The sequence below is a fragment of the Mustela erminea genome, chromosome 2 (genome assembly GCF_009829155.1).
Source record: "Mustela erminea isolate mMusErm1 chromosome 2, mMusErm1.Pri, whole genome shotgun sequence".
NCBI lineage: Eukaryota > Metazoa > Chordata > Mammalia > Carnivora > Mustelidae > Mustela > Mustela erminea.
In genome coordinates, this window is record NC_045615.1 from 109,506,372 (window position 1) to 109,578,460 (window position 72,089).

At 39.4% G+C, this 72,089-nt stretch overlaps 1 long non-coding RNA gene across 1 annotated transcript; it reads left to right on the forward strand.

Moving 5' to 3' along the window:
• The first annotated feature begins 24,651 nt into the window (after positions 1-24,651).
• LOC116584910 lies at positions 24,652-50,641 on the forward strand. The gene is made up of 2 exons (XR_004283375.1): positions 24,652-24,899; positions 50,434-50,641. It is a non-coding gene; the product is annotated as an uncharacterized LOC116584910 (long non-coding RNA).
• Positions 50,642-72,089: the final 21,448 nt, after the last annotated feature.

A 72,089-nucleotide genomic window follows, 5' to 3' on the forward strand; every position in this document is an offset into this window, starting at 1 on the left:
AATGACTTTTAAATTCTTCCTGAAGTCATCTTCTCTACCCCCATGCCCAACTTGGGTCATCCTGCTACATTTCTGCTTTCCTTATCATGACATTTATCCCCCTCTCCTCCCATCACATTACCTACCTATCCAGTCTCAGGAAAGGGAACAACCATTCATTCTCTTAGTTACCTGTGCTAAAAACTTAATACTTATTCTTATTTGTTTTCTTTCCAAAGTTCCCTACTTTGATGCCATCAGCACGTTTTGTCAACTCTCCCTCCAAGTTATAGCCTCCTTACCTCTTTTTATATCAATTACGGTAATGCTAGTCCAAGCCAGTGGGGTTCTCACTAGCACTTCTACCCTCACCTTCCAACTGACATCTCTGCTGACACTCTCCCTCCTTCCCCCTCTCTTAGTCCATTCAGGCTGCATGACAACAATACCATAGACTGAGCGGTTTATATTTTCATAGTTCTGGAGGCTGGAAAGTCTCTGATCAAGGTGCTAGCAGATTAGGTGTCTGGTGAGATCTCACTTCCTGGTTTTAGATGACCCTCTGCTCCCTGTGTTCTCATAGGGTAGAGGCAGCAGGAAGCTCTCCGAGGTCTCTTGTAAGAGTGCTAACCCCATTCACGAGGCTCCATCCTCATGACCTAATCATCTCCCAAGGGCCCCACTTCCTAATATACCACATTGGGGGTCAGGGTATTGAGATATGTATTTTGAGGAGACACAAACATTCAGTCCATAGCACTCCCCATTCCAGTCTTCATTCAGCTGCCAAAGTCATACTTTAAAAACCTCAAACAGATCACCCCCTTCCTTTATTTAACATTTCCCATTACATTTAGAACAAAACCTTCATCTGGTTTTCGAAGCCCTATGTATTCTAGCCTCTGCTCACCTCTTTGGTCTTTCTCCTGTCCCTTCCTTCCTTGCTTGCAATTTTCTAGGCCTCTTTTCCTTCTTGCTGTTCCCTCTGCCTGAAAAGCTCTTCCTATAGTGTCTCACAAGACAGGGTCCTTCTCAAAATTCACATCTTTTCCCATTCAGATAGTGTCATGGAGAGTGAATTGGTAAACAATGAGGTACTCACAGTGAGACTTCCTGGTTAAAATTCATCACTGATTAGCAGAGGCATATTTGGAAGTTACTGAAAGGGTTTCCCTGCCAGTTTATTTACGAAAGGATGTGATAACAAACACAGTCTATCTTAACGACTTTAAGATGTGTTAAGTACTTAGTAGAGACTTACATATTTAAACAATATGCAAATGTTAGTTGTTACTATTGTTTTAGCTGAAACATCACTGTTTCAGAGAAACTTCTCTTGACTACTCAGTCAAAAATGTAGCCCCAAGTCACTGTCTATCATATTCATGTCTTGATTCTGTGTAAGACCCATAGTATCATCTTGTATATTTCTGCATTGCTTCTCTCTGAGATCATGAGCATCAAGGGAACAGAGGCCATGTTCCTGCTCTGTGTGCAGCATTTAGAACAGACTCCAGCATGTGGGAACTTTCAATAAATAAATGCCGAATTGTAATCTCAGACACACACACACACACACACACACACACACACACACTAGCAGGCACTCTAATGCCCTTAGAATAAGATCCAGACTCCCTGCTTCATCCTACAAGGTGGATGTGACCCCCATTCCTGCCCCTCTGACCCCAATGCTATCCACCCTCATTTCCCTCATGGGGCTCCTTCCTGTAATATTGTGATCTATAACTATAACAACTATAACTATAACTAACTATAACAACTATATATATAGCCTTTGTCCCAATTTCTGTCCTGCGGCTCCTAAAACCCTTGGTGATGAAAGCTACAAAGACATCTTTTGTTAAGTTAACAGAGTGACTTTTGAAAAGCACCTAACGATTTGGGACTGGTTATTAGTGGAACCAACCTTATTGATTGGATAGCTGAAACTTTCAGCCCTCCTGCCCCTGACTTCCAGGAAGGGTAGAGGAGCTGGTGAGTTCAATCACTAATGGCATGATTTAATCAAACATGCCTGTGTAATGAAGCCTCTGTAAAAAATCCAAAAGTATGGAGTTAGGAGAGCTTCTGGGCTAGGGAACCAGAATACTTCCCTGAGCCCAAACTCCAAGAGGATGGAAGCTCCTTTGTATGGGATTTTGCCCTGTGTTTTTCTTTATCTGCCTATTGATTTGTATCCTTTAGCATCCTTTCAATAAAATGCTAATCTGGTCAATAAATGGGTTTCCTAAGCTCTGTAAGCTGCTCTAGCAGATTAATCAAACCCAAGGATGGGTCATGGGAACCTCAGATTTATAGCTGATCAGTCAGAAGCATGGGTGACAACCTGGACTTGTGACTGGAATCTGAAGTGGGCACAGTCTTGTGGGACTGAGCCCTTACCCTGTGGAATCTGATGCTACCTCTTGGTGGGTTAGGTCAGAAATGAGTTAGATGGTAGGACATCAGCTGCAGTCTGAGAGTTGGTGGTCTGGGGGAAATACCAGCTACACATTGTGATTGGTGTCAGAGTTACTTGCCTAGCTTGAGTTTTTCCTACATGACTCCTTGGATCACCCTGCAAACAAACGGCCTGGATTTTCCTACCCACGCTAATACCTCTCAGTTTGCAGCCAGCACATGGCTTGGGTCTATCTATAGGGACTCTGCTCCACTGTGTCACAACTTCGGCCTAGGTCCATTCCTGTACGTTTTTTTTTTTTTAAAGATTTTATTTATTTATCAGAGAGAGAGGGGGAGAAAGCGAGCACAGGCAGACAGAATGGCAGGCAGAGGCAGAGGGAGAAGCAGACTCCCTGCTGAGCAAGGAGCCCGATGTGGGACTCGATCCCAGGACGCTGGGATCATGACCTGAGCCTAAGGCAGCTGCTTAACCAACTGAGCCACCCAGGCATCCCCATTTCTGTACTTTTAATCAGCTCGTGTGTCACAGAGTTCCTGTCTCCTACCCATCCCTCCCTTCCAGAATCTTCAAAAGAGTTTAGTGCTATGCTGTTGGGTTATAAATTGAATTTCAGGGACACTGTAAATAATGTTAACATACCTCCTGGCATTCTTTTTTTTTTTTTTTTAAAGATTTATTTGACAGAGATCACAAGTAGGGAGAGAGGCAGGCAGAGAGAGAGGAGGAAGCAGGCTCCCCGCTGAGCAGAGAGCCCGATGCGGGGCTCGATCCCAGGACCCTGAGATCATGACCCGAGCCGAAGGCAGCGGCTTAACCCACTGAGCCACCCAGGCGCCCCTCCTCCTGGCATTCTTGTCTTTATCTTTTATACACTGATTACAGCCAACAACTCACCATGGGCAGGGTGCATGATTCCAGTTCTTTAAAATTATAATTATTATTCTATTCCTGGGTGAGACCCCCAATCTGGGAGGTAAACAACTAAATCATTGTGATTTTACATACTTACAGAGAGATAAAATGATAAAACATGATAATAACTAGAAAGCTATTATGTTGGTTAATTACAATTATAAAATGATTTATTGTTTGAGGGAAATAATTAATAAATAGGTAGGAATGTAGGGAAATTATGGCAACTTACATAAATATATCTCTGAAGACACTCGTGTTTAAATACAGTCTTCTGACTTTGAACTCCTCTTTCGAATATGCTTGGAATTCCATGCCTGGTCCCAGATTAATAATGACGCAGGAAAATTCCTTCATATTTAACATATCATTGTGACACAGAGCTTTCTTATAAGTTGGGAAAGTGTAGGACCAAACTAGAATAGTGAAAGCATTAACATAGTTCTTCAAGAAGAAAAAGAAAAAAAAACTGGAATAAAATAATTAAGTACCCTTTGCCTTCTAATGAACTGCATGCAACTGTATCCAATTTCCCCTCTGCTTTCCCTTTGATCTCTTTAAGCTTTCCCTTGGTCAAACCTCTTCTGTGTGAATTGCACTAATTTGTAACTCCCCGTCTTCCATCTGGGGATGCAGATTTGTGCAGGCCCTGTTCCACACTGGGCTAAATTTGCCCAGCACCTGGCTGAACATATTGGTTTCGGCATATTTACCCAAATTGTTAGTAAAACATCAGAAACAGTCGGCTCCTGTGAATCAAATCGCGAGCAGAGTCCCTGTCACTTACACTAATACAATTTAGACTAGAAATTCACAAACAGAGGCACTGCATTCCATTCACATGATCTTCAACCCCTGGAACCCTGGATTTAGCTCTTAGAGCATCCACACAGAGGTAGGGAAATTAGGGAGGCGGTTCAGCTAGTTCCAGCCTCGTGTTTTATGCATATGCTGCAGATAATTTTTCGACTCTTCCTTTTCATCTTGTTTTAACTTCCCCAAACCGTGTGACTAGTGCTGTGTGGGGAGCTATTGCCAATCTCATTTCCTGTGGCCTTTTCAAATCCAATCTTTTTAGCTCCCTCTGTTTGGTTGAGGGATTAGAGCTTCTTAGCCTTAAAGCCAGTTTTGGAATGCAGGTTGAGGGTCAATGGTGAAGAAACCGGTTCTCCCTCCCATTTCTGTATTGAAGTATCCTTTTTGATTTACATGTCTGGAAATTGACAAAAGCCTTCTCCTTGTTGTAGCAGGAAAATGGCCCAGTTTCAGCCCAGTCTTTTTCAGCCCAGTCCTTTGCAGGAAAGATTCCTTCCTCTGTTCCTGCCTTTTGCTGTAGAATTCATTATTGTAATGCCTTATACACTTATATTTCTATCTGGTGATAATGGGCTTTTCAGCATTTATATTTTAAGGTCACTGGCCATAGAATGAAGCCCCACCCTCCCACCCCCCACACAAAGCAAGAAGATAGAAGAAGAGAGGGGAAGCATCTTGCCCTGGGACTAGCTTCTTTGTTCTGATTCTGAACACTAATTAACCCTTTAGGTCCTCCCCATCTCTCTTAAAGAAACCTGGATCTGGGAATGAACCAGATTGTTCTAGCTCAGTGTCTGGGTAGTGTGTCCAAACTAAGGGTCAGGTTAGTCACTTTCTGGCCCTTTTGAGATGGTGAGAGTCACGGGATGGAAAGAAGTTACTCAGTGCTCCTGTAAGAGGAAGGAGCAGTACCTGCTATAGCAGAGAGACCTTTGCTTTTCCCTCCCCCACACAGCCAGAAAAAAGGATCACCCTCCCACTCTCTGTGGACCCATCAGCCTTAGGAAATCAAATCTCACATTTGAATACAATTTTCCAAGGAATGGACTGAAACTGCCTCTATGTTGTGGTTTCAAGTCAGACTCTGTGTATTCTATATGTCATTGCTAGCTGGAGAGGTAATTTTTCATGGTACCCATCAGGATATTCCTCCACTTGTTCTTTACTCATTTTTAATGCATTCATTTACCGATCCTTATTCCCAAGTACCTACTGTCTTCCAGGTCTTGGGCTAGGTCTGATGATAGACCTTCACAAAGTAGTGATTGGAAAGATCAATATGAAAGCTGAAAAGAGGTTGGAGACTGTCTATTGGAATTCATAACCAGGAGACATTAGTCACCACCCTGATTGTGGTGGTCAAAGGTGCAGGGTGTGTGAAGAGTCACAGAATTCCATAAAGTAATTAGGCAACAAAATATTAAGTTGAAAGAAGTAGGGATGAGGTAGGCAGACTTCTATCTACTCAAATCAGTGATGAGTTGAAAGAGTTGTTATCTTCAGAAAGTAGGTTGCAAAGTTAGATCCCAGCCAGAAGAGTTGGTCTTGGAAACCCTTTGATATAGCAGGCAGAATCTAAAAGGGTTGCACTGTGTGCCATGGACCAAGGTACTTTTCTTCTTTTCTCCCCATCATAAGAAGCTGCTTCCTCTAGTGGAAGAAGCCCATCATTAGGACCCTTGATGACAGCAGTCACAGCCCAGCTGTTGTTGTAAGAGTTGGAGGTCAGATTGTGACTTCTCTTAGATTCCCCTGCAGCTAGTATATTGGCTTGTGTCTTAGACTTAGCTAATCAGATACAAGTGTTTTAAGTTTTGAATGACGAGTGATTGATATAAAGAACAGAGACAGTGGATAATCCATTCTGGTGGTCAGTGTTGGAGCTATGACAGGAGCATTCTGCCAGTGACATTGTAAGGGTCCAGTGCCTGCAGCATTGTGGAACAATGTAGGCAATGTTGTCATCCTTGAAAGGAAATATAATTTTAGGGATTCTTCTGGAAGCACAACTTCAGAAACTAGTTTTATAACCTTCCTTCAGCTCTGAAGACAAGTATCCTTTCAGTAGATCAGTTTTTTTGTTTGTTTGTTTAAATATCCCAATGGTTTTCTGTTGTATTGATAATCTATTGCTAAAGTTTTATTTTTCTCAAAGATATATACAAGCTCATGTGAACTCATTGCAAATCTTATTTTTAATCTTTTTATTTAATTTTTAAAATTACATTTTTTGTTTTGTAAAACAACTAGAAAAAGTTGCAATACTGCACTCAACCTACTCTTGACCTCAAGTTCACTCATGGTTTACATATTTTGCTTCATTTTTGTTTTCTTTCTCTCTACACAAACATGCACATGTTCTTCTTTCCATTATTCTCACTATTATTATTATTAATTTGCTGAACGAGTTATAGAGATTTGACACTTTACTCCCAAATAGTTCAAAATGATTCTTCTAAAAATAGTGTCATTCTATAATATAATCACAGTGTGGTTATCAAACTCAGTAAAATTTTTAAAAAAACTTTATTTGCTTATTTTAGGGAGAAAGAAATAGAGTGTGGAGGCAAGGGACAGAGGGAGAGGGGGAGGGACAAGCAGATTCCCCACAAAGCATGGAGCCAGACTGGGGCTTGATCCTAGGACTCTGAGATCATGACCTGAGCTGAAATCAAGAGTTGGATGCTTAGCCAACTGAGCCACCCAGGCATTCCTCAAACTCAAGAACTTTAAATTTAATACAAACTACTATCCTATATATAGGATAATTGATAATTGATAATTATCTCTATGATACTATTTTCCTCCCTAATCCAGGATCATGCCTTATATCTTGTTGTCATGTCTATTCGATCTTCTTTCTTGTCTTTCTCTGTCTCTCTATTTTTTGAAATAACATTGACATTTTTGAAGAGCACAGTCTGTTGTTTTGTAGAATGTCTCTTAATTTGGGTTTGTCCCATTGTTTTCTCATGATGTGATTCAGGTTATGCAGCCACAACTCTTAGCAGTTCCTTGACTTTGCAACTGGGGTCTCCAATTTCTGACGACCTTGGCTCTGTCATTATGGTAGCTGTAGTAGACCTAAGGTAGTATTTCTATTATGTTTGGTTGGATAAGTGACTTTGTAACTCTGGGAATGTATAAAATGTTAAGTATATGAATGATGGAGAAATAAACTTGGTATTTAGACCTTTGTGTAAATTGTGATTATACCAGTGTGATAGAAAGTTTTGTACTCATTGTGTCATTTGGATACACTTTGTAGGATATTTGAAATATTTAAGAGAATCTGAACATTCTGGAGAATTTAGACTTGAGGTTCTAATTTAAAATGTCAAGAGTTTGTATCTAATTACATTGTTTAAAAGCTTAGGAGAATCTAAGTTACTGAATTTATTTATACATTGCTTTCAGATATACCAAAAGGTTTAGCTATCTGATCTACTCATTTTATAAGTTCTTATTTACTAAAGTTAAGAGATTTTTGGAATATTTAGAATGATTTAGGGTCACACATCTGTCTTATAGGCTGTTTGAAGTACTTAAGAAAATAAAATATTTTTGATATATGATCATAGTTTGACATGCTTAAGGGAAATTAATTAATGATGTTTTAGATAATATGGGAGATTTAAATTTGTTAACTTATAACTTCTTGTGACTTTTATTTCATATGTTTGAGAAAATCTGATAAACTTAAAAACTAATATTCACATGCTTTGGGAAAATTAATCTGTAAAATTTATCAGATAAATTAGTAGAAATAAAAAATAGGACAAAAAAGGGTTTTAAATTTTCACACCCAATTACTAAGTTTATAAGCAAATATACTGGACTTAAAAAGTGAATTTAAAGGTTAAAGGAAAGATAGATTTTAAATTTAAAAAAATTGAAGAAAATGACTATTAGTGAAAACACAAGTCATGGTAAGTATTTCTTTTTCACACGTGGACATTAAAAAAATTAACATGGGACTTTAAAAGAACAAACAAATAAGAACAAAAAAGGTAAATTGATTAAAAAACTATCAGTTGATAGGTTTTAGACACATAGTCCCTGACCTGATTATTAAATCATAGGAGAGATAGACATATAATTAGAAAACCAGGGCATAGAACGCTAAGTGCAGTGGAAGAGGCTGGCAGAGTAGTTAGAAGAGGTACCTAATCTGGTCTCAGGGAGGAGCAGGGTCAGGGAATGGTCCAGGGGAGGTGATGTCAAAGCTGAATCTGCTATGGTGAGCGAGTGTTAGCCAACAGAAGAATGGGATGACTTTTCCAACATGAGCAGCAATGTGGAGGGCTGAACATTCCGAGTTGCTGGGTTGTTGAGATGCAACAGAGGCTGTGCCTAATAAAATGTAACAGCAGCTCACATTTCAGAAGGCTCTGAGGAATTACTTCAAATTATTCATTTATTTGTTGATGGCTATTGTGGGCTAGTGTCTGTGTTTCTCCTTGAGGGTTAAAAAAAAAAAGGAAAGAAAAGGAAGATCCAGAACCCTCTCTGTATCATGATGTTTATCACATTGTACTCAAATGAGCTGGTTTATTGACAGGTCCACCTGACAAGACTGAGAACATCTTCAGGGCAGGGTTACTGACTTACATTTTTCTGTATCTCCAATACGTGGCACAGAGCCTAGAACATAGGCAGTACTGGATAAAGTCTTGTTAGATAAATAAAATAAATCACTAAATAAATAAATAATAGCAAGTGAACCAAGCATGTTAATTCAGTGTGTTAAAGATTAATTTTTTTAAAAGATTTTATTCATTCATTTGAGAGAGAGAGAGAGACAGAGACAGAGAAAGCACAAGCAGAGGGAGGGGCAGAGGGAGAGAGAGAAGCAGACTCCCCAGCGAGCTGGGAGCCAGACATGGGACTCAATCCCAAGACCTAGAGATCATGACCTGAGCCAAAGGCAGATGCCCAACCATCTGAGACACCCAGGTGCCCCAAGGACTAATTTTTGTTCCACATATATATAGGCAAATATAGTACCTGTTTTATGCGATGCGTTTTGTTTTGTTTTGTTTTGTTTTTTTCCTAGAAACTTTGCCACATCAATGAACAAAAATGTCAATAGTCCCTGGATTTTGGCAAGATTCCCTGGAGGCAGAGCCTGAAATGGGCGTTCTTGTTCTTTGTGATTTACCTAGGAAGAGCTCAGAGGATAAGAGTAGTGAAGGAAGCATGCTAGGGAGGGGAAAAATGAGAAGCGAGGATGCGCTCTTAATTGGAAACGAGCCTTAGTTTGATTGTTTGGGGAAACTCTGAAGTACGAATAATGTAAGAGGGTTAATTCCATCTTGAGAAAAAGGAGTCTAGGCTTTTGAACCTACGTATCAATCAGTCATTTAACTGAATTGTCTCCAAGAAGGATATAGGATAAAATCTCATAAGACTGAAATTATTGTGCTTACCCGTTTATAAGACATGGGACTACCAAGAGACACTCTGGAGAATCACCTCCATGACTAACTTACTTTTTCCTAGTCCCATTATATAGCAGAAGGTTTATAACCTCATGAGAATTAGGGTCTATTGCCCCTGCTGGTATAGAAACTGCTTCCTGTGACTGCTGGCTTATTTTCACAAAAATCTCCAAAATGACCAGGTAGCACTCTTCTGGGTCCCTCGGTGGAAACACATCCCTCTCTCTGGAGACCAGAGCTTTTAAACCTGCAGAGTCTGAAATTACAGAGGAAGGAAACCCAAATATCCTAAGTATATCACCCTGCTTCCATCCCTAGTTCTTGCAACCTTGTGTTCTCTCTACTGGACACACTTCACTATGTAATGACCATTGGTTTAAACCATGTACCACATCTTAAAGAATATCAACCCATCTCAAAGGGTGTTATCTTCAGTCTGGTCCCTCAGCTGTACCCTGAAAAGATTGTTCCATCACTTTATCAGGTCAACAGTGTCCAAATGGTTTGGTATATATTAGTACTAATGGATTCCACAGTCACATACCCACTACCAACTTTCAGATGTCCAGATGGTCAAGATCCTTATGGACTATGTAATGACAGGAAATGGGAACATTAATGTAGCCCTGCAGAACACTGTGAATATGTACCATTTTATGTCCCATGAGAAGATGAAGTGCTTCTGACCTTCCTTTTGTATAGGTTTGGAAAAGGAAGCATTTTCAGATCAATAGCCATATACTTCTATGTATCTCAGACCATGTCAATCTCCTCTAGTAAAGATACCATGTCTGGCACAACAGCTACAAATAAAACTATATCTGGTTAAATTTTTGATAATCCACGAGCATCTATTATGATCCACCCAGTTTTTGCGCTGATAAAGTTAATGGGATATGACAGTCTTCTAAAGATTTAAAGGTGACACAAATATCTGCCATATACTCTGGGATGAGATAAAATTTTTTTAAAGATTTTATTTATTTATTTGACAGACAGAGATCACAAGTAGGCAGAGAGGCAGGCAGAGAGAGAGAGGAAAGCAGACTCCCTGCTGAGCAGAGAGCCTGATGCGGGGCTCGATCCCAGGACCCTGAGATCACGACCTGAGCTGAAGGCAGAGGCTTTAACCCACTGAGCCACCCAGGCGCCCTGAGATACAATTTTTGATTTACTATCTTGGAAGGAGGAGCAATTTCAAAATATTCCGCTTAACCTTTCTCACCAGCATATCTCTTACTCTACAGGCCATTGTGAGAGTTTTGCCAAACTGAGGAGTATGACAATTTTGTATTTATCTTCAGAAATCAGGAAAATAGTGATTTGTGAGTCTGTGAACCCAAAGGATCTTGGACCAGGACTTCATTTATTTTTCGGCTGCTCTAGTCCCTACTCTAACAGGGCAACAATGGCACTTTGGATTCTTGAGTATTAGTGATCATTCATGCTCTAGATCCTACAACCCTTGAAAAATTTGGTTACTCTCCTTTCCCCAGGCTATAGCTGTGTATTTTTTCCTACTTTTACTGTTGCTGTTATCTGCTTATTTGGGGCAAAGGACTGGGAGACCACTACTACGTACATTTCTTATGCTATTGCAGGTCTTCTTTCCCCCCATGATCTGGTCTTTCCTTCAGTCACTGGACTCTGGACCTGAGAATGCCTCTGGTCTGTAAACTGGGCAATCGTGACTTACCACTGGAACCATTTTCAGAAGTCTCTGGTTTTGTCTTTTAATCAGTAGATTTGCTGGTTGTCCATCTGCACTGTACTGTATCTAAGAATGCCATGTTTTATGAGGTATTTCCAAGATCCCTAGAGATCATGTGCCCCTGGCCACCATTTCAATTTTGGTGTCCATCATGGTAAATAGATTAACTTTATTTCTAAAGATTATTTATTTATTTATTTATTTGTCAGAGAGAGCGAGAGAGCACGAACACAGGCAGACAGAATGCCAGGCAGAGCCAGAGGGAGAAGCAGACTTCCTGCCGAGCAAGGAGCCCGATGTGGGACTCGATCCCAGGACGCTGGGATCATGACCTGAGCCGAAGGCAGCTGCTTAACCAACTGAGCCACCCAGGTGTCCCAGATTAACTTTATTTCTAATTGCTACTTCTGATTTCTGCCGGGCTGCCACCTGGCCTCTTCCATTCCAGGACCTTATCATTCTCATTTTTATTAGGGAGACCGCTTATAGCAGCATCTGCTATCATTAGTTCTGACCTTCGGAAGAAAACTACTTCTCAGTTTTTCACTTCATGTGACTTTCTCACTTCATCTTGATAAACAGAGTGTCCTTTGAACCATTCCAAGGAACATGTCTAGTTGGTACATTTTCTGGTCTCAAAGAGTAGATAGATATATTTTAGCATCCCCACTTCTCTGAGGCTCATTATTCCTTCCTCCATGGTTTTCTGGTACCTTTCCTTCATATAAGATGAGTGCCCAGCAATGTGTTACAACCATCACTTGGAGCCTCTGTCAAGATAGTAAATGATGTGTTACAGAGGAACATCCCATATGGAGGTTTCCATTAGCCAGGTTTGTATTCCTCCACCTTGGCCCCGCATACTTCAGGATTCACTCCCAGTCATATTCTCTGACCCTTACAGTATATGCTGCCTTGGTCCTATGGCTCCTTTACATAATCTCTTACTTTGCCTAGCAGAATTGTCATTTCTTCAGTCACATCTGGCTGGGAATTAGCTTTAATTACGGATCGGTGGTCAGCAGGAAAGGTGGAAAGAAATTCTGATGAGGGAAAGTACTATATTGTAAAGCACCTGCTTCATTTAAAAACTATTTTTATTATTTTTAAAACTATTTTTAAAACTATTTTTATTATTTTTTGTTTTAAAACTATTGCATAGTTTTCAAGCAAGGGAGATATCTATCTTTCAAAAAGGAGTAGTGGACCACTTCTGCAGGCCCAGAAAGTTCAAGAGGATTTGGGAATCAGTGTTCTTACATACACCTGTCCAGATACTTCCATCCCAAGTCTCAGAGTGCTACTGTTTTTGTATCCAATGACTTTCTTATTGGATATTTGCCTAGGCTGATGATTCAGAATTATCTCATTTTTAAAATTTAGTCTTGTGCCTGACCTTAAGCAATGACTGCCTTGTAGCTATCGGAGATAAAGGTCTTTAAATATTGTCAGGAATGCCCTGTGGCTTTCCCACTTTGATGTAGATCTTTGATCAATAGATCCAACCCTGTCATTTTCTCTTTGTAGTAAATCAGTGTTGCTTAGGAACAGCTACCTGATTCCACAGTTTATAATGATATTTCTTTTACATCTCTCAAGTGCCAAAGACATGTACAAGCTGGTGTATCTCTTTCCAACTCTTTAAGGTAAGAGTCTCAGCCATTGCGATACTTGAATGTACTGGGAACGGTCTATATTACACCTAATAGAGTAATGGGGTCCTCATGGCCATTCATCCTGAGAGTAATCCAGTTTGAGAATCCCATCCTTAGAGTTTCTAAGGAGGACCCCTACCTGGGTTCCAACAGCTCTGGTACCAATTATCTTAGGCTGGGTTCCCTAGAAGCAGATGATTTATTAGGGAAATGCTTTTCAGGTGAAGTAAGGAAATCAAGATAGGGCAGAAAAAATGCTACACAGGCCTATATCTCAACTGACAACTAGCTTCAGTTCCATCTTATAGGGAAGTTTTGGAAAAAAATTTGTACCCCTAAGTTAGCTCTACCTCAAGGCAGTAGAACAGCTTTTTGGTACCTCATGCCAGTCAGTCATTGGCTGTGATCTGTTTCTGAGAGGAAGGACTGGCTTTGTTGGCTGAGGAAAATTATATGAAAAATGCAGCACAGACATGACAGGTAAATGTGGAGTAGATGGAGGGGAGGTGCAGTTAACAAGGGTGTTTTGTTGTTTGTTGTTTTGTTAAGGTAAATTAAATAATAGCATGTTTGCTGTTGGGACTGGCCATGTAAAAAGTGAAAATGTGAGGATGAACGAGAGAGGAGAATTGCTGTAGCTGAGTGCATAAGTGGAAATAGGATCCAGTTTAAAAGTGAATGGGTTTATCTAACCCAGAGTATGGCATTTCATCCACAGTAACAATAGACAGAGAAGGAGTGTTTGTGAGTTCTGTAGTCTGGTGTGTTCGGCTCTCCAGGAATGTGTCCCATGAAATTCCCAAGCAATGCATTAATCCTGAGTGGTGCTTGTCAGAATGGGAAGAAGTCTTCCTGACAGAAGCCATGTTTGGTCTGTATTCAGAGAGGAGTAAGAAACATTGTTTAGATGAAGAAGAGTTAACAGAAGAGTATATATTTTATGGTTCTTTCATCTGAGGAATTTTTATTATTTTTCAAATTAAAGCTGCTCCTCTGGAATATGTCCCTCAAATATCCTCCTGAATCAAGGGAAACAAAAGAAATCAACATTTAGCTCTACCAGCATAGCAAGGCAAACACATACAATTGGGTGCAGAATGCTTAATTTCCTACTGGAACTTCTTACCAGAAATCACAACATTAAAAATACATAGCCCCTTTTTATGAACTGAAAAGCTTTCATCAAGCCACCTACTAAGGAACAAGAATTCTTTACAATTCTATTAATTCAAAGATTATATTTTCTTCCCCATACACTCCCTCAAACTTTATTGATTCCTGTGTACATCATGTATTCATTGTGCATTTTAAAAATTTTATTGCACTGATTGTGTCTCTGATATAGTACCTTCCAATGTCTGCCTTGTTGAGTGTGTGCCATGTACACCATTAGCATCATGTTCTATAGTCTTGGACTCTTTGACATTTCACCTAGTCTCATATAACATGCACATACCCAAAATAATTGGGATGAAAATGTTGTTGACAATGGTGATGGTGAGGCTGAAGATTGCCATGTGTTTTCTCAGTGCCTATACTGTAGTCAGCACAAGGTAGACCTTTAATTTGTTGATTCGATGGATGGATGGAGATAGAATGCATAAATCAATGGGTCTCATGAAACTAGAGTCCTCAGATATGTTACCCATCATGTGGATATGCTCTTATAAATGGAAAAGAACTCAAAATCTGTTACATAGCTATTAGCAAAGTGGCCTTGTCTTTCTTTAGAGGGAATTATGCTGCCAAGGCCTGAGTTCACTGTTTCCTGTCAGGAGATGGACATGATGGCATGGAGAGAACATGGACTTAGAATTTGAAGACTGGGGTTAAAGGAAAAATTGGTTTCCTCCTTGCAGTGTTATCCTGGAAGAGTCACTTGCCTCTCTCAGTCTTTCTCCACATCTACAAAAGAAGAACAATAGCATACTCTATTGTACAGGATTTTGGTAGGATTACATGAAACAGTGTGTTAGAAGGTGGTTCGTGTGCCAAAAACAACAAAGAAATTTGAGCTGCTAGTATTCTCTTTGATGTGGGCAATACCGGTTGTCCTCCTTTTATGAGTTCTTAGGAGCTAAGCTTTTCAGATTTGTTATATCTTCTTTTCTGCTGAGAACATATAAGGATAATGTGAATGCTGCTAATGCACAGGAAAATAAGCAAATAATGACAGCATTTCACCTCTCTAAAACTGAATAGCTTACAAAGTGTGTTCCCACACACTGTCTCATTCAGTCCTCACAACAGGCCCAGGCAGTGTATGTTCAAGTGCCCCAGTCACTATAGTGAGCTGTGCCCCTGAGCATTACCCTCTGGAGGGAAGGGCTCCATGGGAGCAGAGTAGACCCTATAGCTGAATTTTCTGTTCAGAAAGTGGAACAGAGGGACAGTTGCCAGGGCTTGGAATTCTGCTGTCTTGCTCATTGATGACACCAACTGGGATAGTTAATTTGATGTGTCAAGTTGACCATGCCACTGGGTGGCCAGACATTTGGTCAAACATTATTCTATATGTGTCTGTGTAGGTGTTTCTGGATGAAATCACATTTGAATTACTAGCCTGAGTAAAGTAGATCGTCCTCCCCAATCTGGGTGGGTGTCAGCCAATCAACTGAAGACATGAATAAAACAAAAAGTCAGAGTAAGAGTGAACTCCATTCCCCTGACTGCTTTGAGTTAGGACATTGGCTCTTCTTGAGCCTGGTGACTTTTGGACTGGAATTTACACCATTGGCTCTCCTGGTTCTCAGGCTTCCAGATTTTATGGCAATATGGAAGATTAGATGTTAAGTAAAACTCCCGTCATGGTAGCACATATAAAAATGCTGGATAAAATACTTTATTTTATTAATAAATGTTGAATTTTAGAATAATTTTTCACATCTATAAAAAATATTGCAGATAGTACAGAAATTTCCCATATACTGCATACCCAGTTTCTCCTGTTATTTAACATCTTACATTGGTATATAATATTTGCTACAACTAACTAATCAAATACTATTACATTATTACTAATTGAAATTCATCCTTAATTTTTTACCTAATATCTTTTTCTCTGTTCTAGGATTCCATTTAATATACTGTATCACATTATTTATGTTTTCTGAGGGCTATAATTGTTTCTCAGAGTTTCTTTGTTTTTGATTACTTTGATGCTTTTGAGGATTATCTGTCAGATATTTTGTAAGATTCCCCCTCAATTATAGTTGTCTGCTGTTTTTCTTGTATTTAGATTGAGGCAGTAATTTCAGAAGAAAGTTCATAAAGGTAAACGCCATTTTCATTAAATCATATCAAGAGTACATAATAACAAATGACTTTATCACAAAAACATGACTTTTTATTTGAAGTTGACCTTGATTACTTAGAAAAGGCAGTGTTTCTAGGTTTCTCCACTTCAAAGTTATTCCTTTCATCTCCTCTTTCCATACTCTACCATTTGGAAGGAAGTCACTATGCCCAGTTCACATCCTCCAAGGAGTTCTAATTCCTTTTCTTGCAGAGTGGTATTAGAAATCAAGATCTGGGTGTTAAGTGTGTTCATTGGAATTGTAGTGTTGTTACTTTTAGGTCTTCTCAGCTGACCAAACAGGGAAATGTATGAATGTATATTAATTAATGTATGCACAGGTATCTATAAATATTCCTCTATGTGACATCTCTATAGCTATTAGGCCAAGTATGAGTTCATACTGATGTGCCCAACACTAATCTACTTATCATAGGAATCATTCTAACACTTCCCTTGGTGTGTCTGTAACCTTCCACTCCAACAGTAAGAAACTATCATTTGCCACCATTTACTTAATTTTTCAACTTATAAACAATTTTGTTGTGCTTATGTATAATTTATATTGCTTTAGTTTTATAGGTTCTACTCATTTCCACATTTCCTTATGTGTACCTTTCCTTTCATCCTTTAAGGGAGATTGTTTGTACATCTATAATACAGGTAGATTGTTTTGTCACCTTCTGCATTCCATCCTGGGATTCCTCTGAGCACTTAAGGAGTTTTTATTTGCACACATTAAGATCAACTCTTGCACAGCAAAGTTCAATAGATGTCTAGTGTAATATATTCAAAGTATCATGCTGTATTCTACCTAATAATTTTACCTCCTTAGAAAATATCTGCTTTCCCTGCTCAACTCCCTTTCATTTCCTCTGATCTTTTACTGTATCTATAATTTTGTTTTTTCTAGAGTGTCATATAAGGGGAATCATACAATATTTAGCTGTTTACATTAATTTCTTTCACTTAGTAATCTCCACTTAATATTAGCCAATGTAGTTTTGACATTATCACTTTTTTTTATTGCTAAATAGTATCTTACTGTGCTAATGTACCAAAGTTTTCTTAACCATTTATCTATTGAAAGGTATCTCAATTGTTTTCAGTTTGTGGCAATAATGAAAAAGTTGCCATATATATTCCTATACATGTTTTGTGTGGACATAACATTTCAAATATGTTGGGTAAATACCTAGAAGTGCAACTTTCAGATTATATTTAGCTTTGGAAGAAACTGCCAAACTATCTTCCAAGTGGCAGTATAGTTTTGCATTTTCATGAACAATGGAAGAGTTTCTACTGATGTGAATACTCACCAAAAATTGGCATTGTCAGTTTAAACATTTTATTTTAGCTATTCTAATAGGTTTGTGGTGGTATCTCATTGTTGTCTCACTTTGTAATTTCCTTCGAACAAATTGTCTTAGTCCATTTGGGCTGATAAAATAAAAATACCATAGACTGGGGGCTGATTTACTTCTCACAGTTCTAAAGGCTCGGAAGTCCAAGATCAAGATGCTGGCAGATTCAGTGTCTGGTGAAAGCCCACTTCCTGGTTCATAGATGGCCATCTTCTCTCTGTCTTCACAAGGCAGAGGGGACGAGGGAGCTCTCTGAGTCCTCTTTTATAAGGGTCCTAATTCCATTCATGAGGGCTCTACGAATGACCTAATCACCTTCCAAACCGTCCACCTCTTAATACTGTCACATTGGAGACTAGGTTTCAACATACAGATTTGGGGGGAACACAAATATTCATTTTATAGCAATGATTTGAGCAACTTTTCATGTGCTCATTTGTCTTCTATGTATCTTCTTTGATGATCTGTCTGTTCAGATTTTTTTGTCCATTTTTATTTAGGCTTTTAGTTTTCTTATTTTTGAGTCTTAAAATAACTTTAAATGCATGATTAACTTGCAGGAAGGAAGAAAGGAAATTTTGAAAACTCTGAAATGTCAAGAAAATATAATTCCATGGATAAGGAAACTCTGAAAGCAGTGTTTTCTTTGAAACTTTCTGTCAATACCTGTTAGTTTGGAATTTGGTATTAATGTGTCATGCAGTGGGAAATGGAAGAGAAAGGCTAGAGGTTAATAAGGGGAGTTCATAAGGAAGATAAATCCTGAGCCCAGCCCCCATCAGACAGACTCTGCAGCAAATTTAAAAAAAAAAAAATCTATTCAGTCAAATCAAGAAGTAAAACAAAGCAAAGAAAAAAAAAAAACTTGCCTTGCTGAGAAAGTAGCAAAAATATTTTTTTTCTAAGCCTCCGAATGGAAGTTTGAGGTTGGGGAGGGGAAAGAATGAGCAGGGATAGAACAAAGTCTATGCTAAGAATCCTAATGGTAACTCAAATTCTTGTGCATATGGACAAGAATTCACACCCTCTGAGTAGCTGCACTCACAAATCTCCCGCTGAAAAGTCATTTGATTCTTAGTCATATTTTCTATCTTTTAAAAAATATCCCTGACTGTATATTAACTGTAACTTCTTCATATTTACCTTCTAGTTCACACATCTTCACTCTGGATTGGTTGGGTCTCCATTAACCTGGTAGAGGCAAATTCCAATTGTTTTTGGATGAAAAGACTTTAAACTCAGATATCAAACAATAATCAAAAGTAAAATACCATGGAACACACACACACACACACACAAAATATACACACACATCACCAGAAGCACAAGCAAAAGAAGCTATCATAAACAAGTCAGCAGATAGAAAAAAATGTGGAGTCAGATCCTCAAACTTGAATTTTCAGATATAAAATATAAAATAAACATATTTAAATGCTAAAATATGAGTATTAAAAATATATGAAAGTATCATTTAATTCTTTTATACATATTGAAACATACAAACATAGTTGACTCATCATAATTGGAAGGAAACATATGCAATATCTAGAATACAAAAAGTAAAAGTTAATATTAAAACCCAAGGAAAGATTAATGTATATTACATATGAAAAAACAGAGAATGAGTAAGCTGAAAGATAGATATGGGGAAATTACATAGGAGACAAGAATGGAAAATATGAATGAAAATAATAGAATACAAAGGATTAGAAAGTTGAACACAAGTCTACTGGGAGTTTCAGAAAGTTTCAGAAAGAGATGATCAAGAAAAGAAGGAGAATTTACATTTAAAAAATAATGTTTAAGGGGCGCCTGGGTGGCTCAGTGGGTTAAGGCCTCTGCCTTCAGCTCAGGTCATGATCCCAGGGTCCTGGGATTGAGCCCCACATCGGGCTCTCTGCTCGGCGGGGAGCCTGCTTCCTCCTCTCTCTGCCTGCCTCTCTGCCTACTTGTGATCTCTGTCTGTTAAATGGGTGAAATCTTAAAAAAAAAAAAAATAATAATGTTTAGGAATTTGTAGTACTAATAATATGTGCCATTTCTTATATCATGAGACCCCAAAACCCCAACCAAGATGCATAAAATGTAAGCTATACTTAGGTACATAATGAATTGAAACTTACTAAAGACAAAGAGATCCGAAAATCAGTAAGAGATAAAAGTTAGAAATGTGTGAAGAAACTAAAATTAGGCTGAAATTTGTTTTCTCAATAAGTACAAAGGAAGTTGGAAGACTGGTAAAAATTTCTTCAAAATGCCAAGAAAAAAATAACTTCCAAATTATGATTTAATGCAAGCTTAATTATCTTTCTCAAAAATAAGTTTGGAATGAAAACATTTTTTTTTTTATTAATGGATTGAAAACATTTCAAACAAAATCTGAATGACTTAATTTCCATCAGCCTCCACTAAAGAAATTTCTAAAGCAATGCACTTCAGACAGATGAAAAATAATCCTAAAATATCTGAAATGCAAGGCAAAAAAGTGAATAAAGATGAAGGTAAATCTGTGGACAAATCTAAACATAAACTGACTAAAAAAAGGCAATATCAATAGTGTCTAATAGGGTGCCTGGGTGGCTCTGTTGGTTAAGCAACTGCCTTTGGCTCTGGTCATGAGCTCAGTGTTCTGGGATCAAGTCTCACATCGGGCTTCTTGCTCAGCAGGGAGTCTGCTTCTCCCTCTGACCATCCCCTCTCATGCTCTCTCTTTCTCTCTCTCTCTCAGATAAATAAATAAAATCTTGAAAAAAGTAGTGTCTAATATATGGCAGTAGAAAACCTAAAGTAGAAAGAAAATTCTGAATATTTATATGTATAAATGAGAGGGGTATTTGAGTTAAAAGCATTAAAAAAGCATGTTGATGAAAAGGAAGATACAGATATGAAGTCTTTCTAGATTTTGATAAGCTACGTATGCATTTTAAAATTTCCATGAAAATCTCCAAAAGAAGAGAAATAAAGTATATAATTTCCAAGGTAGTAAAAGGAGAAAAAAATGGAAGTGTGTGTGGGATGAGGGAGAAAAATTCAATTAATTCAGCAGGAGGAAAGGAGGAAAAAAACCAGTAAGAGATGATAAATAGGATAATAGGATAATAGGATAAATAAAAAGTAGCATACTCAAAGGTAGAATATCGAAAAGATTCTCATTCAGTTCAACAAAGACCAGGGTGGTCTTTGAAATTTCTCCTTTTAAACCTTTTACTAGAAGCCACAGCTCATGTAGTCAGACAAGAATTGTGAGTTTAAAGATTTAAAAAGGAAGAAACAAAACTGCCATAATTCTCAAATACTACAGTTTATTAAAAAAACCTAAATGTCTACCAAGAAATACCAAAGACTTAGTAAGAGTGTTTATTAAGGTTTATGGGTCTAAGATATAAAACTTAGGGCATTTATTTAGGTCAGAAAAAAAAAGTTGAAAAAGTCAGAAAATGGAATTTTAAGTCTGTAGTAATAGTCTCAACCAAAAATTCCAAGTACAAAGGAATAAATTTTTGACAATGACCAGACAGCTTCACAGGTGAATTTTACCAAACTTTTAAAGAAGAGTTTATACCTATTTTTCTCAAACTTGAAGAGGAAGGAAAATTTCTAAATTCATTCTATGAGGCCAACAGTGCCCTAATACCAAAACCAGATAAAGACACTACAAAAAAAGAGAACTGCAGTCCAATATTTCTGATAAACATAGATGCAAAAATCCTCAACAAAATATCAGCAAACCAAATCCAACAAGACATTAAAAAAATCATTCACCATGATCAAGTGGGATTCATTTCTGGGATACAAAGTTGGTTCAATATTTTCAAACCAATGAATGTGATGCATCACATCAACAAGAGAAAGGATAAAACCATATGATCATTTCCATAGATGCAGAAAAAACATTTGACAAAGTAGAGCATCCATTCATGATAAAAACCCTCAACAAAGTAGGTTTAGAGGAAAGATATCTCAACATAATGAAGGCCGTATATGAAAAATCCATAGTTAATATTGTCCTCAATGGTGAAAAACTGAGAACTTTTCCCCTAAGATCAGGAACAGACAAGGATGTCCACTCTCACTACTTATATTCTACATAGTACTGCAAGTCCTAGCCACAGAAATCCAAGAAGAAAAAGAAAGTCATGGAAATTGGTAAGAAAGAAGTAAAACTTTCGCTATTTGTAGATGGTATAGTACTATATATGGAAAATCCTAAAGATTTCACCAAAAATGTACTAAAACTGATAAATGAATTCAGTAAGTTTGAAGGATACAAAATCAATATACAGAAATCCTTTGCATTTCTAAACACTAATAACGAAGCAACAGAAAGAGAAATGAAGGAAATGATCCCATTTACAATTGTACCAAAAATAATAAGATAACTAGAAATAAACTTAACCAAGGAGGTCAAAGATCTGTACTCTGAAAACTATAAAACACTGATGAAAAAAAATTGAAGATAACACAAACAAATGGAAAGATATTCCATACCCATGGACTGGGAGAACAAATATTGCCAAAATATCCATATTACCCAAAGCAATCTACAGATTTAGTGCAATCCCTATCAAAATACCAATTGGATTCTTCACACTACTAGAATAGTCTTAAAGTTTGTATGGAACCACAAAAGATCCTGAATAGCCAAAGCAATCTTGAAAAGAAACACAAAACTAGAGGTATCACAATCTCATATTTTAATATAATATTTACTACAAAGCTGGGGTGTCTGGGTGGCTCAGTCAGTTAAAGTGTGGGCTCAGGTCATGATTAGAGTCCTGGAATTGAGGAGTCCTGCTCATTGGGGAGTCTGCCTCTTCCTCCCCCTCTGCCTTTCCTCCCTGCTCAAGCTCTCTTTCTCTCTCTCTGTCTCTTTTCCTTTCTTTCAAATAAATAAATAAATAAACTTTAAAAAAAAAGTTTATTTATTTATTTGACAGACAGAGATTACAAGTAGGCAGAGAGGGAGTCAGAGAGAGGAGGAAGTAGGCTCCTTGCTGAGCAGAGAGTCTGACTGGGGCTCAATCGCAGGACCCTGAGATTGTGACCTGAGCCAAAAGCAGAGGATTTAACCCACTGAACCACCCAGGCACCCCAATAAATAAACTTTAAAAAAAAGATATACTACAAAGCTGTAACAATCAAAACAGTATGGTACTAGCACAAAAATAGACACATAGATCAATAGAACAGAACAGAGGGCATAGAAATGAACCCCACAATTATATGGTCAATTAATCTTCGACAAAGGAGGCAAAAATATACAATGGGAAAAAGACAGCCTCTTCAACAAATGGTGTTGGGAAAACTGGACAGCTATATGCAAAAACAAAAACAAAAACAAAAACAAAAACCCACAAAAAAACTGGACCTGTTTCTCACACCATGCATAGAAACAAATTCAAAATGGATTAAGGACCTTAATGTGGTACCTGAAGCCATAAAAATCCTAGCGAGAGCATGCACAGTAATTTCTCTGACATTAGCCATAGCAACATTTTTCTAGATATGTCTCTTATGGCAAGAGAAACAAAAGCAAAAATAAACAATTGGGGGACCATAGTTTTTCATTTTCTGCACATACTGAGTAGGAGAAGATATTTGCCAATGCCATATATGATAAAGTGTTGATATCCAAAGTGTAAAGAACTTATACAATTCAACACTCAAAATACAAATAATCCAATTTAAGGAAAGAAGACGAGAACAGACATTTCCTCAAAGAAGGCATACAGATGGCCAACAGACATGCGAGAAGATGCTCAACATCACTCATCATCAGGGAAATGCAAATCAGAATCACAACAGGATATTACTTCATACCTGTCAGAATAGCTAGAATCAGAAAGACAAGAAATAAGTGTTGGCTAGAAAGTGGAGAAAAAGGAACACTTGTGCGCTGTTGGTAGGAATGCCGCTCTGGAGAACAGTATAGCGCTTCTTATGAAAATTAAATTACAAAAAAGGAATTACAATACGATCCAGTAATTCCACTACTGGTTATTTACCCAACGAATACCAAAACAGTAATTCAAAAATATGCATTCACCCTATGTTTACTGCAACATTATCTACAACAGCCAAACTATGGAAGCAACCTGTGTCCATAGATAGATGAATGAATAAAGAAGTAGTTGTGCATGCGTGTGTGTGTGTGTGTAAAATATGGAATATTTAATTTATTTATTCATTGTTTTTTGTTTGTCTTTGTTTTTATTAGAGAGAGAGAGAGAGAGAGAGAGCACAAGTGGGAGGGGCAAAGGAAGAGAGAGAGAGAGAGACTCTTAGGCATGCTCCACACTCAGCGGAGGGCCCAATGTGGGTTTTTATCCCATGACCCTGAGATCATGACCTGAACCAAAATCAAGAGTCGGACACTTAACCAACTGAGCCACTCATGCAGCCCTATATATAACAGAATATACCTCAGCCATAAAAAATAATGAAATCTTACCAATTACAACACAGATGGATTTGAGAATAAAATGCCAAGTGAAATAAGTCAGTCAGAGAAAGACAAATACTATATGATTTCACTCTCAGGTGGACTTTAAGAAATAAAATAAATGAAAAAAGAAAAAAAGAAACAAACCAAAAAATTGACTATTAGCTATAGAAAACAAACTGACAGTTACCAGAGGGGAAGTGGGAGAGAGGATGGGTGAAATTGATGAAGGGGATTAAAGAGAACACTTCTCATGAGGAGACTGAGTACTGTATAGAATTGCTGAATCACCCTCTTGTACACCTGAAACTAATATAACACAGCATCTTAATTATACTGGAATTTAAAGAAAATGACAATGACATGCACATAATTTTTGGTAACAAATTAAAATTTTAGTGAGAGACATTAGGAAGACTTAAAAAAATAGACATGTGTATGAATAGAAAATATTCATGTTGTAGAGATGTTAGTTCTTCCTAAACTGATCAACAGATTCAGTGCAACTCCAAACTATATCTTAAAAAAATTTCCTGTGGAACATGATAAAAATTCTAGAATTTTCATGAGAATGCATTGCTAGGGTTCTCTGAGGAGCAGCTGCCAAGATGGAGTTAGAGGTGTAAGAGGTTTTTCGGGCGTGATGCCTGTGAAAGATAAAGGGAAGGGGGGACAGGTAAAACCTTCATACTGCGATGTTGACCTGACCTCTGTGAAAAAAAAAGAGAGACTAAGAAAGGAGCATGAAGCAGGAAGAACCTCAGTGGGCATTGCAGCTGTGGCATAACTATACTAGCCCAGAGGGGAGAGTGGGTGAATCGTTGCTCGTAAAGGAGTTCTACTCTGGCCAGATCTGGTGAGTCCTTTGCTCAACTATCACCATGCTCGGTTATCATTTAATGTACACACTTTCAGAAGCCTGTTTGATGACTGAGCTGACCCTTCAGATCAGTGGAGAAAGAATGGAAAATTCTATAAATGGTGCCAAGACAATTCTTTATCTCAATGGTAAGAAATGAAAATGGATACTCACCCTATCTCAGACACAAAAATCAATCCCAGATGGATTGAATACTTAATGTGAATAGCAAAACTTTAAAACTTTTAGAAGAAAATTTGGGAGAATTCCTTTATGGCCTTGAGATAGGAAGAATTTCTTAAGATTAAAAAAAAGCATATACCATAAAAGGAAAGGTTGATAAATTCAACCACATTAAAATTGACAACTTTGGTTCATCTAAATAAATTATAAACAGAGTAAAAATGTAATCCATAAACCAAGAGAAGTTATTTTAATATATATTATTGATAGAGTATTGTACAATATGCAAAAAAACCCCGCCTTTTTAAAAAAAATATTTTATTTATTTATTTATTTGACAGACAGAGATCACAGGTAGGGAGAGGCAGGCAGAGACGGGGGGCAGGGGCAGAAACAGGCTCCCTGCTGAGCAGAGAGGCTGATGCGGGGCTCCATCCCAGGACCCTGGGATCATGACCTGAGCTGAAGGCAGAGGCTCTAACCCACTGAGCCACCCAGGCACCACTCCCCGCCACCAAAAAACTTTTGGAAATCAACAAGTGAAAAGCCAAATGATCCTAATGAATAAATGAACTAATGGCATGAATGGGAATTTCACAAAAGGGGAAACGTAACATGGTCAATAAACACAAGAAACGATACTTGATTTTCTTAGTAATGAAAGAAATGCTAATTAAAATACGAGATAAAATATCACAACTATTACACTGGCAAGCACAAACCTTGACAATACCAATTGTTGGTAAGAATGTAGAGCAAAGGGAAGTTTCATAGTCTGCAGCTAGAAGTGTGCATTGGTATAATCACTTTGGAAAACAGTTTAAGACTGTCTAGTGAAGTTGAAGATGCCCATTTCTGTGACACTTAATTTTACTTCCAAGTATATATCCTGTGGCAGGGGTCTTCAAACTGGGTACGTGTATTTCCTGGGACTTCATGAAGATTTCCAGAGGGTTTGCAAACATGGGTGATTTTTTTTTTTTTTTAAGATTTTAATTATTTATTTGACAGAGAGATGCAGCGAGAGAGTGAAAAACACAAGCAGGGGGAGCGGGAGAGAGAGAGAAGCAGACTTCCTGCCAAGCAGGGAGCCTGATGGGGGGTTTGATCCCAGGACTCTGGGATCATGACCTGAGCTGAAGGCCGACACTTAATGACTGAACCACCCCGGTGCCCCCAAACACAGGTGATCTTAAGTGAATTAATTTTTATACCTTCACTATCTATATATACTCTTTATAAAAATTGTTCTGACAATATGTTCTGGATAAAAACCATCTTTTCGGTTGCCTTTTCCCAACCCCTTTTTTACAATCACACTTGTCTTGTTGTCTTGAAAGGAAACCTCTCACCAACTTTCTCTTACTCTGGTGTATCTCTCTGGAATATAAAAATCCTTGGGGGTGGGGTACAACAGTGGTAATGCAAGGTACTATTACCCTGTAGCCTCCATAAACCTGTGGTAGAGCTTTGTGATTTTTCTGACCCTGTAAATTTTTCTAAGAGCAAAGTATTGTGTTAGAAATGGGATCGTATGGCTCCTATTAGGATGTTCTGAATTCAGCAGGAGTGATGACAATTTTTGTTCAATGACCTTACCTCTTGAAATCTGTGACTGCTATCCAAAATACATCAGCCTTGTGAATATCAGAGATGGCAACACCTTATTTCATCCCAGTAACAAATTTAGAGCAAAGCAATATCTCAATCAGTTATCCTATCTGCCCATCTGTCCATCCATTTATCAACCTTAGAGTTATATCACAAAAGTAAAATGTTTGTCAGGGCTTCATAGTAACGCATTTATTTAATTTAAGAATTAAACCAGATTTTCTCATGCAAAATAAGTCTGGCCTGGGTGATTAGTTAAAACTAAAAACTAGTTTGTCTATTCAGTTTAAACTGGATATTATCCCTGGATTGATTGAATTACATTCTCACTTCTGAGATTTAGATGAAAATGTCTTAAGAGACCTTGATAAGATAAAAAACATTTTATCAAAAATATTGTATCAGCAAAATTTGATGAAAATAAACAGCATTTATTTTCCTGTTTCCAGCCACATTAGGTTAAGCAAGGCTACTCTAAGTGAAAAAATTACATTTATGATGAATAGTTATTTGATAAATCTTCCTTGAATAGATAGATGATGAAGCCTCCTGGTTGTATTTCTGAGAAACTGAACAGGTTTTTGTTGTTGTTGTTTGTTTGTTTGTTTTTTACAAGTCAGAGATTACAATTCTTTACTTTTAACCAAACTGACAAAGGGTTCAATCAAGTTGTCAGCTGATGGATCATTAAAAGTAATGTTTAAAAATGCTAGGTTACTAAACAACTTTTTGCATAAAACTTAGAAAGAATTCAAGGAATTGAGTGACTTTTCTGTAACAACATTCCTTCCATTTCGAGCTTTAATATCCATGAGAATATTTCTGTCTTGAAACTCTCTAGAATGTCCAGAAAAGTGACAGCAATTCCAGGAATCTCTGCTAGTGGAAGCCCATTTTGTCAGCCTGATCTGGGGATTCTGGGCTAGAAGATACCTGGAGACATAGGAACCCATCTTCCCTCTCAGGTTCCCTGAAACAGGGTTGCCTTCTGTTTCCTCATCCAGCTTCATTCTCCCCTTAACATCCCCTCTCTGCTTCACTCCCACTGAAGGTAAAAGCTCATTTGAGAACAGGAATGCGTGGAACACAGTGCCAACCACTGGTGTCTTTCCATTTGAATTGGCCTCATCATCAAGTTTCACCATATTTATAGCATGACAAATATCACAGTGTGCAACTATTAAAGCCTCTATTAAAAATTTTTGCTCATTTTATTTTGTTTTTAGATATTTACTTAAAACTATTGAGGGAATATTTATCTTTTCAAAACTTTTAGCAGATAAGCAAAAATAAACAAAAATTTGAAGAGCATTTCTCTAGGGAAATTCTTGCATATATGCCTTAAGGCTCATATGTAAGAATCTTTTTTGTTCCTAAGAGCAAAATGCTAGAATAATCAAATGCCCATTTAAAATAGGATTAAATAATGTATAATACATTCAAACAATGGAATACCATACAGTAATGAAATTTAAGAAATAAGAATTATATTCATCATTATGGTTCTCAAAGTTGAGTGAAAAAAACAAGTTACAAAAGAATATATACAGTATGATTTTTGTAATCCAAAGTCTAAACCTTAGCAAAGCTGAGCATTATATTGTTTAGGGTTTACCATGGCAAAATCATAAAGAAAAGCAAGGGAATAACCACCATAAAATTTAGGATAGCAGTTTCTTATGGGGGTGGTGAGGATGTTGAAGCAACCCATTAGTCATGTTTGGGGATTTCAGAGGCACTGGTGACGTTCTATCTTTTATTTGTTAAATTCCAAAGCAGATGCTGGGTCTTTTTCTTCTTCTTATTATTAAAATTATAAATATGCATTATATTTTTATGTTTAAACTATTTTCTAGTATGCGTAATATCTTATAAGTATTTTTAGAAGAAAAGGTAAGGGAAATTCAGGAGGATCTTAGAATTGACACTACTGTCAAGGGATTAAAATAGAAGGCAAAATGAGCAAGAAGCAGCTGAAAACTCTTGCAGATTGTGACTTTCATTTTCTTGTTGGGGTCTTCTCTTGCCCCATCCCTGCTCCAGGACCTTCAGGCAGCTGAGGTGTTGGAGTCAGGAGGGTAGCAACATTCTTTCTCTGTATGATTTTCTGTCCTGACACAGACCCTTTCCAGTGGCTAGAAACAAAGTCATGATTAAGAAAAGTGTCTGGCAGGAAGTGGGGAACTGAAGTGCTTATCAGAAGCCCAAATGGAAATTAAGACAGGTACAATGGTGGTTAGGTTTCAGTGAGCTTGCATGGGAAAAGACTCCCCCCAGACTTGTTGGGTTCCAAGATTAGGACAAGAACAATTCCAAATGCCACCAGCCTGTGAGCCTGAGGCCCCCAACACATAGTCTGCCTTGTTTAGAACCTGCTCAGGACCTTGCTTGTCAGCATGTACCCTGGGCTTTTGAAGTAGGCAGACCCCTTCACTCAGTATGTCCCCAGGACCATCTTCCTCAGTCTTGGGCCCATTCCTTTTGCTTCTAGAATTCCTCTTGTTTTTCTTTCTTAGTGGATATATGAGCTTGGAACTGTTGGCTTTTCCTACTGTGTCTACTCCTTGGACTTGAAAACTGATGTGTGAGTAAGGCATTCCGGTTTAACCTCAGCCCCACCTAAAAATAAGACTTATATAGGCTCACTCCAGCTCTTTTTCCACTTGGGGGTTCCTGCTAGGAATGCAAGGCTGGTGTCAACTTATTACAGTGTCCTGAAAGAAGTCTGCATGCTGAGTCTGAAGAGTACTGAGATAGCAAGGATTGGTAATAAATCCACAGTGTGCAGTCCTCTCCTCACGATGCCTAAAGAGTCTACTGTGAGGATAACTGAAGGCTTTGGTGGAACACGAGCAAAGAACATTGACCTGAGTCATACTCAGTGAAAAGGGAACAAAAAGCTAGAATATTTTCTCCCATATTCCCCTGATTGATGTTCATGGAATATTATTCCTTGCAATATGTCATGCAGAGAAAATACAAAACACTAAATATCTGATCCTCCACTTGGAAAGTCATAATGGCTCTGACAAGTCTTGCAATAAAGATCATTTAATTTTGTATTTACCGAACATAAATGATCATGAAAACTCTTCCTCCCTCCCTCCTTTCCTCCCTGCATCCTTTCCTTCCTTCTTCCCTACCCCCTCCCTCTCCCTCTCTTTCCTTTCCTTCCCCCTCCCCCATTCTCCTCTTCCTTTATTTCTCCTCATGTTCTGAAGGACTGGATTTATTTAGAGTATACTTTGGGTAGTGCAACTTAATCAACATGGAGAAACCCATAATAGCAAATGAGAGGTGGGTCTCATAGCCATTGTGCACTGACCAGCAGCTGACCTTGACCTCCCAGTGCACTTGAGGAGACACAAATCCACAAGCTCTGTGACATCACTGAAAAGAGCATGTTAGAAGGTCGCTCTGACAGATGTTCTACATTATTAGTTGAGTTGGATGAACTCATTATGCCTAATGAAAATGAATTTATGTCATTTTATTGACATAAATTTACCAGTAAAAATATAGATCTAAATAATAGAGTGGTCCCTTTGCAGATAGTTCTAGAATCTTTCAACATATTTCCATGATAAATTACTTAATTGGCAACTTTTGTCATTCTGGTGACATTTTGCCTACTGATCACATAACCAGTTCTTGATTATTGATGCTTTACAATTGAATCATAAGGTAGACATTCCAAAACACTGCACGATGTGTAAATCATTTATATGTAATCTGAGAGGGTATTCATTTTTTCTATAAACATTCGGAGCATACTGAGATCATAGTTCCATGTTAAGTCAGAGAAATAGAGAACAGAACAAAACCAATTTCACTTCCTTAACAGAAATTTTGAAAAGAGTGAGCCTCCTGCATGCAAAGTGGAGCCATAGGGCCTTTTCCTATTCCTTGGGCATTTATTCGGTCAACATTATTATCTTCATTTTGCAAACGTGGAACCTGAGACTCGGAGACATTCAACTTTTCCAGGATCATTTATGCTGTGAGGTTAAATCTGAGAGAAAAATACAAGATACTTGATACAGGCTGCATACTTAAGCAAGGAGGTTTTATATCACTTGAATCAGCAAACTTTACAAATAATGGTGATGCCCAAATGGTGACTTGAGCTGAGCAAGGGCTGCCCAAACCTCCCTGTCAACTGATTTATGAGTCTTTGACAATCCCCACCACCTCAGCAGTGCTGTGATTTAAGGATTTTATGATTCTGGCCAAATACTCTCTGTAGCCAAATTTGGACTTTCTTTGGCAGTCAAGAGCAATGGTTTCCTATCTTTTAAAAAAGCAGCACTTAACCCTTTCTTCCACTGAAGTAGCACACAGATGCCTGATATATAACAGCTCTAGGAAGGTCCTCTGGGCCCCTTCTCGTCGTCCTTTCCTTGCCCTCGGCAGTGGTGGCTCCAGCATATCAATATAAAAGGAGAGTAGAACCATTAATCTGGTTTTAAAAGGTGCCAGGGATCTGAACATAAATTATGATTGAATAGCAAAGTTTTATTAAATATAGGTTATTTAGGGTTTTATAAGGTAGAACTTATTATTACTATTATAGGTTATATATTATATAATTGTATATACTATATATTATATTACAAGTTATAGATTATTATTATAGGTCTTTATTAGATACAGGTTATTATATAATTTTATTAGATACAGGATTTTATTAGACTATGGGTTATTGTGTCTGGAGTAACGGGTTAGCATATGGGTTGATTAAGTGTTCCTTTACCCGGGTACCCACTTGTTGCTACCTTTGTCCCCGAGTCCCTCTGTAAAACCCCCTACAGCTTAGCAGGCAGTTTGGACAGTAGTAGAGCGCTGCTCCCAGGCTTTAAAGATGTGCATCTTGAGGCCTTGGCAAAGCCTCTCCCTCTCCCTGGACACATTCTCTGCAGGCACAAGAGGTCAGCGTCTTGTCCCTAGACTGTGCCCCAGGATTTTCTCAAGATTAATGAAATCAAGTCCACAAAGCCTCCTCTGTTCCTTGGAGAACAGGAAGATGGAGGGAAAAGAAGAGGAAAGATATTGTTAGATGAAATTATCAGGTCTGGCCACACTAGGGTAACATTCTTGAATCCAGCCTATCAGTTTGCTTATTTACAAAAGGGCTCAGAGGCTCCCCCTGCTTCCCTCTGCGTCAGGAAAGAATTTGAAAGTGATTGACAGTTTTGTCTTTCTCTGGTAGCTCTTAGACTCTCCTCCTACACCAAACCCAACAGAGATCTGTGGGATGGGAATATGGAGGCAGAGGAAGTGCAATCATGTGACCTACAGCTAAGCTTCCATCCTTGACACAGGCTTAGGCAGTGATCCGGCCTGAGACAGGGATTGGTGAGTTACTGTAAAGAGAAACCCTCTTCTAAATGCTCAGACTCCCTGGCTCTCACTGCAGGCTTGAAGGATTTGACTGTGAATACTTCTGGAATCCTCCCTTCCTTGTTCTTGATTAACCTTTGAGAGGACATTCTGCATCTCTGGGAGAAGTGGCCCTTATTCTGCTCTAAGCAAGAAAAATGAGATATTAGGCATTATCCTATAATATTGGTGGATTAATTGATTGACTAATTCATTCATTCATTCATTTATGTGTCAGGCATGTAAAGCAAGGGAGAAGGAGAGATTAAAGAGCAAATTCAATATCATGGCTCCTTATGTGGGCTTTAGAGATCTATAGACCCCCTGATTTTATAATCAAAATGCATGCCTATGCTAATACGCATTTATCCAGAGAAAGAATTCATAGCTTTCATTAAGTTCTCAAAACTTTAAGAGCTGCCAGCTTACGGCAAAGATTTGTTGTAAAGGTTTTTGTCATAAAGGATAGGATATATGAGTCTAGTCTGAGTTAGGTGGAGAGGTGGTGGGATGGGCAGGTGAAAATACTAGTCTCGGAATGGGGGGTGGCCAAAGATAGCCAAGTGTGACAGCAGCCGCATGCGACCAGCAGTAATGATTTCTCCTGGGTGTGTTTACCTGATGCTTGGTAATAGAAAGGTGAACACAAACATTTTGTGTGGTGAGAAGATAATGAACCTATGGAGAGAGAAGTCTGAATGGAGGATCTGTGTCTTCAAGGTTCTGAGGACTCTGCAAATATTCTAGGAAGACAAGATGAGTGTGTTTTCTGCCACACCCTTTATCACCAGGGGAGTCCCAGGAATCTCTTACAAATGGGCTTCACTGCATGTGACTGCTAAAGGTGGAAAGTTTCCCAACCTGTGGATGTTGGTGGCTCCTAATTTAGCATTTATTAATTAGGTACTAATCCATTTACTGTCACCCTCAGTTGAGCTCTTTGAGGACAGCAACCGTGTCTAACTCACCAGTGTGTTGCCAGTGTTCACCCAGAACACTGCCCAGGTATCCTAGTCCCCCACCGAATTCTGCTCCCCTGCATCCACACGTTTGCATCTCCTGTCACGAGACGGTGTCTGTTTCTTCACTCCTTGAATGTGAGCTGCCTGGATGACGTGTTTTGGCCAACAGAATGTGGCCGAAGTGACATCATATGAGTTTTCGAGTGTAGGATTTAAGAAGCGTTGTAGCTTCTGCCTCTCCCCCTCTTGGAGCCCTGAGACGCCGTGTTCAAGTTATCTTACTAGAGAGAACACATAGACAGAAACTGGAGGAAGAGAGAGCATGAAGTGAGCGAGTGAGAGAGACCCGGCCAGACTGCAGCTTTTCTGGTCACGTGAGCAGAGGATCCAGATGGGGATGTAAAATGATTTTGCATCCTACAGGCCTGGCTAGGCTGTCCCAGCCAACATGGTAGACACAGCTGTGCTAACCCTGACCTGCCAAAATTGTAGCATTGTGGTCAATTAAATGGTTGTGGATATCGAAGCCTCTAAGTTTTTAATTTTAACTCACTAAGTTTTGAAGTGATTTGTTAAGTAGTAACAGATAATTGATATGGTGGTGGTCAGATGATACTCAACAAATACGTATTGATGAGTGAATGAGTGAATGAGTGAATGAATAAAACAAATTGGTTTCGTCTCTGAAGAGCTGGAGTTTATCTACCAGGTACATACATACCTATCAATGGTATGTACTTGATAAACACTTATCTAAGTCTGTGGGGCTAACAAATAATCCCACCAATTTCTAGTGCTCTTTATCTTTATACCATATCAGCACTGCCTGGTGGATGTCTGGAAAATTCTTGTTTAACAGGGCAAGGAAGTAAGCATTAGGGGCAAAGAGGGTGTGCACAGAGCTCCAGGAGGTGGGGTGCTGGGAGCGTATGGCTTCCTGGAGTGGTCAAGCCAAGTTTCAGAGGGGATGAGTTCTCAGATGAGAGGGTTTCCTTTACCACTGGGAGCAGCAGAAAGAGCTTTGCAAGCAGTGGAAACCAAATGTGCAAACACACAGAAGCTGGAGAGGTTTTGTAGAATCTTTAGAACCACAAGTAGCTTCTGGGACATTTTTATGCACCAGACCTTGCTGACTACGCAAAGATTTCACATGTTTGTGAGAGGGTAGTGGGTGGGTAGCTGGATGGAGGTGATGCTGGGGGGATGAGTAGGGTCCAAGGTATGGGTAGCTTTTTTGGTCCATAGGAACAGAAACTTTCTTTAAAAACACAGGCAGCACTAAAGGATTTTAAGCAGGGGTTTGACATGATCTAACAGCTCCGGGTTTCAAGACTTAAGAAGCCCTTCCGCTACAAGTTTCTGATCCCATGTAACAGGCTCTGCTTTCTGTGTGATCCTGGCTGCCACGCAAAAAGGGCAGTCCTCGGATGCTACCCCATTCCCTTCATCCTTTCTTTTCCCTCCATGAGGGAGACCTTTGAGGGCTTTGTGTTAGGTTTGGGACAACTGCTAATTCATGAAATTGTTCTTCAGGTGTTGCTGTGGCTAACAAACCCCTGGAGCTAGCATTTTCCTCCTGTGATTAGAAAATAAATATATAGCGCCTTGAATCTATAAATTCCTGCCTGCAGATAATAATGACAGAGAAAACAGTCTCAGGATAAGGCTTTGTTTTCAGAAATAATTTGGAAACATTTTTGAGTTAGCAAGTTCTGATTTTCTGCATGAATTTTCTGAGGTCTTGGAACAAAATAAGAGCAGACTCTGTGAGTGGTGTCAGTGTTGTTCTGGAATGTGTTAGACTCCTCTGGCCAGAGAGTTTGGTTCTCCCCCTGATCCCTGGGATTTACGACATTCTTAATCAGGAGAAAGGAGCTGGAAGATTTCTTCCAATTCAAATGAAGGCAAAATTTATGTGCCATAGGGTGAATTGGTCATCTCCTTCTAGAAAAGGCCATTTTATTTCCAGTCTTCATTTAAGGTTGGGACTGATTTATCCCCCTAGTTAAGTGCCACACAGTTGGTCCCAAATCAGGGTGTATGTGAGATGTTTATTAGACTGTAGCATGAGCCTGATGGTGCAGTTGCTCCCGGTAGACCCCTGTCCTGTCCCACCAAACCGTTGCCAACTGCACCAAGGTGACTCAAAGCAATGCCAGTCCTAAACCAAGGGTAAGTAATTCAACTTCTACCAAATCTCCAACAAGATTTTAAATAAGATCTCGTACTCACTCCCAGTAATATATTTTGAAAACCTACTTTTCCCATCTTTGCTGTACAGACTTTGCTAGCCTATTCCATCTCTAAACTCTATTTCTCTGTAAAACTACCCTCCAAACTCTCTTTCAATAGGAGCACCAAAGATTCTTACTCCTTTCTTTCCTCCCTTTTCCTTTTGCAGATCGTGCACTGCTTCTCAGTATCTGGATGGAGCCAAAGAGGAGCCAGGAGTGAATGTCAGGATTTTCCTCCTCCAATAGGAAGGCATCAAGATGGTCAGGAGTTCTGAGTTCTGAGGCCAGGCTTCATGAGGTCTTGCTGCTTCTATGATTTCTTAGAACAATGTCATAAGAAGAAGCCAAGACACCTGTGGGAGAATGAAAATGTAAGGCCCAGATGCCATTCTTGATCAGCCAGGCTACAGCCTACACACTACTGATTACAGATGATGAGCAAGTCCAGGGAAGGTCAGCCAAGTCTGGTCCAGGTCCCACAGAATTGTGAGAATCAATATATAGTTATTGCTTTAAGTCACCGGGTTTTGGATGGATTTTATTTAGGCAGCAGTATTATGGCAATAGATAGCTGATGATGGCTGTCTACTGTCTTAAATGCATCTTGATTCAGGTCAAGACCTACCTTCACTCTCAACTTATCCCAAGAGATGTTTTTGCCTACTCCAGCCTACTATGATTTTCCTCTCAGCCGACTTTCTTTACCATAGAATTAGGCATCAATCTCAGCTTGCCTTGTGATTTCCCCATTTTTCTCTTGTATATAAGTCTTACAGTGTTATCTCACAATGTTACGCGATGCTGCCTCCACCAAAATAAAGTCTTATTATAACATCTCACTATGGAACATCATCATGACCCATGGGGGAAAAAAGGATTTTTTAATTGTCCACATAAAATCAATAGTGTCGTTTGTTAAACCTAACTCATGCCTTCTGTTCTGCAACAGTGTAGGAACAGTTGAGTGTTATCCAAGGGGAAAAGTGGACCGCCAGGTTAGATGGTACTAGTTCCTCCCTTTTCCCCTCTGGGTCTGGAAAATCTGCTCTCTCTACCAGAGGGCAAACTTCCTGAGGTAAGCGTCCTTCCTGTTCTTCTGCATCTCCTTTAAGACCTTGCAGGGCACCAGGAACATAGATGGTCATAAATGACGGCTGCTGACCTTCGGATGGGTTCCTTAAATGGGGAAAAACCTTCCTTTCTTCCCCCAGTGGATGGATATTTTGCAGTTCTTCCAGGCTTGTTCTGTCTCCCTCCTTTCTCCTAGATTACTGCCAGGGCAGATTCCTCCATCCTAACCCCTGGGAGTCTATTTCATTTCCTAATTACTTTCCCTGCTGAGAACATTCTTGTCTTGCTGTATCTAACCCAAATTTCCCTTTCTGTGGCTTCAGGCCATTGCTCCTTAGTCTAAATCCTCTGAAAGGAAGAATAATTCCCTTGATTAATTTATATTGGAATCTCAAAGCTGTTTATACATCACAATTTCTGCTTCCCCGGAGTCTCTTTTTGCTAGATTAGAGGAATAAGATTTCCCTGTCTCTCCATTTCTTCTCTGTGCCTAAATTTTTGGTTTACAAACCTCTAAGGTCTTTATAGGTGCTGTATTTAGATCTTTTTCTTCCCAGACTGTTGTAAAAATAATTGCTCTCAATTATTGACTATTTCCTTTATGTGTTAGGCAGTGGACCAAACATTTTAACACACATTATTTTATTTGACTCTTAGAATGACTGCTGTTGTTAAACCTATTTAATCCATAAAGAAACTGAAGCCCAGAGAGATTAAGTAACATCTGAAAATTCACACAGCTTGCTAGAAGCAGAGTTGGGGCTTGCATTCTGGTCTTTTCACTCAATGGCCATTTTACATGGTCTTTCTATTGATTCTTATCAGGCTACCCATATGACACCATAATCTGCTTTTCAGTTATTTTGTTTTTGTGTGTTTAAGGAAATGTGTGCTTTAGAAAAGTTATGTGATGTGGGCTGTAGTATTACTCTGAGCACGTACTGACTCTGTGAGCCTGGACTAGTTATTTTTGAATCTGTGAAATGGGAGAGTGATCATACTTATTGTGATGTTCAGAGAAGATAATGTCTATGATAAACTCTGAATCACAATACCCACCAGAACAGCTTATTTTGTTATTCCAAATCATTTGTTTTTGTTACTCTTGTTTTATTACTATCTTTCTTACTGTCATCATTAATTTTGAGAGTGAGAAATTGGAGCATTAGAAGCTTGATAAATCCGGAAGTAAAGAATGGCCCATGGATCTAGGCTGCAGCAACTTAATCTGGACTTGGAATTTGGAATTCCATCCATGGTCTTTACTTCTGGCACTTGGATAAGCCTTGCTCAATCAATCCAATTTACTTCTGTGTCACCCCGTAATCCCCCCTCCTTGTCAGTAAAATGATAAATTCTATTTACAGAGGAGGTTTCACTGCCTTTCAAGATTTCCCATTTCTTAGGAGCTGTGAAGTGGTCCTCAGTGGATCTCCAAGTGAAGGACCATTTCTCAGGGCTAGTCCTTGCTTGGATGTACAGTTGTGCAGCCTCCCTTCTCCATTGGGAGACTCTCTCCGACCAGCCTTGGAGAATCAGGCTATTTGTATTATTTATTTCTTTATTTTAAGAGAGCCAGTAAGTTTCTTTAAACTACTTTAGTTCTTTCATCTTCAAGGGAGCAATAAAGTTACCTATTTTTCAGTCAGGATAATATAAATGAATGAGTATTGGACTAGTTATGAATCTTTAGCCCAAATGCTTAACCCTTCTGAGTGTGTTCTCCTTTTCTGTGAAATGAGGTTGTTGGACCAGATGAGGAGTTGGAAACTGAAATATCTGTGGTGTTTGGACAAGTATCTCCGATGATTATAGCAGGCCTAGTGTGAACTCTAGGGCTTGGTAAAGGGGAATCATGGCTTACACCCCACCAACTGGTACCATATGGAATGCATATACCTAGGGCTGCCAGGTTTTAGATTTTTCCAAAAAGGTTAAAGGTCTGATTTCTTTGTGACATTTTTTTGTCTCTTAAGTGTGGGGGAAATTACATTTTATGGTAACTCTGAGCAAGATACAGGTTGGTAGACAAAACGAAGACCTTGGATGTTGAGCTGCCAGGCAAATGGGTTAATGTGACACTTCAGAATGTGCACATGAATTGCCTGGGGATTTGCCGACAGGCAAATCTGATCCAGAAGGTCTAGAACCTGAGGGATGAGATTGTGGGGTGCTAGCAAGCTTGCAGGTGATCTGATGTTGCTTGTTCAGGGACCACACATAAACTTGCAAGTGGGCTAGGCGATCTCAGAATGCTTTCCTTCATCTTAAGCAGTTGGTGGCGATGTTGGGATTCTAAACCTCATTAGCCCAATCTATACTGGACTTGTCCTTCAGATCTGTACTCTCTACCCATTCCTGATCTGCATCCTTCTGTTCTCCATCTCTGTGTGTCACAGTTCTATCACAATAACATTCTGAATTCCCTTTGGCCTTAAAGTAATCACAGTCTTATTTGGTGACTTTGGATGCTTGATATTTCTGGATATTGCAATGATACATCTTGATCTAAGAGCATACCAGATTTCCCCCAGGACAATTGCATAGAGTGTTAAGAGCCCATGAACAGAGCTGAGGTCACTAATTGGGAAACATGAATATCTTTTTATAGAAAATGGGGGTCACAGTTTTAAAATTAGTCTTTTGGTTTCTCCTGATAAAGCCCCCATAATATTGGTTGCTCTGGTGGCAGGGACAGATATTTATTCCTTCATCCATTTAATAAATACTTATTGTCTGTGATGTGCCAGGCAATAGTCTTGGTGCTGGGGATGTAACAATGAACAAGACAAAATTATTTGCTCTAATGGAGCTACATTGCAGTGGGAGAAACAGATAAGAAACCAGTAAACAAACAAATAAATAATATAATGTCAGGTAGTAATAAGTGCCATGAAGAAAAATATTATCAGGTTTAGAAGATAGAGCTTGTTGGAAGAGGAGGGGGAGCTTTTTTGAAGAGAGTAATCAGCAAAGGTGTCTCTGGGGAACGACGTTTGAGCCAAAACACATATAACATAAAGGAATGAGCCATACCAAGTTCTACGGGAAGAGGATTCCATGCAGAGGGAGCAGCCAGTGCTGAGGTCCTAATGTGGGAGTAACCTAGAAGTACCCAAGAAGCAGCAGAATGCCAGTGTGGCTGGAGTGAAGTCGGCAAGGCTTGAAGTGGCAGGAGGTCAAGTCAGTTAAGGGAAGCAGGGCTGCTCAGAGCTGGGAGGGAGAGAAAGACTGAGGTCACAGTACTGGTATGAGGAGGGGGCTAATCCTGGTTGATCTGAGATTTTTATGAGATTAAGAGGTGCTAAGAATCCGTCCGTCAGTTATCCCAGAGCCTATTTTTATAAACAAAGTTTTATCAGAACATGGCCACAGCCATTAATTTAAATATAGCCTCTGGCTGCTTTTGTGCTACGACAGAGCCGAGTAGTTATGACAGAGACTGTATGGGATACAAAGTACCCATCCTTGCCAGTCCTTCTTTCCACAGACACCAGAGAGACCTGCCTGAAGTGCAAATCTGACTGTGATAGGCCTTTCAGTGGTTCTCCCTTGTTCAAGGTTAAGTCCAAGGTCCTTTTCACAGTGTCCAAATATTTCATGATCTGGCCCCAGCCTCACCTTAGACTTTCTATACTATATTGGGAATATTGAATCTCGTGCCATTTTCCTTCTTTTTTTTTTTTTTCCTGGCTGTTCCTTCTATCCGAAATGCTGTCCTTCCTAGTCCCTGCCCTCATCGATTTGGTTCTTATTCAGCCCTTAAGGCTTCACTTGGATGTCTGTTACCTGATCTCCCATGCAATGGCTGTCCCCACTGGGATCCTCTGCCACCACTCCTTGGTCTTCCTTTTATTCTCTCTGCTTGCATCCCACATTTCTGTTCATTTGTCTCTATTCATTAGAATAAGACCAACTCAAACTGGTTGAAATCATGAGGAAACATGTAGATCCTCACTACTGGGAAAGCAGGAGCTGATTGGGCTTCAGGGCTGACCTAATCTGGAGGATTCTGATCAATTTCTCTATGATTCTTCTGTCCTCTGGGTGTTGGCTCCATCTTCAAGTTAGACACATGATGGCTATAATGGTTTCACTACATCCAATGGTTGGAGAGAGACAGCAGACTTTCCCTCTTTATCTCATTGACCTTTTTGAGATCATGCGTCTGCTTCTGAATCATTCTTCCTGATTGGGAAAGCCATGTGCTGACTGGGTCTGGCCTGGGTTCCTGCACCAATTACCCACTGGAAAGGCTCATGGGTTCCATTAGAACCACCAGGCCCAGTCTTCAAGCCAGGGATGGGGCCAGCTTTTTCTGGAGCCCATGAGTAACTGAGAAATAACAGGGGTCTGTTAAGGAGGAAGGAGCTGTAGATACTGAGTAAGATATCAACACTGTTTTGTGCTGTGCCCAAATCCACTATTAAATGGATCACCTTGAGGACAGTGATGTGCGATGTTGCTTCTTTCATCTTTATACTCCCAACACTAGACATAGTGCTATAGTTGGTGATCAGTATAAATATGTTGAAGGACTAAATTATAATGATTTTCAAATATAGTTGACTTAGAAGGAGGACAACTTTCAGAGAAAAGGCATACTTTGGCCCAAATGTGTGTCCTTCTTAGCATTTTATTCCCTACCTACACAGCCAATCTTAACCTTTGCTATTTCAGATGATTTCTGTCCTTTTAATTATAGAAATGTCATTATCAGTGATTAAAATTAAGTAGGTTGCTACTGAACAAAGGTTCAGAGGACAATGAGTGCCACTAAAAATGCAGACTGATGGACCACTAATGTACAGCATATGGAGTTATGGTTTCCACCTTTGCTGGGTGCTGTTGGTGACAGTTGTTCAAATTAAATGCTGAAGGCGGAAACTCACTGAGTTCAGATCATATCCAAATGTTCTAAAGCTGTTGAATAAATGATTCCTGGAAGCTTTAATCACTATTTGAAGTCCCTCAGGGGACAAAAACATCTAGATTTAATTAATATTACTTTCAGCACTTTGCATCATGCCCTGGGCCTGCTGAATGGTGGTGGAAATCTGTACAAATCTCTTCTAGTAAGTCACCTTCTGTATGAGCATTACAAGGGATGTGAGCCTGATCAGAACCAGCCCGTGATTCTGAGGTTACTCTCAGTGTCAGAGGAAGAGCTGAAACCCAGGCATGGAAGGAAGGGCAAACCTGGGCACCTCAGGAGATAGACAGATGGCTCTGACTCCACCATGATTTACTTTTTCTCCGTCTTGATTTTCCTTCTCTCTGCTTTTGGGCATTGTTCTTCCCATTATTTTCTATGTGAGACTCTCATCAGGGTATCCACAGCTCCTTGCTTTGCATCTTCTCAGGCTGGCCTTCAGAGAGACAAAAACTCTCAGGAAACAGTCTGATTGGCCCAAACTTGAATGATATCCATGCAATCTGGACCCTTTAGTGGTCATAGGTGAAGGTCCAATTATTACACCAGTTCGGGTTAGTGATCTACCCTCAGACTAAGTACTGTGTCCTGTGTACTAAGTTTATGTGCCAACTTCTGCATCACCTGTGGGAGAGTCCATCTGGGTAGGTGAGCAGAAATTCTGGAGCCACTTTTTAGCGGCATGACCCTGGACAGTTATTTAACCAGTTGTGCCAATCTGTTATATATTTGGTAATGGAGATAACATTAGAAATCTATTATCCTTGATAATAGTAATATGGGTATTGTGATATATATACATTCATATATACATTATATATGTACTATAGACATACATTTCATACATACTAAGCATTGTGTACATGAAAACTGATCATTTTATTTTTACAATGTCAGTATTATTATTGAGGATAATGGATATGATTGGACATAAACCTAATAATACAGATATCATTAAAACTAAATATAAATGTATATAGAATAAATGAGGTGAAAAGATGTATATGCAATACAGATAAGCACTAAACACTTTCTCTAATATGTATCTTTGTATGTTTCTATATATATCAATATATATGCATATGTGTGTGTGTGTGTGTGTGTGTGTGTGTGTATAACATGTTCATTCCCACTTTGTCACAATGTCCACATTATTATCACCCCCACTGCTTAGAACAGCGCCTGACATGGTATGTGTTGCATAGGTATGATGGCTTATGTGAACTGGAGCAGAGCTGGGAGGAATGAATGGTTCTCCAAAAGGAGTAGGGGCTTTGGGCTGTTGCTTGACCTTGACCCTCCTAATTGCAGTGCTGAAACTGTGGCCCAGATGGGTAACCTTTTCTCTTGGGCTCAGTTGCATGCAACTGGATCCCATCAACACTGGCCAGAGGACTCAATTCTGAGTCATCTGAAATACTTTACAAGAATATTTTAAATCCTTCTGACTCAGATCAGGCTTGGTGTGTGGGGCCACATCTGCATAGGAAGTCAAGTGTCTTCTCTGCTCTTTACATGCTATTGCAAGTGTTGGCTCAAAAATGCAACCCTGGGTTGAAAAGCAGTTCTTCATTCTCCAGAATGATTCGCTAATACATAATGGGTAAGGCCTTCTTGTCTCCCGTCTTTAGTCTGAAGTGTCAAGTTTAAGAATATCCTTCAAATATTTTGCTTTGTGTAGTTTGTGTCAGACTTAGGAATCACTACCCTTGGGATCACTATAGTTAAATTTAAATCATATTCACTCTTTACAAACACTATGTACAGAATTGAAAAAAACAGGTTGAATCAACGATGCACAATATTACATGATATGCTTGGTTGATAGAGGCACCTGAAAAACCCCATTTCTATTTTCCCAGAGTGAGTGGTCTTGTGAATGAGTATTCTGGCTCCAAGGACAGAGAAATCCTTAGAAATACATATGGAACTGTGGCACTCCTGAACTTGGGAAATTTTCAGTGCCTCTTATGGGTCTTAAAATAAAATTTGCAATCCTTATCAGGACCTAAAAGGCTCCTAATCACCTAGGTAGCTCAGTTGGTTGAGTGGTGGACTCTTGAATTCAGCTCAGATCATGATCTAAAGGTATTGAGATCAAGCTCAGCTTCAGGCTCTGTGCTCAGTAGAGAGTCTGCTTGGGGTTCTTTCCCTCTGTCCCTCCTGCCCCCTATGCACTCTTTCACTTTTTCTCTCCCTCAAATAAGTAAATAAATACATAAATAGATAAATAAATCTTTTAAAAAAATCTTTGAAAGGTTGCTAATCTGTCTAATATGTATGGTGTCTTCTAGCCACATGTCACTAATTTAATTAAAATTAAAAATTCAAGTTGAGTTTTTAATTGCACTGGCTTCATTTTCAGTGAGTAGCCATGTCTGTGTTGGGCAGTACAGATACAAAACATTACCATTATCTCAGAAAATTATATCGGATGGCGCTGCTCTGCATGGCTTAGCTCTGACTATCTAACACCGTCACCTGCGTTCTTGCATTTCAAACTCTTTCTTATTTTGTTCAATACACCCCACTCTTTCCACTGTCACTCACACTTCTGCCCTCTCTCCCACCACCTCTCTAACTCATTGAGTCTCAGGCTAAATAAACCTTCCTGCAGAGAAACCTTCCATGACCTCACTTCTAGTCTAAACAAGGTCTCACAGTTAGCCCCTCTCTCATCAGGCTATACTTTCTGTTTGTAGTACTTAGATTTATGGAGGTATTTAGAAATTTTCATGGGTGGTATCTAACATCCCCTTTAAGCTATAGGCTCATCAGGACAGCCGTGTCTCCCTACTTTAACCCCAGAGTCCAAAGATAGTAGGTGCTTGATAAATATTTGTTATGTGGATACATGATAGAATGAGTTCTCTCATGTGCCATCTCCACAAAGCACATTCTTTCCAGTTCCCAGATGAGACAGAGGCCTTAATTTTTCTTCCCACATCCATCTTTTTCCTCTCCTTTCTCTGCAAGGGTCACTTTGGATTCCCTTGGGGTTTGCTGGCACCTCTCTCTGTAGCATGTCCATGTCTTGACCACACTGTTGGGATGTGCAGTTTCCCCAAAAAGAGGAAAGGTAAGATGGCAGAGTAAACTATACTTTATTGTCTACGATCTGTGACTTGTTTATTTTTCATAGTAATAATTGGCAGGATAGAATATTTTAATTTTCCTATATTTATGTAATTAATATGTCCACATTAGAAATCAATTATCCTTGATAATTACCATTGGTGCTATGGCTCATAAACTGAACACTAGTCTTGCTAACGAACTGAATGAGACATAATTTCTTGTTGTTCAAAGAGATGATCAACTCTAATCAGCAGTAAATTCAATCAAAACTTACTGACATCAATTGAAATCATATTAAAGTTTGTAAAAATAGGATAATTATGCTCATCTTGTAAGTTGCAGGTATTGTAACAACTCTGAAATGTGGGCCTATTTGAATAAATGCTTACGTCTGCTGGCTCTACACTAGCAGATGCAGAAACATATAATCTGCATAAATAAATTAGAAGTCTTTTTTTTGCCCTTCATAGATCTATAGTTTTGTAGGATTCAATTAATTCAACACTTTTTTTTAATTTAATGAGCTTAGAATAGCCGGCTAAGCAGGTGCTGGTGTGTGGGGCACTGAAGCAAGATGGCCTGTGGTACAGAGTTGTCAGTATTGGTTCTTTTTTAATCTTCCTTTATTCATTAAAGAGAAATCTAATAGTGGCTAAAATAATAGATGCTGGAGCGACGCTGGCTGGGTTCAGACCCCAGCTCCATATTCAAGGCTGCATCTTGGCCAAGAGTAGGGCGAATATCAGCACATGGCTCCCATCCCCTTGATTCCCTTCATGGTAGATCCCCTAGGACCATCCTTAACTGATGACTATGGAGCAGAGGCGTATAAAGAGCTCATCTCTCTTGTCTTGGGTTGGCACAACTGAGATCACTTACACTCAGACTGCAAGATCAAGCCTGACACTGCTCTCTGGAGACCGTCTCATTTCTTACCTTTTGCTTGTCTTTGTTTCCTGCCCTGCCTACCCCACCTGCCCTATTCTGCTTCTCTTAAGAAATCACTTGCACATGAATCTTCCTCAAAGATTCTCTGTTGGATAGCCTGATTAAAGACAGTGAGTGTCTTCAATGTCTGTGCTTTCTTTTCCCTATCTCTTACTTAGGCATCATAAGAAGACTTTGCTCCTAGGTTGGTAGGAGTTAATTCATGCAAAGCACATAGAGCTGTGTCAGATGTTAGATAGTAGGAGCAACATGATGGTTAATGCTTTAAAATGAAAATACTGTCCTAATACACTACAGTGTTGTTTAGTGAAGAGATCTGAGGCGACAGGCTTGTGTTTAAATTTCGGCTGTGCTGTTGACTGTGTGTCCTTGAATTAGTTTTCCTTAACTTCTCTGTTTCCTCATCTTGGCACTAGGGATATTAATGTGATATGCATGTATGTATGTATGTATGTTGTGAGGATTTAAAGAGAGATCAATGGTCATACTAGCAGTTTCATGCAGAGCTCAAGATAGGTGCCTCAAACCCAGCAATTCTCATTCTTACTTGTATTGTTACTAATACACAAAGTATTGTGAATATTTGTTGTAGCAGGAATGAGCACGGAAGTTTTGCCCCAAACACTTAAAGGACAGAGATGGTGTCATATAGTGGTCAGGACTACTGCATTGGGCCAGATGATCTGGGTTCAAACCCAGTTCTACCACTTACTATGTGACTTAGGTCACACTCTCTCTCTGCTCTGCTTCCTCATCTGTCAGTTGGGTTGTTATGAGTATTAAATGGATGAATGTGTCTGAAGCAGGGCTAACTTTTCCATTAGAGATTGTAGGCACATGGCTGGGGTCACTATATTAAACTTTAGGGGCCTAGGAAAATGTTTTATTTTTTTTATAAAGCCAGAAGGGAAAAAATGAAATTTTAGGTAGAAGAAAGTGGGTTTTTTAAATTTAATTTTTATTTTTTTATAAACATATAATTTATTTTTAGCCCCAGGGTTACAGGTCTGTGAATCATCAGGTTTACACACTTCACAGCACTCACCATAGCACATACCCTCCCCAATGTCCATAACCACACCACCCTCTCCCGACCCCCCTTCCCCCAGCAACCCTCAGTTTGTTTTGTGAGATTAAAAGTCTCTGTTTTGTCTCCCTCCAGATCCCTTCTTATATCATTTATTCTTTTCCTACCCCTCCAATCCCCCCACATTTCATCTCCACTAGAAGAAAGTGCTTTTAACACATTATATTAATATACTCATCTTTACCAGTGCTGTCATAACATATAATTTTACATTATTATACTATTATTATTTTCATGGAAGAAGGGACCCATGAAGGCAAAATATCTGGCATTCATGGGAAGTAAAATGAGGTCTTGGTAAGAAGTATTCAGACCAGAGAGGGGCACCATCCAGGGTAGGTTTAAGCATCCCCACCTCTAGAGGGCTCTGCAGAGTTAATTCAGAGCTCCTGGGGTTGGGGAAGGTCCAATGCACCCACATATTCAGACCTCCTGCCCTCTTCCCATGAGAGCAACTCTGCTTTATATGCAACAAGACAGAGAACTCATTCTTGATCAGATCTTCTCTTAGGAAGGACATCAGGAGAGTTCATGGGTTAGAAAGGCAGACCTCAAAGCAGGGCTGAACATAGCTGGGACTGTTTTCACCAAGACCAGGGAAGACCCTGACCATGACTCAGGAGTGTGTGTCTGCAGTTGGGGGAGGTGGAACAAGAAGATGATAAGAAAAGCTGGTAAGTGGATCCAGTGGGATGGCAAATGTGTTCTGTGCGTTTCCAGCTGGGACCCACCAAAGTCTTTAGTAAAGTTACTAAATGCACAGAACTTCTCCAGCCACATCCCTGGGTAGAATCACTGTGACACATTCAGGGTTACAAGCATAACTGGTCATGGTGTGAAGAGGTGGAGCTCCGGCAGTGAAGAGAGATGACATTACAATTCTTTATTCCATGGGATACACTTGAATGCCTTGTTCTTGAAAGTGTGACCCAACAAGATTAGCAAGGACAGGGATAGAAGTGCAGACCCTTGCATCCACCTCTGAAGCACTACCCTTATTTTTATGCTGTGTGGTCACTGATGTATACTGGATCTGGAATTCCAACCACTTGGGGGAAGGTGGAATAACCCTCTCTTGAGAAAAGGGAGCAGGAAGGAAAAGAGGAGAAGGAAGCAGTCCCCCGATCTCCCATTTCTGGTCTAGGTCAGTGTTCCTCAGCCTTGGTTGTTCATTAAAATCGCCCGGAGACCAAGTAAGCCAGAAACTGGGGGTGGGAAAAGGGACTGGCATGTTTTGAAAGTTACCCATGCAATTCTATTGTGTGTCCAGATCCAAAAGCTATAAATCCCAGATTTAAGCTAAAGGGATGAAGGTAAAGGAGTTTCAGTGTTCACTGGAGGTTCATTACCCTGCAATGGAAAGTGGCTTACAGGGCTTTAGGATCAGATCTCCAGCTACAACAACAGGATGGTTTGCCTGAAGTATCTCTGCATACATGATGGCAACCACAGTAAGTGATGAATGGGGAGTAGGGAACTTGAGACTATGACTGTTTTTCTTTAAGTCTTTGAGGATCACTTGCTTTGTGGCCAGTTTAATGCCTCTCATCCTATAAGAGATAAAAATAGCAGGAGGATTTGGTGCCTCTGAAAAGAAGACCTCTGAGAGGCAGGTGTGCTTGATGCTTTTAGTATCTGGACAAATCTGAGGCAAAGATTTCTGGTGGGAAGATAGGGCATGACTGGTTGATGGTCAGATGAGAGTCAGACTCTGCATCTTATTCTTGAAACTGTTTTATCAGTAAGCTTCCTGTTTTGTGGATAAAAAGAAAAGAAAAAAATATGAAGTGGGGATTTTAGGACTTATAAAACAAGGATAAATTACTGCATAACTTTAGAGGTGGACAAAATGTCATACTTCTGAATTTGTCTAAATTGAATAAACTCTGGCTCTGAGTCCTGCCTCACTAAAGTCCACTACACGTGCAAAGCAGCCATCGGACAGGGCTTACACTGGGGCTTCTGTACACTATAATATAGGGACAGGGGGTTAAGTGGCCCATCATCCCATGATGGTTGTGCTCCTTCTGCTGCCCAATTCAGGGTTCAGAAGCTGTTCATGCAATGTCCATTAAGGCATCTCTGCTGCCAGCAACCTCAGAGACATGCCTCAACCAGATCAACATCGTGCCTCAGGGACCCTCACTTGCTCCCAGAGTCCCCATGCTTGGTGTCTGGACTCTCTCTGGGAGCCTCTACATAAGCTCTGTCTGAGGTCCTGCTTGGGTAATATTTGAATATGGGTAATCCCTGAGGTAATATTTGAAGGTGAAGCCCCAGTCTCCACCTCTGGTGAATCCTCACACTCTCTCCCCCTTGTGTGCACTCCAGCTTTTTCATAATAAGTCAATTGTTTTCCCCTCGGAGAGCAAAATCCTCTGTCCAAGATGGTGGCCCCCAGCCCCAGGAAGCTCCTCTGTTGAGCACCTGAGCTGTGGTCAGTCCAAAATGTGATGTACTGTAAGTGTAAAATGTACACTGTATTTTGAAGATTTGGTACAAAAGAAATGTAAAATATATTAATAATAATTTTTATATTGATCTGATGATGAAATAATATTTTAGATATGTTGAGTAAGTAAACATAATTAAAATTAAAAAAAATTTACTCTTTAAATTTGTCTTGGTCAAAGATCTTATTTATTTATTTGAGAGAGAACATGTGAGAGAGAGAGAGAGAATGGGATAAAGGGAGAAGACTCCCCACTGAGCAAGGAGCCTGATGCAGGACTTGATCCCAGGACTCTGGGATCATGAACTGAGCAGAAGGCAGATGCTTCACCAGCTGAGCCACCCAGGTATTCCCCTCCCCCCTTTTTTTTTCTCCTTAAAGTGTTAGGCATTCACTAGAAAAGTGAGAATTCATGCTTGGGTCACATTACAGGTGACACTTGAACGACATGGGTTTGAACTGTGCAGGTCCACTTACATGTGTAATTTTTTAAAATAAATATAGTAAGGCACTATAGATAAATTTTCTGCTCCCTGTGATTTTTTTTTAAAGATTTATATTTATTTATTTGAGAGAGAGAGTGAGAAATATTGCGTAAGCTGTGAGGAGCTGAGGAGGAGGGAGAAGAAGAAAGAATCTGAAGCAGATTCCATGCTGGACATAGAGCCTGACACAGGGCTCAATTTCCTTACTGGGAGATTATGACCTGAGCCAAAACCAAGAGTTTGGTGCTTAACCGACTAAGCTACCATAGTGCCCCACCCCTGTGATTTTCTTAATAACATTTTCTTTTCTCTGGCTTACTTTATTTTAAGAATACAAAATATAGTATGTATAACGAACAAACTGTGATTATCAGTAAGGCTTCTGGTCAACAGTAGACTACCAGTAGTTAAGTTTTGGGGGAGTCAATAGTTAAACATGGATTTTTTTTTAATTAATTAATTTATTTTTAAAAATTCTTTCAATTTATTTATTTTCAGAAAAACAGTATTCATTATTTTCACCACACCCAGTGTTCCATGCAATCCATGCCCTCTATAATACCCACCACCTGGTACCCCAACCTCCCAACCCCCGCAACTTCAAACCCCTCAGATTGTTTTTCAGAGTCCATAGTCTCTCGTGATTCACCTCCCCTTCCAATTTACCCGAACTTCCTTCTCCTCTCTAACACCCCTTGTCCTCCATGCTATTTGTTATGCTCCACAAATAAGTGAAACCATATGATATTTTTTGATTGTGTGGGGGTGGGTGCCCCAATCCCCATGTTGTTCAAGTGACAATTCTGTTTTTATTGGACAGTGCTGCTCTCTGCCCAGTTTGCCCTGCCCTCCTTAGAATAAAAAACCAGGAACTGAAGCCACTAACTCAGCTGGCCCATGGTCCTTCATGCCTCACCTTTTCCTGGGATCCTGGAACTCCTCTCAAAGGGGCTTGTTCCCTTGGCCACCCATGAGGCTTGGGGAAGAAGAAGTGGGGAGGCCCTTTCATTCTTTCTATCATTTGCCTGTTAATAGGGGAACAGGATTACTAAATTTTGAACAAATGGCTTGACCTCTTTTATTTTTAATCTTCTCTCCCATTTTTCAGATGAAGAGACTGAAGCCCAGAGAAGGCAAAGACTTACCTCAAGCCACAAAGTGACTTAAAAAAGAGCAGAGCATCCGGTGCCCTTGTCCACACTGCAGTATCTGCTGCCTCTCCCGAAGGCAAGAGAAAGCAGCAGGAAGAGTCAGAGAGGAAAGGGAGTGCCCATGAGTAGAAGTCACCACGGACCACCACCTGTGAAGATGCTTCTGTATGACTGGTAGTATTTATGGCCAATGTGGATGATGACTCCTCCCCTCTCCAACCTTGAATTTTTCTCATTTAAATTTATACTGGCCTCCATTTTCAATTCTTATTTCTGTAGAAGCTATTTGGGTCATAGTATTATGTTTTTTTGTTTGTTTGTTTCCTCAGTTATCTTAATGATTTTTGCTGAAATTTGTTTCTAATCCCTGCGGAACAAAGAAAGGTACAAACAACCAAATAAACCACAAATCACAATGATTTCCGTGCATCACCTGTGGTGTTGTCTCATGAAGGAACTCGTGGGAAGAAGGCTGAAGAACAGGTTAGCATCTGCATACATCCAGGGGAGAGTGGAATGAGGAGTACATTTCCTTTAATAAAATACAGACCAGCCTCTGGGTGAAAGGTTGTGAGAGAGCCTTTAGTGGGCCTGGAGAGAAGTTGTAAAACAACAGGATCAGGTTAAATTCCCTGCAAGCTCCCATTTCAACTTCAGTTTCTTCCCCCTTTCCCACTCCTTGGGGATAGCATTGCTTTTTTGCATGAGAAACTCTAGGAGGAGAGGGTTGTATTTCTCGGAGAAACTTTACCCTTGTTCTTATCTGAAGGCAACAACAGAGACTCTGAGGGTAGACCAGTATGTCTTTTTAGGCTGTAATAAAAATCCTTGAAAGTTCTAGCTCACATGGTTATTTTCTGAAAACTACCCCAGAACAGGAGTTGGAGGAGGAGTCCTGGGTCCCAAGACCTCATTGTTAGTGCTTGCTGAGTACACAGCCCATCACAGAATAGTCTGATTATGGAGACTGGACTCTCACTCTATCAGCCCTCCCTTAGAACTCATCTTTAAGGCACCTGAGTGGCTCATTCGGTTAAGCATCTGCCTTCTGCTCAGGTCATGGTCCCAGGGTCCTCAGATCCAGTCCTGTGTCGCATTGGACTCCTTGCTCTGCAGGGAGCCTGCTTCTCTCTCTCCCTCTGCCTGCAGCTCCCCCTACTTATGTGCTCTCTCTCTCTGTCCAATAAATAAATAAGATCTTTAAAAAAAGAACACATTTTTAAGGGGAACTTTAAAGGAAAAGTGGTTTAAATACATACTTGTTAGAAGACAGATGAATTATCTCATGGGGACTCAGTTATCTCGTCTTCAAAAAGGCCAAAGCATCATGGTCATTGCCTTCTTTTAGAGCACCTACTTTGTGCTAAGCCAGTGAGGTTCATTATCTTATTGAATCTTCATGGTACTTTGTGGATTGAGTATTATTATTACCATATCACAGATAAAGAATGAGCTCAAGGAGGTGATGACCTGCCTCGGGTTGCATAGCTAAAGGTGGGAGTGTAAGGTTTCAAGCAAGGTCTGCCCACCTTTGAAGACAGGTCAAGACTAAGAGTGTGACCATAAGCATGCTGAGGCCCCTTCAGTTCTAAAATTATCACTACTGACCTTAATATAATTTAAATAGCAAACATGATGAAACACATTCCACTGACATAATTTTTCCATCACGTTTCTCCATATTTTCCACATTTCTCCAAATGGGAATGTTACTGCTAAAAATAGAGAGAACCATGAAGGTCGAGAGAAGGCCGGCTCCTGAGCCGCTTTCCTGAAGGGCCCTCCTGTTGAAAGCAGACAAATGCCTAGGGAAATACTAAAGACATAAAGACCTATCACTTGTCCAACTGGTACTCATGGGACCAGTGAGCTCCCCTGTGGGATCTCTTCCTCCCATACAACTCCTCCCCCAAAAATGTATCTTTCCATGTAGTAACCTGGCCTCTTTTTTCACTTAGTAATCGGATCCTTCAAGAATCGGCTCCATGTTCCTTCTTCTATAATGTCTTTTTTTGTCTCTTTCTCATTGCTTTGCCCCTCTAGGAAGACTTTATCATTCCATTGTTAAGCTTCTAGAGAATGCTTTTAATTTCTGGCCTGCCCTTACAGCTAGGACACACCCAACATAGCAATTTGCAGTTTTGGGGAAGTCCCTGCCCAAGAATTCAGAGCACATTGAGGAGATCCCCTCCTCCAGTCAAACAGGGGACCATTAACAGACATACACATTTTGCTTTCTTCCTCCATCCCCTACTTCATTCCCTCGGCTCTATAAGATAGGACATTGTATTGCTAAATGACCAATCCTCTCTAAATTCAGAAAATGAGAGGCAAATTTTATATTGCTAATGAACTAAACCTCATTTATGGGATTTTGTGAGGGACATAGAGGATTGATATATGGTCAAAAGAAGAGGCCACATCTCTAGGGCAAGGAGATAATGAAGGTACGAGCAGAAACTCAAATGGGAAATATGGGAAACCCTCCCATTTCTCCCCTGTTCCACCCTTTTGGAAAAGTCCTCATTCCTGCTGAGTTGCTGGGACTTTGTGCTGCAGGATGGAAAAAGAGCTAGAAATAAAGAAGTCTGAGACCAGGGTGGTGAATAAAGGCAAGAACAGGACTATGGAGTCTTGGATTTTGAAAGGATTTGAACAGAGAGTTGGCATTGAAGATTGTAGATATAAGTAAGATAGGGTGGGGTATAAGGATAATGAATAGGAGAAAAAAAGGAAGAAGAATTTTAAGAAGCATGGACTGACAATCTGATCATTGTTAAAGTCCTCTGAGAGGTGTATGATTGCCAATTCTACCTGGTTGCTTTTGCAGCTGGGATGCAGTTCCATGAGAGACTGAGACTAGGCTGATTGCTTGGGTCATGAAATCTGCATCCACTTGCAGGAGATAAACAATGGTCATGAGCTTTGCCCACAGAGAAAGGTGGGACAAGAAAGCATGAATTATAGAGAAGCCATGCATGGAACAAGCTGCCTGCCCCTGGGCTTTCTTTGTTAGCATGGCCTTTTGTGTGTGGCTTACTGGCTTTGCTGAGACTGGATGTCAGCTGGTGGGGCCAGACTTCTCACTCGGAAGGAATGAGTATAAAGTTTTGTGGGGCTCCTGCCTCCAGGGAAACAAGGAATCTGTCCTGTAGATGGGTTTGGATGTATAACATTTGCCTGGGGCTGCTTTTGGAAGTCAGGGGTGGAGAGAGCATAGTTGTCATACACACAAACTTGAGAGAGGAATTCCCAAATTGATGTGTGGAAAGGAGGAGAGAAAGAGGAAAATGGCGGAGAAGTCCATGAGAGCCCCAGTAGAGGTGGTGGTGGAGTGGGCTGTGGAAGTTCCACAGTACTGAGACAACCAAAGAAGATTTAAAAAACAACCTTGTTCTAATGCTCAATTTAAAATTGTTTGTTTTTCCAACCCCTTCTCCCTCTTCCCTGGCTCCCCTCTAAACATTCAATGAAATGCTCTACACACGTGCACTCATAGATTGCACATAGATTGTGAGCTGTTCTGTTGTCATTGTTATCTGTTGTCTGTTGTCATCTGTTGGTGAAATTGAGGAAGAGTTTGAACTTCACCTCTGGATTAGGATGTTGTGGAACAACATCCTAATTGTTTCAGCAAAAGCAAGATCGCTTTGCTGTTGTTTCAGGAAAAGCAAGATCTCGAAGGCAGAGAAGCCATAAGAATATAATTGTCAATGTCCCTCCTTTTTTTTTTTTTAATTTTAATATTGGCAGAAAGCTTTGGGATTTTTATAGGTCATAAAATAGAGTTCTAATCCTATCAAGATTTCAGGAGTCTGGGAGACAGCAGAAAGTTTTGATTACATGTTACTGGATAGTTTTTTTCCATGCTCTCTTTCTCCTCTGTGATCTCTCTCATCTTTAGCCTGTATACAAGAATCTACAAGTAAAGCTAGACGGAGGTTGAGAAAGATTTTATAAAACCCCTTGTAGGAGTTTTGCCTGTTACGAGGATGAAGAGGTGAAGGGAGGGAGTGTGTAGGAAGGACGGACTCTATGCATTACAAATGCTTCTGAATTTTTCTATCATGTACATAATTTTGGGTAAGAAACCTCTGTACAAGATATAGCATCATATAACTTAGTATATATATGAAATGTACATATATATTTTATCTTAATTTTGCAAAAAGTTTTATCCACTGTTAGTACCATAACCAGCAAAGAAGTTGAATATTATGCTTCAGCTCGGGATTGGTCATATAAATCTTTCAACAAAACCATTTATTATATCTCATGCCAAGAGTTATTCAGTGTCTTTTATTGCTCATATAAATTGTCTTTACCAATATCTTCCTTCACATCCAACTCTGTTAACCCCTGGGTGCCCATAGCATGTTGTTAGTCTTAGAAATGCACCGTTATCTTTATGGACATGTTAGTATTTAATCTGGTCATATATATTTCGGGCTTTCCTAGCTCTGTTTGAGTGATCTGGGTGTCTCCCAGAGCTTCCTGATAAAATACTACCTTCTCTGCTATAGTAGACTTATAGTATACTTTTAAAATAACTCACTTGAGATTTAATAGGAGGTTTTAAAGTCACATCTGATTTAAGCTGTATAAGTTCTAGCTTTTAAGAACACTCTTGGCACATCAATCTTGGGATTTTCTGAGCTGTTGAGAGGAAGCACCAGTTTGCCATTGTGTTGTTCCTTGTTACTTTTTTTTTTTTTTAAAGATTTTTATTTATTATTTATTTGACAGACAGAGATCACAAGTAGGCAGAGGGGCAGGCAGAGAGAGAGGGGGAAGCAGACTCCCTGCTGAGAAGAGAGCCCGATGTAGGGCTCAATCCCAGGACTCTGAGATCATGAACCAGAGCTGAAGACAGAGGCTTTAACCCACTGAGCCACCCAGGCGCTCCCCCCCATCCTCCACCTTGTTACTTTATTAACTATCTATCAAGACAAAGCAAAGCAAAACAAAACAAAACAAAAACCCCGGGTAGCCTAATAAACTTATTGGCACATGATAAACAACTGAAGAGTGTCTGACACTGGGGACACATCTTTTTTGGGGTGATGGCAAATCTTTTATAGGTAAGTGTTGGGGTGACACTCTTAGCAGAAGGGAAAGAAAACACAAACACTTTAAGATATTAGCTTATTAGAGCCAGTGATTTTTAAAAATGGAAGAAATCACCAGATCAGTGATATTTATTTACTAAGCTGCGATGTAAAATCACAACAGATGGGGTTTCTGACATTTTCCTTGCAAATCCAAGCATCCTTGAGGAAGAATGGGTGATCATTCAACTTTGCAAGGGAAATCCTGAGAAGAAGCCTTCACCGACATTCTCTTTCCCATGTTTCATAACAGCCTGGCATGACAGTGTTGCTATTCCTACTCCTCCTGGGAGTTCCAGGTACTTGAGGTTCAGTCTTTTCTTTTCTTTCTTTTTTTTTTTTTTTTTTTGGCTCCTCTGGGCCATCCTGCAACGTTCAGTAATAGATCTCCAAGCAGTGCATTTACATTCCTAAAGAACATCTCAGCTTGACCGGGAAATGAAGAAATCAAGCGCAACTAGCTCACTGCTCAGTCTTCTTTGCAGAACAGCCTTTGTTTTCTGTACAGTGTTGATTTCATGTGCTCCCTTAAAGACATCTTTGCATCTCACGGAGTTCTTCCTGCTGCTCTCCTTCAGGATTCCACTTTGATTCCTTCCATAGGAAGAAGTCTTGCTTTTAAAGATAGAATCCCCTCCCTGACATTCTAGGATGGTCTTGATTTAAAATACGAGGAGCAATTTGTAAGGCACATGCTCCTGAGCTTGGAGAGACCCAGATGCTCCCATGTTCTGCTGGTAGGTAAGTTCACCAATAAAACTCTTTTACCAAGGAACTGTGAAAACTTCTGAACTTAGCCATTAATTATATTTCCAAAAATATATCTTAAAAAAATAACAATCTCAAAGGTAAGAAGAACATCATGCATAAACAGTTTGACAACCTAACAACTGAGTGATGGTTATGTGAACATTAATGCATCTACTAATAAACATGATGGAACCACTAAAAATGATGTTTATGTACACTTCAACTTTAATGTGACAAATCAAAAATATGTATTTACATCATTTTGTCTCCAAATCTAACAAAAATGACAGTAAAGGGTAAAAAAAAAAAAAAAGGCATAGAGTAGTAGAATCCAAGATATTGAGATAGGAGACTAAAGCAGATGGGAGATATCAAAACATTTCTAAAAGCTGAAGAGCAGATTTACTGCTGGTAACCATGTTCTGTGGCTGGGAAAACTGAACCATAAGTGCCCACTGGGGTAAAGATAAGAAGGAAACAAATCAAGCTACAAAATCCTGGAAAGGTCAGGGATTCATGGCATCAGGTAGCATTAGGACGCAGGGAATATGACAAGCTGTAAGCAAAAAGCTTGCTTAAAAGTTCTTATGGGAACAGTTAGAGCCTAGATCTTTTCCCCAAGTAGGCAACTATCCTGTCCCACCTGATAGAAAACTGTGGGTTCACTCTCAGGAAAGTTTAAACCAGATAAACTCTGGACTCTGACACCTGAGACACAGGTAAGAAAAGGTAAAAGCACTATAATTAAAGAAAACAAAATAAAACAAACTGTGGATTGAGTGGGAGTCTTCATACTTAGTTGTGAAAATTTCTGTATCCTTTTCCCAGTGGTGCTAAGAAAGCTAGGAGGCAAACCTATAGCCCCTCACGGGAGGTTAGAGGGTTCTCTGGGTAAAAACTAGCAAGCCTGGAAAAAAAAGAAAAAATCTGCAGATACTGCAGATACTGATAGTTACAGTTACAGTATCTGCACAATGGCCAGGTCCAAGTCCTGTTACTCTGTGGTGAAGTCCATTACTTGGTGAACCTTCCAACACACAGAGGTCCCAGGTAACTTTTTAATGCCTCACTCCCAAAAAAGAGTTGGATCATCTTAAATTTGCAGAAAGCATCTAATATAAAAAATAGGCTCCCAAACAAGCCATCAACAAAAAGAAACCCAGAAGAAACAGAAACAATGTAACTAGAAGAAAAGTGATCTCAATAATTCATAGTAATTCTTTAGGAAGGTAAGACAAGACATTATATCCATGAAAAGATTTTAAAGGTATGCTCATATGTGGAACATAAAGAATCGCATGGAGGACCATTGAGGAAAGGAGGGAAAACTGAAGGGGAAAATATCAGAGAAGTAGACAAATCATGAGAGACTTTGACTCTGGGAAGTAAACTGAAGGTTTCGGAAGGGAGAGGGGTGGGGGCATGGGGTAGTTAGGTGATGGATATTAAGGGGGGGCATGTGTTGTGATGAGCACTGGGTATTATACAGAACTAATGAATTGCTGAATACTACAACAAAAACTAATGATGTACTATATGTTGGCTAACAACATAATAAATAAATATAAAATATAAAAAATTTAAAAAATCTTCTCGCAAATAAAAAATGGGATATTAGGAAGATTAAAATTCAGTGAAATAGTTGGAAGGTAAACTTGAAGCAATCTCCGAGAACATAGAATAAAGAGACGAAGAAGTGGAAAAAGCCGAGGAAAGTTCCAGGTAGAGCAACTAGGGAAAAATGAGAGGAGGAATCCATGGAAATCAAGTAAGAAAATCTCCCAGATTTTAAAGGACACAACACAAAGAATAAAAATAAAAAGACCTTTATCAAGACATCTTAAAATAAGATTTCAGAAGACTGGAGATAAGAAGAGAATCTTAAATCCTCCAAAGAGGAAAATGAACAAACTTACAGTGTTAGGAATCAGGATGACATCAGACTTCTCAAAAGCTGCACTAGAGGCTTGGAGACAAATGAGCATCTTTAAATTCAGAAGGTGTTACTTTCATTCCAGGGCTCAATGTCCAACAAATGATTATTCCAATGTGATGCTAGAACAAAGATATTTTCAGCCACTTGAGATATTAAGAATTTCCCCTTTTCATACTCCCTTTCTCAGAAGAATATGATTCACAACCAAAATGGAGTAAGATTAGAAACTGGGAGGTGTGGGATTCTGGAGGGTAAATTTAAAACCTAAGAGTAAGGATGGATGGGAAGGACAGTCCCATAGCCACCTTCAAGGACACCCAAGTGCCAGAGAAGCTGAAGCATGGAGAGGTATGGAAGATGGTTTCTGACTGAGATGTGACTGATGGATGGGTTCTCAGATGGTTTGGAAAGTTCTGTTTATCCACTTGTGATGGATAAACAGAAAATTTAGCAAATTAAATGTAAGACAATTATAAACTTTAGGGTAAATAAAATGTTTCAGAAGGGAAACCTAATAAGGTATAAATAACATGTACAAAACTCATTCTGATAAATAATGAAAACTGAATAGATCAATTATTGCTATATAACTACACTGGAGAGATGCAGAGAGGGAACTCTGTGTGTGTGTGTGTGTGTGTGTGCACACGTGCAGGGAGAATGTGAGCTAAATTCCTAGAAGGAAGGTAATGTCTAGAACTGTAAAATTAAGAAATAGTTGATGACAGGCGGCGCCTGGGTGGCACAGTAGGTTAAAACCTCTGCCTTCGGCTCAGGTCATGATCCCAGGGCCCTGGGATCGAGCCCCGCATCGGGCTCTCTGCTCAGCGGGGAGCCTGCTTCCTTTCCTCTCTCTCTGCCTGCCTCTCTGCCTACTTGTGATCTCTGTCAAATAAATAAATAAATAAAAATCTTAAAAAATATAGTTGATGACTATTATGAGAGACTGCTGTTTGTCCTTTAGTATCAGTTTTCCAATGTGAATTTATCAAATTTGCAATTGCAAAGATCTGGAGCTCAAGGCTGGTACCGAAGTTGCAAGGTCCTGCCCAAAGAATCTTGTGGCCTTAGATGATGAACATATGACAGCCTGTGGACCAAAGACCAGAAGGACCCTCTTGAATATTCTAAATAGTTTAAGGCTGGAGATTGTGGGTGGAAGCATCCAAATGATGGTTGCAATTGACTTTCTCAACACTATATATATGGAAAGTTCTGATTATATATTTAAAGTGCAAAGAAGTAATAAAATATGTTATGAACATCAGTATTATGATGGAAATCACACCTACTAAAATAAGTAATTGCAATATCTAGTGGTGAGGAGTGTGATAGATGAAGCAAAGAGCACTGTGGAGGCAGGAAGGTAGAACCCAATCCAACCTTCAGAGTCAAATGCTTTATACACAAAACTATGAGCCTCAGCTTGGAGAGAACAATCTTCAAAGACTGAAGAATGTCAGTGTTACTCCATGAAGTACCACAGGGTGAAAATAGAAATAGCATCAAGAAGAGTTCACATAAATGAATAGGTGATAGTTCTACAGATGTGTATTTTGAGAGGAGATTGAAGATGTTTAGAATACCTTTCCCTAGGATAGATTCAGAAAAGTGAGCTCTATGGGTGTCCACCTCTCTTTTAAATTAGACAGCCAAAGGAAGCCAGGAATTCTAACAAATTAGCTCTTGTCATTGTCAAGTTGGAAATACAGTCACATGATCTTAGAGTCTTCTTCCCAATATGACCAGGCTTAAATGGGTTAGTAGCTCCATTTAGCACTTATTATATTATTTTATGTGTATACATGCTATTATACCAGAAGTCTCCCTCCTGGAACTCTCTGGGGACAAGAATGATCCTATCTGGATAATTAGCTTTAGATTGCCAAATAGGGATGTGAACTGTAAGAATAGAACTTCAGTCACTCCACTCTGACATTCTCTTCTTTGTTTCATAGGCCAGACTTAAGGAGTCTAGCTGTCTGGGGAATGGATGTATGTTTAAAAAAAAAAAAAAAAAAACTTCTGGAATGGAAGGAAAGCTAAAAGTTATCCTGTAAAGCAGATAATCTAGATCTATATTGTTCTTTTGAGTCTATTTCTATTTATTGTATCCTGACCTGTAGTAAAATCTTCTTAAAGTTTCCTGTTTAGCATCAGCTATGTTAGGGCCATCAAGAAGAGAATTGAATAAATCTCATCAAATTCCCCATTTTACCATTGATGAAAGGAAAGCATAAGGTGTTCTTACAGAAGGTTTAAATGTTCATGGTCATCCACAGCTGACAAAACAGTCTTTTGTTTCCCTATTCTATTCTCCAAATTGTGAAAATTCCCATGGTTCAAAATAGGTAAATCTTTTACCATGAGGCTCTGGTTCCTCTGAAACTAGAATCTGAGGATATTCTTTGACTCCAATTTATTCAGTCATTACAAATTTATTCAACCAATTATTGCCATGGTTGTGCATGATTCATATCTAATATTAAATAAATAAAAGAACTAGATAATATATGTAGTTGCCTATTCTTTTTGTATGCATGATGTATACTCAATCTTGTGGCCTTGAACATGAATGAGGGAAATTTTCCTTTTAGAGTAGTATCTTATCATCAGAGAATGTCCATTTGCCCAGAACACTTCTGAAAATCATCTGCCATTAGAACAAGGCTCACAAAAGCATGGCACATGGACAACAGCTTGTTTTTTTGTAAATAAAAAATTTTTTTGGAGCACAATCACATTTATTCTTTTGCATATTGTCTATGGCTACTTTCACAAATGGCAGAGTTGAGTAGTTATGGCAGGGACAAAAATGTTTATTATCTGGCCCTGGGTGCTCTCTCATGTTGACTGATTTTAAATTGTCTCTTTCTACAGTTTTTTTTTTTCAATTCACTTCTGTGTGTGTGTATGTATGTATGTATGTGTATATATATATATATATAATGAATAGAAGTTGCCAAATGTGACTGCTTAGAATTGCTTGGGGAACATTTATTTTAGACATTTCTGAGCTTGTTCCCAGAGATTGTGATTCAGTAGGTCTGAGTAAAACCTGGGAAACTTGCTTTTATATAAATGATTCTGGTGCACAAGCAGGTATGAGAAGCCCTATGAAAGCACATGGAAGTTTGAGATGGGATGAACAGGATATGAATGCTAGCTCAGTCTTACTGTGTAATCATAGACTAATTGCTTCACTGAGACTTGGATATCTCATCAGTAAAATGAAAACAACAATTCTTCCTGATAGAAATGTCTTGAGGACCCGATAAGTTAATCGTTTAAAAATGGCTAGCACTGTACCTGCACATAGTAGACATTGGGTTAATGACCATGTTCTTCTTTCCAATAGAGAGTCCAGTGCTTTGGAAAGCCCATTGGGAAGATTTTTTCTTCACTTTGCCTTGCATGTTACATTTCTGTCTCTGTTTATGTTAATTTTGCTCTTGTCAGGCTACTTCTGGATCCATAAGTCATTCTCTATATGAATTAATGCTGGATGGTTTTTGCAAACTTATTTCAGGAATTACTCAGGGAGTTGAATGGCCCTAAATGGCTTGTTAGCCACATGGCTACCAACAATCTTGATTAATTCTTCTGAAACATAATTAAGCAGAAGCTTTTCCAACATTCTCAAGTTTTTAAAGAAACCTTGATGTAAGATGATAGAGCTTATAAATTCAAAAGACAAACCACTGGACAAATTGGGAAGATGTTTAATTAGAATCTCTCTCCTTAGAAAGTCTTTGCCTTGGCATTCTAAATAATGTTCAGCAAGCAGTCTCTGAGCAGCAGACACTGTTGATATTTTGCCCACATATTCTTTTGCCCCACCTGAGTTAACTGCTAGTCCCGGAAAACTTGTCAGTACACTGGAAAATTCCCACTTCAGGCAGCATTATCTCTCATCTTTTCTACCTAAAGACTTTCTCTGCACCTCCAGGGCTTGCTCCCAGTAGTTAGACAAAATCTGGGAATAAGGGAACCAGTGGAAAGTAAAGACAGTGGCTAATTACCCCAGGTCATTTGCTTTAGTAGGACAATACTGAGAAATATTCTATATAGATTCCCCAATGGGGTTGAGCCTCACTTGCCCAAAGTTCTTATCTACTGTCTAATTCATCCCTTACTCTCTTGTCTTTCTTCTATGACTCAGTTTCTCCTCTTCCTCACTTGGGTTTTATGGGCTCTTCTCCCAGATAAACTGCCCGCTTCTAAGTCCTAATCTTTGTAAGTGCTTCATATATACTTATTTATTCTACACTAAAAAATCCTGAAATAAGTACAGTTATAATCCCTATTTTATTAAAGAAGTTGAAATGGAAAAAGATCAAGTAATTTGCCTAAAGTCACACAGCTTGTGAGCAGAAGGTAGAAATTTGAACTCAACCAACTTAATGTTGAAGCCTACACCTTCAACCACTACTCCATACTGATGCTCTGCCAATTCCAAAATCCAGCCCTTTTCATTGGTGGCAGAGATTCAACAATTGAATGATTGCTTGGGTTAAGGTATGGCCCCTATTAAATGCAAATGTCAAAAGGTCTAATATATCATTCTGAAGGCATTTACACCTTGTATAGAGAGATATAGCTATTGCTTCAGCTGTCTATGGCAGAGACCCAAAATGAAAGTAGCTTAGAGAAATGTGAAAGCTCAATCTTCTCTTGTATAAGTCCAGGGTGGTCAGCTAGTTCTGCTCTGAAAGTTGTCATGACCTAGACAACTTCTTTTCCAGTGCTCTGACATCTCCATGGCACCCTCATTGTTTTCATGGTCCCTGATGGTTGATCACATATCCATCTGCCAAGCATCAGCACAGAGGAAAGACTACAGGGAAAACACATGCCTTCCATTTAAGCGCATGTCCTAAAAGATGATTTATCACTTGTGTTCACATCCACTGGCCAGATCTGAGTCATATGAAAGCTGCAAGGGAGGCTGGACATGGATGTGCTGTTGACTCTGAGATCATTTAAAAATTCAGCTCCTGTGGAAAGAGAGATTACTGTATCTTCTGCTCCTAACCTGATACCTGTGAGAATTTTCTTGATTCAAGGTCACTACCGTTACCTCATTTCTGACCCATGATGTGGTTTGAGTATAAAGAGTACCTTTTACTGCTCTCATCAAAAGTCAGTGTTACTGGGGCAACAGTAAATGCCAATTGTCTCTATCTTAGGATAAGCACTCACCTTTTTTTCCCTTGCTTAATAATATACACTTGGATTTTGAAAATCTAGGTTATACTGGCTTCATGATTTTGGACTAATAACTGAATCTCCCTAAACCAGTGATTCTCACGTGGGGTAATTTTGCACCCCAGAGGACATTTGTCAATGTCTAGAGACATTTTGGTTATCCTAACTAGGGGAAGGGATACTATTGATATCTTGTGGGTAGATGCCAGGGAGACTACTAAACATCCTACAATGACAGGGCAGTGCTGCAGTATAAAGAATGATCTGGTCCAAAGTGTTATTAGTACTGAGCTTGATAAGCCCCACTCTAAGCTTTAAGTTCTTTCCAAAAAACTAAGGTGATGACAAGATCTGCTTCACAGCATATATGTGAAGATTCTCTGGACTAGCACTTGTGAAATATACAGCAGAATATTTGGTCCATGGTAGGTTCCAGACAACCTCTGTCCCCAGGGACCTTTAATCGCCTTGCCTGGCCCAACTTTTCTAGGCTTGTATTCTTGCAATGTTTGATTCACAGCACATATGTCTCTTGGGAAGGGAAATGTGGAAAATTAAATTTTATTGAGGAACTGGTAGATGGCAGGACTTCAACGTAAATCATTTTATGTAAACCTCTCCAAAACTGTGTGAGGTTGCTATTAGTGTCCCCAATTTCCAAATGGGCTAATGAGTCTCAGGGAGATCTGACATTCAAATGGAAGCAGAATTAATTAGTGCATGTGCGGGGATAGAAAGTCAAATGTGTTTGACTCCAATACTTGTGCCTAGGTTTTGAACATGGCCCCTCCCAGTCCTATACATGGGAAGTCTAGGAAGACAGACAGAATCTGAGGAGCAATGCTTTGGGGATGATCAGGAGAGATTGATGTGGGGAGAAAGACACAGATGCAGGCGGGCAAGGAGACTTCAATACAGATTCACACTTTTACCTCAGGCCAGGCCTAAAAAGGCAGCTTTTATTCCTACCTGTTTAGGTGTCTTGGTCATAATATCTCGCCCACCATATAGTGAGTAGTCTTATCATCTTTGTCTTGGTTTAATCCTAGGCATTGTGGTCTGTATTAGTTTCTTAAGGCTATCATAACAAATCACCACAAACTTGGTGACTTAAAAAAAAATTTATTCTCTCACAGTTGTGGAAGCCAGGTGATGGCAGGAGACCTGGAGTTGTCAGAAGCCTGGAGAGGGGAATCTGTCTTTGCCTTTTCTAGCTTCTGGTGGCTCCCTGCAATGTTTGGCTTCCCTTGGCTATGGACAGCACAACTCTGATCTGTGTCTCTGTCTTCACACAGTGTCTTCTGTGTGTCTGCTCTCCATGTCTATGATTCTCCACATGGCCTCCTCAGGAGGACACCAACCACTGGGTTACAGTTCATCATAATCCAATAGGACCTAATTAGCTTAATTATACCTGCAAAGGCCTGATTTCCAAATAAGCTCATAGTTACAGATACTGGGGTTTGGACTTAAACATATCTTTGTTGGGCATACAATTCAATACACATCAGGGTCCAAGCAATATTTTTAGTGGATAAAAGCTAAACCACATTTCCCTAAAAATAAATTAAAATTCCTTATAACCCAGTGGCAACTTTAGATCTGCAAGATGGCTCAAAGTACACTCCCAGTATCCAATCCTTGGGAGAGAAGGCCTCTACCACCCCAGCCCAAAAATCTCCTTTTGTAATTCAATCCATGCAAAAATGTAAAAACTGCACTTTGGTGTTTGGGGAGAATATTAAAGATAACAATATAAGTAGGTTTTGGTTTTTGTTTTCGTTTTACCTCAACTTATGCTTTATTTTTTACTGACAAGGAAAAAATGCAAATACAGATTAGGGTGAGAACCCTTTAATTTTTGGAGGTGATTATCCAGTTCTGGTCTTTATATGGTACTTTCGAACAGAAAATCTTAATTATGCCAATCAAGGCCACGTCCTTTTACAATAAACTATGCATTATATTTTCCCTTCTAGACAAAAAAGAACATTTATGCAATTAAAGTAGACTGATTGAAAAAATGCGTGTCAAGCATAAGCTTGGATTTATACTTTTGGGCCCAAATGACTAGGGGACATTAAAAAAAAAAAAAAACTGCAAAACTGAGCAAAAATGATCTTTTTTTCCAGCACATATTTTGAAGAGGAATGAGCAGTTGGCTTTCTCCTCCTCATTAGTCCACTGCAGAGATGGGGCTGCTCCCTCAGGCCCTAATCAACTTACTCAAACAGGCTGCAAAATCGATCTGACAGCCCATGAAAGGGAGTTTGGAGGCAGGGAGGAAAACACAAGGGAGGACTGACTTCAGTAATGTGGAATTCTGTATTTTCAAGGATTTGCCTAATGTCAAGGATTGTGACATTAGCAAGGCCCTCTGATCTTTGGAATACCAAAGGGTTGTGACAAGGACCCTACAGTGTGTGTGTGTGTGTGTGTGTGGTATGTGTGTGTGTGTTAGGGGGTATCTTTTGAGTCTGGGCTTTGGAAACACTTATTCTAAATGGTTGGAGAGAAAGTTTTCTTTGATTTAAGCCTGAATCACTTTGAAGTGAAGAGGGAAGGTAGTTAGCATGTTGATCATTTACTCAATGTTGGACATGTTCAGTTTTTTCTTTTAATCCCCATAATAACCCCTATGGTTGGCATTAGTGTTCCATTTTACAGATTGGGGCACAGAGGTTTGAGAGCAAGAAGGATATTCAAAGCATATAACAGCCAGAAAAGCAGAGGCAGCAACCATTTGGAAGCACACTGGCAGTGGTCCTGGAGTTCCCCAGGAAAGGGTTGGGATGGCTGTGGTGGTAGGCCAATGCTCCACAGAAGCTTAAGACAGGACAACTGATAATAAGTATAACCGTATTTCAATGACAAGCAGAGCATACCAGGTAAATTGGCCATGTTGGAGAGGAAAGTTAACTTCCACTCAGATAAAGAATTTTCATTGTGTGACTTGGGATTTGAACTCTGCGAAGATGGCGCTCTTTCTATTGTGCGTACTCTCATTCGCTCTCTCCATCCTTTATGTGAGGACAAACTGCAGACATGCCTGGGGGGATGAGCACCAGCAAACTCTCCTGGAGGCTTCAGCGATGTCAAAGACTTTCCTCTGAATAGCTTCGTCGTATTGGTGGAGAGATTCTCCAACAACCTTGGGAATGTGGGAAATGAATCATAAGGATCGGAGACAGCATTTCAAAAGGCAAAAAGGTGTCCAACAGCAGAGTTGGATCACTGAAAACCAATATTACCCACATCTTTCATTTTCCCCCAGATTTAATGCTCCCTTTATGGGGTGGGAAATATCAAGACAGATGATACAGATGTTTTTCTGGGGGAAACATGGGTGTTCTGATGCAATACTTTGAGGAAATACCATTTATGAGTTAAGTGGCTATGCTAAGCATATTGTGAAAACTTCAGTGCAGAATTTTTTTCTTTCTCACACATGTTAAGACTGAGTTAGAATTTAGCAAATTTGTAGTATTCTGTGTTTTTTTTCTTTATGAATTGATGCAGGTCACTTTAAAACCTATGCTACTTGTATACATTCTGATATATATGAAGAAACACAGTCAATGTTTTCTACTGACAACCAGAACTACAAATAAAAAGATGTTGATGGAAATTAAAGGAGAATGCCTTCTCTTATTTGTTGAAACAGAAGAGACATGTAAAATATTTTCATTTTTATTTACGTCAAAGAAAAACCAATATTTCTCTTCAAATACAAACAGAAATTTACTCACTGGCTCTGAAAAAACAGGCCCAGAATGGACACATTTGCATCTCCAGGGTTCAGCTTAGCTCTTTTATTTCTATTTAAAAACCTTTGAATTTATGCTTCCTGCTGTTCTCTTGCATTTTTAAATTGCATCTTTCTTGCTATGCTATGTTTTCTTCACTGAACTAGCACCACATCTCCCTTCTGCTTGCAGACTCAAACCTCTTCTGTGATAATCACAGAATTGTAGCATCAGAAGGCAATCTCTGAAGCATGGTCTGCACATTCTCACTGGTGAGCCAGGTTACCATAGATGATAAAGAGTCAATTATCTTTTCTTGTTTTAGCAGTGATGTATTTATTTTAATGAGTATTAAAATGTAGAATTGGACATCTAGCTGTGATTACATAGATATTATTGCCTAGGACCATGTTAAGCTTTAAAAGTGAATCTATTTATGCTCAATTAAAATATGTTAAGAAAATAAAGGTACAAGTTGTGTGTGAATATAGAAAGAGCATAAACTATTTGTGAGACAATTCTTTCAAGGAATGAAATAGCATTCTATACCATCAGCTCTATTCTCAGCAGATAGATAGCCAGCTTCTGCCTACAAGGAAAGGAGGTAATGTCAAGATTACAGGAAATGGGGGCTGACCTCAGGTAAGCCAGTGCTCTCTGAATCTGGAAGAAGAAGTAGCAAAATTTAGAGTTAAAAAGAGAAATGTTGAATTAACTATAAATTAGCTGTAACTGTAAAACTCAATGTTCTGTTTATGAATGTAAATTGAGTGTATCTTTATCTGAACTGTGTCTCTGAGAAAAGAAAGGACTGTTTTTTTAAGGGGTGAATTTACACTAAATATTTGGTATCTTCACCATTATGTTATTTAAGACTGAATCATTTAGACCTTGGAAACTGTACAGCTGACAGATGCTTGTTTTGGCTTGACCATGGAGTCTGTCCTTAGTGTTAGAAAAATAACAGAGAGGAATATGAAATGGATTTGTTCAGGTGGATAGCTTCTGGATGCAGCATACAGCTGATGCTAGAATCTCCCTTCTCCAAAGGTCTTGCCTTTGGGAAAAAGAGTTAGATAAACAAACTCTTAAACCCATGTCAATATTACCTACTCCATCAGACCTGATGGTCTTTTCTAATCATATCTTCTCCCTCTCTTTGGTTTTTGTTCTTTCATCTCCTGTATCTCATTAGCTGGACAACTCTTTGGATGAGTACACTTGCTAATTGTTTTTATCTAAGCCACTCTATGCTCATCTCTGCACTCTGTACGAAGACCAGACCAGTGAATTGTGTGGAATAGTGATGCAGAAAAATGGAAATGGAATTGAAGAAAAGAAAAGAAGTTCAAAAGTAGTGCAAAACTCAACAGAATAGAGTCATGTGGCCACAGAACTGCACAGGAAACTAATGTGCCCAGCTAATTTGTAAACATTTGTTGAGCGCTTTGCACCTAGTTATTGCTAGCTGAATGGGGAGGGAAATCCCAAATAAACTTGGTTGTTCTATATTCAAGATTTGTCTGAGTGTTGCATGTCACAGTTGAATGTACTGATTTTTCTTGGGACAAGTTAAATTGTCTCTAAAGATACACCAAGTGATACCCTATGTTCATGTTCACCCTTGACATGCCACTACCCCTTTGGAATAGAACCATAGGTGATAACAGTTTTCATGTCTCTGCAGTTTTTGCAAAATCTAGAGTGTTTGTTTGCAAAGTAATACGTGGCTGAAGGAACCAATAGAAGAACAAATGCTCAGGTGTATGTTGTTTGAGCTGTGAGAAAGGAAGCAGATAACAAAATCCTTGGATATTAGACTTCCTGGGAAAATGGCAGAGTACAAAGATCTGAAGCTCACCTTGTCTCATGAATACAACTAGAAAACACGCCTGACGGTGTAAGTAGCCCAGAAAATGACCCAAAGACGGGCAGAACAGACTCACCACACCTAAATGTAGAAAAGAGGTCACATCAAAGAGGGTAGGAAGGACAAAGAAATGGTTGGGAACTAAGCGGACCTGTGTAACCATCCATAGGAGGTAAAGACACCACAGATGTAGAGAAAGGAGAAACACAAACCACCCCAGACATGGAGAACCTGCATGGGGAAGATGAACTCCCATAGCATTTGGCTTTGAAAACCAGAGGGGCTGAATTTTGTGAGTTCTTATAATCAGGAGGGCTTAACACCAGGAACTTTAAAAATCAGTGGGCTCAGCTCTGGGAGAACCTGAAGGACAAGAGGAAATGGAATCCCCACCCTTAAAGAGACAGCACAATGAACAATCCTGCAAAGATACAGTATGGAAACAGCAGTTGAAAATTGCCTATGGTATATGGGAAGGAGATTTATTTACTAATCTTAGAGCATGCGCAGGGATCTTTATGAGACTTCTCTAGGACCAAAGGAGCTGTTGGGCACCATTTCCCTTCCCTGCCCCCCGGCCAAGACATATAGTCACCTACAGGAGCTAGCAAAGTGCCAATACTTGTTAATAGTGTGCTAAACTCCAATCTCCTGCAGACATGCCCCCTCCAACTAGGCCTGGCTCCAGGTACCCCCCTACAGCAGACCTGTTTAAATCTTGTTAACACTGTATGCCATGCCCCTTTATTCTCCTGTGGCTCTACTCCCTTCAATATAGTTGGGGCCCATCCAAAGTGATGTCATAAGCCTGGCAGTGTGCAAGCAGCCTGAGTGGTATCAACACTACTCCAAAGTGACTCCTGCCCTGAAGAGAGGGGAAGATGACCACATACACCAGCCTGACTTCAGCCTAACAGTGGTCTTGTCTGACTCCCAGCCCCATCTACCAAAGAAAGGTCTCAGGGGACAATGCAGGGAAAGTGCCCTATAGTTTGGTGCTACTGCATCATCAGCAATTGCCTGTTCTGACTCAACTGAAGCCCAAGGCAGCTCCAGACTGGTTGACTGACAACACAGGGAAACAAAGCTGACTCCCCTAACACAAAGAAACAGACACATAGAGTTAGACAAAGTGAGGAGACAGAGGATTATGTCCCAAATAAAAGAACAGGATACAGGCATAGCAAGAAAGCTGAACAGAGAGAGAAGTAATATGTATGATAGAGAACCTAAAGTTACAATCATAAAGCTACTCATTGGACTTGGGAACAGAGTGGAGGACCTCAGTGAAACCCTCAACAAAGAGTTAGAAAACATAAAAAAGAACTAATCAGAGATGAAGAATCCAATAACTGAAACTGCAAATACACTATAGGGAATAAATAGTATACTAGAAGTAGAAGACAGGATCAGCTTCCTGGAGGATACAGAAATAGAAAGCAATCAAGCTGAACAAAGGGAGAAAAATAATAATAAAGAAAATAGCCTTGGAGAACTCAGCAACCTCATCAGATGTAATAATATTCACATTATAGGCAATTCCAGAAGGAGAAGAAGGGCAGAAAATTTGTTTGAAGGAATAACAGCTGAGAATTTCCCAAATATGGGGAAGGAAACAAAAATCCCAGAGGTACAGAGAGCCCCCAGCAAAATCAATCCCCCAGCAAAATCAGTTGATCAAAATCAGTCTTGGTGTGGAGGTCCACACCAAGACACAGTAATTAAAATGGCAAAAAGTAGTGATAATGAAATAATTTTAAAACAGGAAGAGAAGAGGACAACTAGATACAAGGGAAACCCCATAAGACTATAAAGTGATTTTTTTAGCAGAAGGGAGCATGATATATTTGCAGCTCAGAAGGAAGGGACATGATATATTCAAAGTACTGAAAGAGAAGAAAAAAGAAAAAGAAAAAAAAAAAAACCCTGCAACCAAGAATACTCTATCCATCAAGGATATCATTCAGAATAGAAGAAGAGATAATTTCCCAGACAAACAAAAGTTAAAGGAATTCATAACCACTAAACCAGTCCTATAAGAAATGTTAAAGAGGGACTTTTTGAATGGAAAGGAAAGACCATACGCAGGAGTAAGAAAAGTAGGAAGCATAAAAACAGTAAAATTCAGAATATTTTTAAAACTCAGTCAAAAGATTCACCAAATAAAAAGATATAAAATACAGCAACGTATACTTAAAATATGGCAGGGAGAGGAATAGAAAATGGGTTCAAACTTTAGTGACCACCAACTAAATATAAACTGCCATATGTATAAGATGTTATATATAAACTTAATGCTAACCACAAATCAAAATCAATAATAGATATACAAAAAATAAAGACAAAAGGATCCAAATATACCACTAAAGAAAGCCATGAAACTAGGGACCTGGGTGGCTCAATAAAACAAGTAACAAAATGTCAATAGGCACATAACTTTTGATAATTAGTTTGAATGTTAATGGACTAAATGCTCCAATCAAAAGCCATAGGTTGACAGAATGGATAAAAACTCAAGACTCATCTATGTGCTGCCTACAAGAGACTCTTTTCAGACCTAAAGACATATACAGATTGAACGTAAATGAATGGAAAAGCATTTATTATGTAAATGGAAGTGAAAAGAAAGCCAGGGTAGCAATACTTATATCAGACAAAATAGACTTTATTTTTTTTTTAGTTTTTTTTTTTTAATTTATTTATTTGACAGAGAGAGATCACAAGTAGGCAGAGAGGCAGGCAGAGAGAGAGAGAGAGGAGGAAGCAGGCTCCCTGCTGAGCAGAGAGCCTGATGCGGGACTCGATCCCAGGACCCTGATATCATGACCTGAGCCGAAGGCAGCGGCTTAACCCACTGAGCCACCCAGGCGCCCAGACAAAATAGACTTTAAAACAAAGACTGTAACAAGAGACAAAGAAGGACATAAAATATAATCATAAAGAGAAAAATCCAACAAGAAGATATAACAATTGTAAATATTTATGCACCCAGCAG